This window comes from Triticum aestivum, chromosome 2B, assembly GCF_018294505.1.
Source record: "Triticum aestivum cultivar Chinese Spring chromosome 2B, IWGSC CS RefSeq v2.1, whole genome shotgun sequence".
NCBI classification, from domain to species: domain Eukaryota; kingdom Viridiplantae; phylum Streptophyta; class Magnoliopsida; order Poales; family Poaceae; genus Triticum; species Triticum aestivum.
Genome location: NC_057798.1, coordinates 81,131,767 through 81,203,855, shown reverse-complemented (window position 1 = coordinate 81,203,855; position 72,089 = coordinate 81,131,767). Strand labels below are relative to the sequence as shown.

Genomic DNA, 72,089 nt, shown 5'->3' with positions numbered 1-72,089 from the left:
CGGGTGTGATACCTTTGGGCCTTTAGCTATGAAGCATCTTCCAATTCCTTCATTTGGTGAGTCAAATATGTCGTAGGAGTTGGTTGACACAAGTGCTAGACCGGCAACACCTTCATCTTGAGTATATTCGGAGTCGGAGTGATAGCTTCTCTCGGAGTGATGATCGGAGTTAGAGCCGGATACCCATTCACCAACATGAGCTTGATGTCTTCGCTTTGTGTAACTCTTTGATGATTTGTCCTTCCTTTTCGAATCCTTGCTTCTCCGGGAGGTTCTTCGCTCATAACGATCATCTCTAATCCTCCTCTTTCTTGGTGGTGATTCTTATCTTCTACTTCTTCTTTTAGGCAAATCTTCTCTCCTTTTGTAAGGAGCCGTACACTCATTGGAGTAGTGTCCGGGTCTTCCACAGTTGTAGTAACTACGTTCACGACTCGAAGATCTTTTGTCATTGTAGGACCTTGACTCGGAACTTCTTTCCTCGCTTCGACTCTTGTAGAACTTGTTGAAGTTTTTCACCATTAGGCTCAATTCCTCATTGAAGGTTTGTTTCTCACTTGATGATGTAGGAGCATCACATGAGGCTTTGTAAGCACCACTTGACTTGTTGTGAAGCTCTTCCTTATCCTTAAGTGATATCTCATGAGCAACAATTCTTCCAATGACTTATGTTGGCTTGAGATCTTTGTAATTGGGCATCATTTGGATCAATGTGCACACGGTATCATATTTTCCATCCAAGGCTCTTAGGATCTTCTTGATGATGAATTTTTCGGTCATCTCTTTACTTCCTAAGCCAGCAATATCATTTGTGATGAGAGCAAGCCTAGAGTACATTTCAGCGACACCTTCACCATCATTCATTTCGAACTTGTCAAGTTGACTTTGAAGCACATCCAATTTGGATTCCTTGACAGAGTCGGTACCTTCATGCATATTAATCAAAGTATCCCAAATTTCCTTTGCATTCTCAAGGCGGTTGATTTTGTTGAATTCTTAGAGGCACAATCCGTTGAAGAGGATATCACAAGCTTGAGCATTGTATTGCAACATCTTCAATTCTTCAGCGGTAGCTTCACGGTTTAGTTCTCTCCCATCAAAGAATTCACCTTGCAAGACAATACACTCAATAGCCCAAATGGCGGGGTTATGTCCAAGAATATGCATTTTCATCTTATGCTTCCAACTAGCAAAATTTGTACCATCAAAGTAAGGACCTCTACGGTGGTAATTTCCCTCGCTAGACGCCATACTCTCCTAGGTTGTGAAACCAAGGCTATGATCACCAAAAGCTATGGAAATCAAGGCAAATGGAGACCAAAGCTCTGATACCAATTGTAGGATCGAAAGTACGTCTAGAGGGGGGGTGATTAGACTACTTGACCAAATAAAAACTTAACCTTTTCCCAATTTTAGTTCTTGGCAGATTTTATCAACTTAGCACAAGTCAAGCAATCTTAACACAATTCATGCAAGCATGCAAAGAGTATATAAGCAGCGGAAAGTAAAGCATGCAACTTGCAAGAATGTAAAGGGAAGGGATTTGAGTGTGCAAACGCAATTGGAGACACGAATGTTTTTGGCGTGGTTCTGATAGGTGGTGCTATCGTACATCCACGTTGATGGAGACTTCAACTCACGAAGGGTAACGGCTGCGCGAGTCCACCCACGAAGGGTCCACGAAGAAGCAACCTTGTCTATCCCACCATGGCCATCACCCACGAAGGACTTGCCTCACTAGGGTAGGTCTTCATGAAGTAGGCGATCTCCTTGCCCTTACAAACTCCTTGGTTCAACTCCACAATCTTGTCGAAGGCTCCCAAGTGACACCTAACCAATCTAGGAGACACCACTCTCCAAAAGGTAATAGATGGTGTGTTGATGATGAACTCCTTGCTCTTGTGCTTCAAATGATAGTCTCCCCAACACTCAACTCACTATCATAGGACTGGATTTAGTGGAAAGATGATTTGAGTGGAAAGGAACTTGGGGAAGGCTAGAGATCAAGATTCATATGGTTGGATTGGAATATCTTGGTCTCAACACATGAGTAGGTGGCTCTCTCTCAGAAAATGAGTAGTGGAAGTGTAGGAATGTTCTGATGGCTTCCCTCACGAATGAGGAGAGGGTGGAGGGGTATATACAGCATCCACACAAAATCTAAGGTTACACACAATATACCAAACTCGGTGGGACCGAATCAGAAAACTCAGTTGGACCGATTCAGTACATAATGTGGACATTAGGAAATTTCGGTGGGACCAACATGTCAACTCGGTGGGACCGATATCATTAGGGTTAGGGCATAACGTAAACTCGGTTTGACCAATTACACAAACTCGCTTGGACTGACTTTGGTAATAAGCTAACCAGAGAGTTGGTCAGGAAAACTCGATGGGACCGATTCGCTCGTCTCGGTGGGACCGAAGTGTTACGAAAAGGAAACATAGAATTTGCATTGCAGACTTGGTGGGACCGATCGCTCATCTCGGTTACACCGAGAAGTTATGAAGGGAAACAGAGAGTTTGCAATCCCATCTCGGTGAGACCGAAGTGACTTAGGGTTTTCTGGCAGTGGCTATGTCAAATGAACTCGATGGCGCCGGATGGATCAAATCGGTGGGGCCGAGTTTGATTTTTGGTTTGGGACATATGTGGATATGAGAAAGTTGTTGAGGGCTTTGGAGCATATCACTAAGCATTTTGAGCAAGCAAGCCATTAAGCAACACCTCATCCCCTTTTAATAGTATTGGCTTTCCTATAGACTCAATATGATCTTGGATCACTAAAATAGAAAATGTAGAGTCTTGGACTTTAGAGCTTGAGCCAATCTTTTGTCCTTAGCATTTTGAGGGGTCCACAATCCTAATCCATGCCATGCCAAACATTGAACTTTCCTGAAATATTTATCTTGAAATGGCATTAGTTCAATGAGCTATATGTTGTTAATCATTACCAAAACCACCCAGGGATAGTTGCACTTTCGCTCCGCAACCAGAATAGCTTCATAGTGGGTGTTATACTCTCGCAAAGCCTCCTAGTAACCTGAAACAAGACACTGAAAAATTGGGCTAGCTTGAGCCACAACTTTAATAAGTACCTCCTTGCCTGCAAGAGTTACAATTTCTCCATCTGTCCTCTAACCTTCTCCCACACTCGGTCTCTCAGATATTTGAAAGTACCATCCCACTTGGGTTGCATGCCCAAATACTTCTCAATAAGACACTCATTCTGCACATTCAAAATGATTTTCTTAATTTATGACTCAAATTCCAAGGGCACCCTTTACTACAATAGATTGATGACTTTTCATACTATGGCTCCCCTGTAGGTAATAGGTTTTGAGCCGACCTAGTAGCTACGGCTCGTATGCTGACCTCATTTTGCCTTTTTCCCTTCCATTTTTATTCACATTTTTGTTTTCATTTTTTGTTTTCAATGTTTTCATTTTTGCCTTTATATATAGGACATCACTATTCTAATCCTGGGATTAGAATAACTATTTGGATCACGCAGCGCCCTATATAGGGCCCAAAGACAGGTTTCCGAACTTCCCTGGACTATCGGCCCGACCCGATCCGATCCTGATAGAATCCACGTGGGACAACGATCCCGATCGAGCCGCCCCTCCCCGACCCCCTCCTCGTCGCTCCTCCCCTCGATCCCCGACCTCCAGCCGTGGTTTCCTGCAGAACTTCGCCGAATCCGGTGACCCCCCCCCCCGTCTACAGCTTCGGGCCGACCGGATCCGCCGCCTCCCCTCCTTCTCTAGCTCCTGGTCGACCGGATCCATAGCCACACCTTCGTCCCACCTCCTAGCCGACCACCGGCGTGGGCGAGCAAGCGACAGTGGATGCCAGCGCGAGGGAGCCTGCATCACCTGGATGCGGCGAAGCCGCCATGGACTTTCGCAAGCCTCATCCTCCTTCCATCCTCATAGCACGACGCCTTCACAGAGCAGATGATGGCCCCAACGCAAGCTGCAGCGAATGGAGCAGCTCCGCGATGGAGGCAGCATCTGTGGCGCCTTCAAATCCAGTAACGGTAGATGAACTTCCTCCCACTTCTTGCCTTCTCCTTCAATCTTCCCTTGCCTAACCTTCTTTCTTCGTGCATACGAACTTCGCGCCCTCTACAATACATGGATTGCCACAGAATTCCTCCCCTAGCTCCCCGACAATTTGCTCTCAAGGTGGCATATCTACTGCCGGAAAAGGGTTGGCCGAACTTCTAGCCAGGGTATGGTTGAACTTCCTTTCTTCTGTTGTTATTTTCTTCAAGCCATGTGAGGCCATGTGAAGTTCAATTAGTATGTGAGGCCATGTGAAGTTCAATTAGTATGTGAGGCTCAGTCCAGGTTACAAAGAGAAGAACCCCTGCCTGCATTCACATGTGAATAGCCATGTGAAGTTCAACTATTAAGTGAGCCTCAGTTCAGGTTGATATGTACCTTGTTATGTGAAAAAATAAAATAGAAAATAAAACATACATGTGATCACATGAAGGTCAGGTTTGTATGCACTAGTGGTTCAAGCATTCAAACTCATGAAGGTTCAACCTTTTTTTAGCTGTAGAAGTTCAGGGTGTGAATAATGCTCAGTTCAGTTACAAAGTTATAGGCAGATGTAACGTGTGTGCTAATAAACATTTTTTCCTTTTATGTCAGCAAGACGAGAGACGCATGAAGAAGCTTAGAAGTTCCCAGCAGCAAATACACAATCCTAAGCCTGTACGTGTTGCACCACCCCCTTAATAGGTCACACCACCTGCTCCACACCAAAATTGGATGACACCAGAAACGCATGGAGACAATTTTGCGCCTCCACCTAATTGGGTGACGCCAGAAATCCCACCCGGATTCTTTGTATCTGCTAGCAGACTCCCAAGCACGCCGATGGAGGAGAGGTTTAGCTCAAGTCCTGCGTGTAACTCTGGAGGTTATCCTAGTGTGCCTCGACAATGCCAAAGGGAAGCAACTAAACCAGATCCCAGGACAAATCCAACAGGAACACACACACACGAAGAAGAGTGCTCTGTACACTACCACTACTGGATGCTGCTGCTGCTGCTACAACTCAGAATTGTACGGGACAAAAGGTAGATGGATTGCTTCACAAAACAAGAGAGCAAACAAAAACTAGGATTGCAATGCCTCCACAACCACCTCAAGCAAAAAGGACGCAAACAAGAGAGAGGCCGTCTTCAGCCCTCCTTCCTCCTCGTGATCCACTACTGCATCCTGCTATGATAACTCCGTCGTGCCCCATCCCAGAGGGCCAGCAGCAGACTCCAGTGGAGTTGCGATCATACATGCATGTAAGTGAAACAAAAATTTAGGTGTTTATATACGCATCATGTATTATCTGCCATTTTTATACTCCCTCCAGGATAACTAGATCATAAACTACATTTTAACGTGTCGTTTGCATTACCTTTTCTTTTTCTGTAGATGCCAGATCTCCCGGATTATCTAATACCAAGACTAAAAATGCGATTCCAGAATGTAGAGAAAGCAAGGGAGTTTTATAAAATATACGCTAGACACGCATGTTTTGGAATTAGGAAGACATGAGGGAATGAAAATCACAAGTATTTTGTTTGCGCGTTCCAAGGGAAAAACACAACTTCTGTTTCAGAGGCTGACAGGAAACGAAACAAAACATCGCAGAGGATAGGTTGCAATGCTAGAATGAGGGTGAAGGTGCAAGAGGATGACGCATGTGTGGTAGTGGACATTGAGTACAATCATAATCACCACCTCATGCAATCTGATGACATGCTGGTATTCTTGCACTCACACAAGAATTATGACCCCACTATTCTTGAGTACGTAAAGCTCCTGCAGTACCACGATCTCAAGCATACAACAATCATGTCCATGCTATCTGAAAATGAAGATGGAAGCTACTTCCTAAGCATGACCGGACGAGACCTATTAAACTAGTAAGTATTTCAAAAAATGCACATACTGCAATGTACATAGCATCCTCAATCACAACCCTTTGCTAGCAAAGATAATAAAATGCATGTTTGCATATAATTTGCAGGAAAGCAATGAATGCAAGGAAAGATGATTTGGATGATGTATTGAAACTTGTATCTTTCTTTAAAGACATGAAGGCCATCAATGATGAGTTTTTATATGACATACAAGTAGACAACGACAAAACAGTTAAAAACATTTTCTGGTCCAATGCAAGTTGTTGAGGAGCATATGAAGACTTTGGCGATTGCGTCACATTCGACACAACTTACAAGACCAACAGATTTCATATGCCTCTGGGAGTGTTTGTTGGAACAAACCATCACTTGCAGTCAACGATATTTGTTGTTGCCCTGATTAGAGACGAAGACGCAAAGTCATTCTAGTGGTTGTTTGATACATTTGTACAGTGCATGAACAAGAAACATCCAACTTGCATTCTAACAGGTAAGTTCAGGAAAAAACCTCTACAAGTTTCATCAATTGTATAGTCTATGGGTCTGTATTTGCGTACACTGTTTTTTTCTGAAAAAAATGTTAAGCAAGCACTTCAACCACTGTTAGCACAGAAGTCCAACAAAAACAGTATAAGAAGCAGAATTATATGTCACATGTTTAGAAAAAATATAGTTCAGGATGTGAAGTTCAAATAGAGGAACCATACAAGTTCAAGGACACTGCTGCAAGAAAAAACACATGAAACATGTTCAGGAAAAATATAGTTATGTATGTGAAGTTCAAGCACTAGTACCACAGAAGTTCAACAACACTGCTATAAGAAAAAATATATGTCACATTATTTGTTTGTCCTACTGCTACCTGTGAAGTTCAAGTACTTGTACATCATAAGTTCACCATCAGTAAAAAGAAGCAAAGTTTCACTTTTTTTAATTCATGCAGACTAGTGCCCGTCGATGGCGAAAGCCATACCTCAATCATCCCCAAACACCGTCCACAAGCTATGCCGATGGCACATCCTAAAGAAGTTCAAGGAATACCTCGCGTTGCTGTACAAAAAGTATGACACATTCAAACAGGAGTTTAGAGCGATCTTGAACTGGCCACTAATGCCTATAGAGTTTGAAACTGCCTGGGCTACACTCGTGCAGAAGTTCAACCTGCAGAACGACCAGATGATGATGCAGCTCTGGAATGATAGGAAGATGTGGATTTCAGCATGTTACAAGAATATTTTCTGTGCTAGAATGACTTCCACACAACGAAGCGAGAGAATGAATCACGTGCTCAAGAGAGGATTTGTCAAGGGGGCCCAGAACCTACACAAGTTTGCTAGGCGGGTAAATGCATGCATACAAACTCGGATGCAGAAGGAGAACGAGCAAACAATGACCAGCATGGTATTAAAGACAAAAAAACACCCCCATCATATTGTGACTTCCTTCAACATGTGCATACTGTATTTAGAAAAATGACTCTGCTTGGACTAATATCTTATTTCTTGACATGTGTGCAGACCAATCCTGTGAAAAAAACAACCTACAACTACGAGGAAGACATGGCTATCAAGTACACGAGAGTCGTGTACACCGAGATGAGGACTAGGATGAGAAAAGCAACGCTATTTCATGCAAATCCTACAACAGAGCCCACTAAGTACCTTGTGTACTACTACAACAAGACTGGACATTATGATGAAGAAAGATTTGCCTGGTCAAAGCATGAATTCCAGGTTGTAGCTAACCCTGATAATGAAATATGCGAGTGTGAATGCAAGCTATGGACACACACAGGTGAGCGGAAAAACAAACTCATTAAATACCTAAATTAGTAGTATCATATCAAATAGATGAAACTCATTGCTGCCTCACAAACTATGTATTCTGCATTCATCACAAAATGCAGGCCTCTTCTGCCTTCACATCATGAACATACTGGACCACCTGAAGCGTGACAAATTTCCAGACAAGTATATCCTCAAACGATACACAAAGACTGCAAGATCACAACCAATATTTGATACAAGGGACTACAACACGACTGCATCGGATGGCAGCTCAAGACTATCAAAGCAAGACATCTTGCTGCAGCTAAATTTGATGGTTAACAAGAAGGCGATGAGATGTTACCAGCAATATGACAGAGCCTTCTATGTTCTCAAGAGGCTAGTGGAAGAGCTTGATGCAATACATTCAGCCAATCGAGCAGATGCTGACCAAAGGATGGCTGAAGAGGATGCTGAAATTGAAGATGATCTTCATTATTATGCAGCTGAAATGCTCCAGGCCGCTACTCAAGCCAACCAATCCAAGCAGGGTGTTGACCAATTAATGCAGCAGCAGCAGCAAGAGACAATGAAACTGCCTCTGTACTCCGAAACAAAGGGTAGGAAGAAAATTTTTGCAGCAAAGAAAAGTGAGAGAGCTCAAATAAAGTCACCACCTGCAGGAAGAGTCGTCATGCTCGATGGGAACGGAGTGCCACTTGTACACATGCAATGTAGTGTGTGCAAAAAGGTTGCAAGACACAACAAGCTCACCTGTCCAACACTCTTAGAAAGAAACGATACAGAGGAGGTGAAGCAACCAAAATTTCAAAAATAGCAGCCCAAAGTTATAGAACAAAACAAGGGACCACACCCACAGAAAGCAAGCAGCAGACTTTGTAGAATATGCAAGAAGTATGAACCACATAATGCAAGAACATGCCCGAAGTGCGCTGATGCTGAAAAGACAAGCAAAAAGCCAGAGAAGAAATAGAAAGTAAAACCCAGAGCCAGCAACAAGAAAGTGGTGGAAGATGAAGAGGAAGACGAAGATGAAGACACCGTGGAAGAAGAGGAAGACGAAGAGGAAGAGGAGGACGACGATGAAGAGGAAGCAGACGACAAAGAGGAAGAGGGCGACGAAGAGGAAGAGGAAGAGGAAGATGAAGAGGAAGAGGAAGAGGTACATGTCAAGCAAAAACCACCAGAACCAAAGCCTAGGAGGAGCGCAAGGCCGATGAACAATTAGACTAGGTCAATTAAACAAAGCAAAATTATGTCATGTCAATGTGCAGAATGTTATTCCACTTTTGAAACAGTATTTTAGGGAGAAGAAGCTTACTTGAACTTCTATTGTTGAACTTTCAAATAAATTATACAGTAGAAGTTCAAGCAAGCTTACTGCAGAAGTCCTGGTATAGTATGACAGGAGGTGCTGCTGAAGTATTGCATGAAAGAGCAAGCAGTAATAAAAATGAAAAAAATACATTGTGAAGTTTAACTAATATTTCTGCAGAAGCCCTGGTATATAATGAGAGGAAGTGCTTCATTGGTGATGTATTCAATAAATGTGCAAGATGGAACACAAATGAAAAAATATACACTATGAAGTTCAAGTAAGCTTACAATGGAAGTTCTAGTATATTATGACAGGATGTGCTGGTGTTGTAATCCATAAGAAGTTCAAGCAAGCAGGAATAATTATACAGTCTGAAGTTCAGGTCAGCTTGCAGAAGAAGTTCTGGTATATAAATTGATGTAGGAAAAAATATGTTTACAAAAAAAGTATTACCCTATGAACTAAGGTTAGCAAGCCTAAGACAACATGTTCAGAAGTGAAGTTTCTATTTGGATACGTGCAGAAGTTCATGTTGAATGTCGACAAAAAGATAAAGAAACATAATGGAGTGTATGACACTATTTTTGCATGAAAGTTATATTTGAAAACCATTTGCAGTTGAAAAATCACAAAAAAACACATATAGATTCTCTGCAAAAGGCCACATAATGGTTGAATTCAAAAATAACAATACATTACACGACACAGAAAATCCTCTCCCATCTCAAACCAGTAGTCCAGCGAGGTCTCAAGCATCAGGTCAAGTCAAAGATCATATGCTCGGGCACTTAAAAAACCAGCAGTTCAACTATAGCCTAGAGAGAAGTTCAAGTACATACGTCGGGGAAAAAACACACAACACATGCATACTGACAAACGATGCAGTACATTGAAATTCATAAAGCCAAATCATTCTTCACACCAGATACATTTGTCCTCAATATCATAAATAATAGTTCTGCAACTAAAGATACACAAATTACTACACCATTCTAGCAATCAAATCTTTATCGAACCGTTCCAATCACTATCAAGCCTAAATCTTTACGAAATCAAATCTACACTGAAACTAATGCTCCGAATTCACGGGCACAAGGACTGGATCTCTTTAGGAAGCTCTGTATGCAAGACTTCATTCTTGTCACTAAAGATTAGAGTGTGCATGAACTCGGCCTTCCAATCATTTGCAGCAGCCTGCAAACAAGAAATCAAAATGATGGTTTAGTAAAGGATAACTAAAACTACAGTAGGAGCATCTCGGCAAAAACACACAACAAAAATGAAAAGGATGATGAGACAATACATACCTCCACATCACTGAAATCATCAACAAGCTCATCGCCATCACATGTAGAGCAGAACTTCACGGCAAAGAAACCACAATCATTCACTTGCTTTGGAACATCGATAAAGGTCAGCCTCTTTGCAATAGTCACCCAGTTAGGCTGCTTGCTCGCTTTGTACGCAGCCTTGCAGTACACCTCCTCGAGCAACCTAACAAATCTCTTGATCTGCAAGAAATGACAAAATAAGATGAAATCAAAAACATGTTAACCAAAAATAGTGAAGTTCAGGTACATAAAAGCGACACTTGCACAAGATATAGCTAAACAAATACCAAAAGTTCAACTATCAAATGACAGACAGTTCAAGCAGTATTACTAAGGTAGAGGCAGAAAGATATTTTATCAACAGAAGGCATTATATACTTCATTTCAAACAAGAAAATATGAAAGGAGGTTCAGGCTAAGAAACACTCACGATATTTTGACAGTATCCATGGAAAGATGTTCGTGACATTCCCTTATTATTGTAAGGAAGTGAATCAAGGATGTCAATGCTCCCACGATACCTATTCAGCACTTACACACTGTAGTGCGCTATTGTGTCAATTGGCTTGAATAGTATCAAAAAAACTACCAAAAATGAAAGAAATGTTGAACACAAACTATAAAGCATAGGTATTGAACAACCGGGGTGAACACAAACTTCTTGACAAACTCAGCAAAAGAATGTACATAAAATTAAAAAAAGCAAAGAGTTATCAAAACCTAACCAACTTTGCGTTAAGAAGGTCTTCTCCCTTGCGAACAAACATTAGGAGGAGTTTAGCCGATTTTTTGCATCAAACTTTGAAACTGTTGCAACGAAGAAATCATACTCCAGGCAGTACTGTGCATTCACAAAAACAGAATTAAAACAACCTCCCAAATGCCGCTACACCAAAACTAGAGCCAAAAAGGGAGACAGGGGTGCAAAGAACTGAAACCTGTATGATTTAGGGACTAAGTACAACCCTCTCAGGAGAAGAGAAGATATCAGAGGTCTCCGGCTTATCCTTCCACAAGCTTATGAGATAATCCATTATATCTCCTTCCATCTGCTGCCCTTCACCGAAAAAGAGTATAAAGGACACGCCCTGTGAGGTCAATCACATTCCCAGGGATGTTAAACATGAAGTAGCTTGTCCTGCAGATTTAAAAGGTTGGGAAAAATATTAAAAGTTCAGACACTAATACAACAGAAGTTCAGATACTAATACAACAGAAGTTCAGAAACTATAACTCCAAAAGGCAGGGAGTTCACATACTAATAAAACAGAAGTTCAGAACAAAATAGCATCTCTGGCAGCAACAAAAAAAGAATAAGAAAACTCACTCAGTATACTTCTCCAGGCCTTCATCACTAAGCACAAACTCTTTCACTCTCCGGGCCTCGGATAGATGAGGGTAAATGTACTTATTTAGGGGAGCGACAGCAGAATGCCACTTCAAAGGCAATCTCGATGCTCTCTTAGAGGAAGTTACGTTGCCAGACTCAACTGCCGGTTTCCTCCTGGTGAAGACAACATTCTTCCCACCTCTCCCAGGTACAGTACCAGCAGCAGATTTACCATTCTTCGGGTAAGCAATCTTCTCAAAATCATCATCCGACGAAATCACCTCTGCTTCATCTATTGCGACTGCACCAACCTTCCCGGAGCAAGGGGTGTTTGGAGCACCAGAAATACCGATAGCCTACTTCCCCAACTTGGAAGGAATAAGGGTTTGAGCGCTATCATATTCTCTCGAAGTTGCACTCATTGATTCCTCCCTAGGTTGGTATTCCTGTGACCCAAGGAATGAATAGTGGCAATCGGTGAAGTCCAACGCATCACTGTCAAAGAAAAGGAAGACAAAAAAGTCCATTAATTATAAGTGAAGTTCAGGTACATCATAATGTACAGTCCAGCTAATATAGATGACATGGTCGCTACTAAAGCTGACCTAAAAATGTGTAGCATTTAAAAACTAAATGAAGTTTAGGCCCAACCAAAGGCACAGTTCAACATAAACTGATGAAGATGGAAAACAATCAACTAGAGCTAACTAAAATGCATAAAAAGGCATCATATCCCGAAGTTCATGTACAATAAAAGATGAAGTACAACAAGCAGTCCAAGTGTTAAGGCTTACATGTATAGTAGCCAAACAAACTTTGGAAGTCTGTTTCAAACAGGTTAGAAGAAGCAATAGAGTACAGCCATGTGTTTGTGATATCCATGATATTATGATGGGAGTAGTTTGCAAGAACCCCATCATGAAACGAATTAACATTCGTAAGCATGAAGAATACGCAGTCGATACTGCCATCAAACACAAAAAAGGACAGTGTTAGAACAAAAAAGAAAGCCAACGAATAAAAGAAGTCACAGCTTACGTACAACTACAGATAAACAGAAGTGATAGAGACAAAGTGGAGCTCATACTTGTTATTCTGCTGGGGGACATCAATCCAATCCAATTGGAAATGGTCAATAGTAACTAGACTGAAGGGTGTCTCCCTGTCGTTGCTGGCATCGTTCCAAAGCTTCTTGATGTTATTAGTCATCCGCTGAAACAGGCGTACCGCACAGTCATCTTCTGGTCCATAGTGGGAGTCGAGAAGTTGGAACCTTGAATTCTTCAGGTCAAGAAATATCGAAACCCAATGACCAACACCACCCAAGTTAGCAGGAATCTCAGGCGGGTCAAAAGTGGGGAAAACAACCTGAAGCAACATAAACACACAAATCATTGAAAACTGAAAATTAATATCAAACGGTACAAAGAAAAATAAAATAATGTAAACAGAGTGGATTGCAGTGCAAACTAATACAGAGACAAAGAACAAGATATTGCTTACAGAATCATGTGCACCCATGCTATCTGGACCAGTCGCCATGAAGTACTTACTCACACGGGAATCAAATTGACCTCTAAAGATCTTGTCCTAAAATAATCCAGACAACGCCAACATATGAAAATACAAAATGAGACAAACAAGTTTTAAATAAAAGGTTAAGGAACAAAACATAAAAGAAATCACTATAGGGTTCACTTACACAAACCCAATACGGCAGAATGAGTTTATCTGATTTCTGGTACTTCGCACATAGACAATACAGTGCAATCTCAGCTACATTAGATCGAAGCATTCCGCGAGGAGAAAAAGATATTGCTACATCTTCAACAATAGCTTCACACTCATTGTTTTGGAACATGATCTTTTATCTAAAACAAGCAATAGAAAATAAAAATAGAACTTAAGCATCAGGAACTCAAGAAAGTCATAACACATATAAGCACAGAAGTTCAGCTACATCACAATAGGCAATAAAAAAAGACTAGATGTTCAGCACAGATGAAGAAATTAGAAGTTCAGCAACAAAATGTAAAAGAAGTTGAGGTATGAAACGACAGACAGTTTATAGTGGTAGGCAGTAAAAAAAGACTAGATGTTAAGCACAGAGAAGATATTAGAAGTTTAAGCAACAAGGTGTAAAGAAGTTCAGGTATGAAACAACTGGCAGTTCATAGTGGTGGATGGATGTAAATTCTGGCCAGCTGCACTCACCTCTTAGAACGGTCATTCTTAAGCCTAGTAACACTGAAATAAAAGTCGTCAACCTTCTTTCTGATGACAGCAAGTTCACTATCTGCTCAGCAAAAGAAATAGAAAATAAGAGCAACATCCCAGCACAACATTCAAACACAAGCACATCTTAGCTGCTACACCAGAAAAGATAAAACAACAGGATTATAAACATCACAACCCATGCATTACAGACCCCCCCCACATAGAAACAGGTTCACTTAACTTTATTTACAAACCAACCAACAAAGCACAAACCAGAAGTTCAACTTGCACCACACAGGCAGTTCACAGGGATATCATGCACCAAAACCAAAAACAAAAGGAACGGGGATGGGGAAGAAGATAGAAGCATGCTCCTCTCTTTATGGATTCTTGCATATTCCAGACGCAGCACTAGAATGATCAACCTCCTCTTCCACGCTATCACTTTTGTTCTCTTCCTCATCATCCTCGTCAACTCCAGTAGACATTGCAGCAGCATCAGAGAGGACAGCAGCAGCAGTTGGACCAGCTGGAGAATCTAAAACAACAAAAACTGTTGGAGTAGTTGGAACAACTGGAGAACCAGCATCAACAACAACTGATGGCTCTGCTGCAGGAGACTTCTCCGGGCCTGCAGCAGCACTACCACCAGTCTCTACAGCAGCCTCGACGGGATCTGTCTCCAAAATGATATCTCTAGCTGTCTTGCCCTGCTTAGCATCAGAAACCACAACGCCAATGGACGACTGAGGTTCAGTTGGCTCCACCCCGTCAAAGCGGTCGGTGCCTGACACGGTCTTGTCTGCAACCTTCTCTAGAGGAACACTAGAATCATCATTCTGCAGCAAAGAACAGAAAGTCATTACAAATGGGCACGCAGTGATAAAATGCAAAAACAAGTACAATAAGAAAAATGAGACAAATGGACAAGAAAAATGGTACTTTATTTTCACTGCCATGAACCTCATCAACCGATACATCACTCGGGGGAACAGATCATGCATAGGAGTAGTTGCGCTTTCAGGTAAAACATCCTCCTCAACCCTAGCATCATCATTTACAGCCTACAAAAAATATCATGTAAAACACAAATGCCTAATCAGCAAAAGTTCACATTACATAATAAAAGAAGGTTAGCTATGACAAAATGACACATGGTGGAAGTCTAAATACAGTAAACTTGATAGCAAACTACTCTAATGCAAAAGGGAACAAAAAGGGACACTCATGGAAATGAGAGAAGTTCAGGTGATGTAGCCCCTGAAGTTCAGGTACTGTAAATAGAGAAGGTCACCTAGGAAACACTAGTGCTAACAGGAAAAGGTTTAGGACACATGAAATCAATAAGGATCACTTATGACTACATAACAGTAATAACTGAAAAGCTAACAATGAACATTAATGCACAGAAAATATCAAAAAGCAAACACAAACAAACCTCTTAAGTATGATCCACATGGCCTCCTTCATGACCCAAATGAACATGATCTTGCCTCTGAATCTGACTCACAATAACACTTGCCTCATCTTCAAACGGCTTGCAACGAACATCCTGCATTTCCTTGAACAGCCGAAAGCTAGCACGAAGGTGGGAAGTGCTCTCACAAAGTTCAGCAAGATATTTAGCTTCAATCGACAAAAGCTACTTCGAAGACTCAGCATCAAAACTATGGTTGGGAGGAAGAATACCATCAACGCGACTAAGACGCTCAACCATTGTCGAAACACAAGCCATCTCTCCACAAACAGTTTCTAGAAGTCCATCAATCCTAGCAAGGGAAACATTGGAGCATCAAACAAACCCTCAGAGGACACACCACATGCAGCACTCACACGGGCAGAAGAACCTCCTGGATCTACAGGGGGCACCAGTGTTAACATCCCGGGTGAATCCAAATCTTGGGGAAGTTCCACACCCTAGGCCGGAGGCACGAGGCATAGTAAGAATAGGACGGTCAGTAACCCTAAAGAATACAACCTCAGCCTGTGTCTTCCACTGCATATACAAAAACAAAAGTCAACACGTCGAAGAACAAATGAAAGAACATGGAAGAAGAAATATAGAAGACAGTAGCAGAAGTTCAAGTTAGTACCACAAGCTGATACAGAAAAAAAGACAATGACAAGGAAAAAAGGCAGAACAATCAGATACACAAACTACACCAAAAATTCCACTAATGCCTACACACGCAGTACATTTCACAAGTCCAACTATGTCTACATAGGCAGTACAAACATGTATGACCAGAAGTTAACATGCTTTTAAACTATTAGAAACTTACATAGCAGAAGTTCAACCATGTACAACAACAAGTTAAGCTAATTTCTTATGTATTCATCCAGAAGTTCACCTATGTACACAAAGGCAGTAATACCATATAAGCCAAGCAGCTCAACTAATTTACTCGTCTATATGAACCAGAAGGTCAGCTATGTACATGGCAGAAGTTCAACCATGCATAGAAAGACAGTGCTAACTACACAGGAAAGAAGAAACACTCACAGGCAGTTTCCCAAACAGCCAGGTGGCTGGGTCATCATCACCCTTCCTGACCAAGTCAGCAACAGCAAGCTCAAGAAGATTGGCCTGATTCATGAAACTTATGCGAGGGGTCCTCAAGTCAACAACAGGCTTCTTGCCAATGAAAACGCAGTCCAAATACATAAGAAGCGGCGCGATGGCACAACCTGTGACAACTTTTCCTTTGCTAGTCCCTAGCTGATACCTAATAACAACTCTTTGAATGTCATCAACAACCAACTGGCAGTAGTCCATTTCTGCCATATCTTCAGAGACAAGGTTCTCGGCCATTGCTGCCTCCCTAGACACTCATGTAGACGTACCAGGAATAACCACCTTCATGAATAGAATCAGGTAAAACACCTGTAGAGCCAGATCATCATTCGTCTCATCCTCCACAAGTTTCGCAAGGATATTCTGCAGAACCTTTGTCTTGATGTTGTCACTCCTACTGTAGCCAAGTTTGGACTTCAGCCTCATGACAGCATCATCAAACCCATCATTCGAGGGCCTTGGAGGGGTACGATCACCCTCAGAGAATCCAAAAAGATGGTGAATAGCATCACTTGTAATACGCAGAACCTTGTTCGCCTCACCCATGTCCAGAATCATGGTTGTACGGTCAATCCTCGTGTAGATGTTGCCCATCAAAGGACGAGAAATGTTGGAATCAACAGTCAAGTCAAACACGCAACCAAAACCAGCATTGATAACCCTCTTCATGTGCCTAAGTTTTAGCATTTTTGCACACGTCTTGACCTCTTTCATTGAGCAGCGAACCGTCTTGTTAAAACATTTCGCTGCATCTCCTCCTTCGTCACCTTCTTCGGGCACTTTCCCTGCTCTCTTCCTCCTCTCAAGTCGCTTCATAAGCTGATACTGAGAAAAAGACAATGACAAGGAAAAAAGGAAGAAAAATGAGATACACAAACTACAACAAAATTCAACTAGTGCCTACATATAAAGTACATTTCAGAAGTACAACTATGTCTACATAGGCAGTACAACCATGTATGACCAAAAGTTAGCATGCTTTCAAAATGTTAGAAATGTACATAGCAGAAGTTCAACCATGTACACCAAGGTAGTAATAAAACATGTACAACAACAAGTTAAGTTAATTTCTTATGTATTTATCTAGAAGTTCACCTATGTACACAAAGGCAGTAATACCATATAAGCCAAGAAGTTCAGCTAATTTAATCGTCTATATGAACCAGAAGGTCAGCTATGTACATAGCAGAAGTTCAACCATGCACACAAAGGCAGTGCTACAAACACAAAAGCTACAACAAATCTACAAATGCTCTCAAAAGTAGTAAACATGAGAGATTCATACCTGATTAGCGGCATCATCATCATCATCATCATCCTCGTCATCAGCATTGAAATCAGCATCATCCTTGTCCTCCGGATTAACACGAGAATGCTTCTTCACACCCTTGTTGACCTTTGCAGGTGCAACCTTGCGCTTAACGCCGCATTTCTTCCCCTTACCAAATGCACCAGCACCAAGCGGAGAAGGCGCAGGCGCCGCAGTGGCAAGCACACGAGGACTACAGTGTGGCGTTCCACCGAGGGCTAGCCCTTCCTCTTCAGGTATTTCTATAGACTTTGAAACACGTGGGCTCCTCCGAGGAGTAAGTTCACCAACTAAATTCTTCCTGGCAGCGGTCTTCTTGATTTTCTTCTTCACGGGGGAAACCACGGCATCAGCGCCACACGACACATCTTCCTCAACAACAGAGCAATGCCCAATAGTGAGCTCAGCAACATTAACAGTTTCAGGAACATCAGAACCTTTCTGAAGGCAGGCCGCCATCTTCTTGTCAAAATCTTCTTGCTTCTTCCTCTTGTGCTGGTCCTCCAGAAGAAGCTGAAGAGGCACATCCTCAGGTTGCATGACAGGTTCAGTGCTATCAACAGACTGCGACCGCGTCTCTAACATCTGAACAAAGCACAAAGGATCCAGAACACAATCAGAACCTTCGACTGACGGAACCCCCTACTCGGCAGCAGTAGTGTTTTCTGATAAACGAATATCAGATAGAATATCGTTGATGGTGTTCACAGCTTCCTCTCCTGTGGACACATCTGCAAAGAACACAAAAAGCATAGCAAATAACAAAAATAGTCAGCAACAAAAAACAAAAAACACATGACAGGAATAAGTTAAAAAAACATGGCTCGAGAATTTAAAATAAAAAGGAAAGGAGTTGCACATACTGGGTTCAGCAAGAGCTACAAAAGCAAGTTTCTCGAGGCTTGAATTATTCTCAAGGCTCGAAGCAACCTCAGCAGACAAATGAATAACAGGTGATTTAGCCGCATCAGATATTGGAGCATCAGTATTAACTTCTGAAGCTCCATCTTGATCACAGGCATTTTTTTAGAACTATTCAAATCATCATAAACTACACAAAATGCAAGTAAAAAGGAAGTTGAGTCCTAATCAACAATCCTACACCAAAAGGGGATTCTACTATTGCATCAATATATAATACCCAGAAGTTCAACAATACCTAACAAAGAAGTAAACACAAATGAACAATTTCCAATTTACATACTAAATATAGAACAATCCACACCAGAGAGGGTACTACATATAAGATGAATGTCCAGAAGTTCAACAATATATAACAAAGCAGTAAAACAAAATACATAGAATAGAAGTTCAACAAAATTTCATTATAAACAAAACAATAATTAAAACCAGAAGTTCAACTATGTGGCCCAAGCAAGTACCACATAAAAAAGATGTAGCATGAGCAGAAATACTATTTCATAGGCAAACTAAATATCAATACCATAAAAATGATCACACAAAAAAACAAAGATATACACTATAAAAATATCAAACATGTGGGAAGTCCAGCAACACTTGCTGACATAGTTCACCAGCAATTCATTAAATAAAAATTAAGCAACACTCTACTAACTTAAACCAAGGGTAAAATGCATACACATCAACTTTGCTAGAAGTTCACACTTTTAAGAATGGGCAGTCCAACAAGACAACCAAGTGAAGATATGGGCAGACATATATAACAAAACTTCTACTTAAAATACAAAATGCAACCACATTCAAAAACCAGGAGAAGGTTTTGAAGCCATGACAACACAACCCCCTTGATGAATGCTACTCCAAACACTATATCAACCTACAAAAAAGGGGATAGAATGCATATAGTTAGCAAGTAGAAAATCATACAACAAATACAGTAGCACATCTAGAAAAGCAAATAAATCAAACCTAGGGTGAATACAGTAGCACATCTAGGCAAGCACAAACAAAAAAAGTATCCATAAACTAACTAGCATGTGACAGACACAATCTAGACTTCGAAATCAACAACACTAAGACAATTACATACATCAGATCCAGCATCAACCATCACACCACACCCTGTCTTATATGCATCTGACTGCTGAAATCAACAAAAGGGGAAATGGGATCCACTAACGTCTGAAGGGAGAAATAGCACACACAAGCATCTCACATACAAAGGGAGAAATAGCACTAACGTCTGACCACGGGGGAATGGATTCCACCCACCACACGCACAAGAACCCTACCTAATCTCCACCCCAACCATCAGAACAAAGGGGAGGACGCGGATGCGAGAGCACAGAAGAAAGAGAGAGCCCTCGTCATATCTGCCGAACACTAAGAGCAAGGATTGGAGGGAGGGAGCATTTGTACCTCTCCAAACGAATCCCGCACGCACAAATCTAGTGCGGTTCTTCAACGCCCAAGAAGCCATGCGCACCTTGCAACCGCGCAGGCAGTTGCCGCCCTCGCTTCAGAGCAGAAGGGCTGGACGAGGGAGAGTGGGCAAGGGAGAGCGGGGCGTGGGGGAGAAATAGGAGCGTTGCGAGCGCCGGTTACCACACACACGACCGTAGGGGACAGAGGCGGAGAAATCGGGGGAGGTTGGAGGCAGCGGAGCACACAGAGGGAGAAGAGAGCGAGCGAGAGGGAGGGGGTTTTCTGACAGGTGGTGGCGAGGGAGACAGAGATTAATGCATCCCTGTAGTGGGGCATTGCAACGCCGTGGTAATTACAATTTTACACCCCCCCAAACTTAAAAAGTAAATGCATCTATTGGTAAATAAATGCACCATTTGAATGCATCTATTTTTCGAAAAGTTAAGATCACATAACAAATCTACTGGTATCCTACAAACAAAAAATTGGTTGCAAGCAGAAAGGTCTCTACCAAGGGAAGAAAAATAAATAAACAAATATGCACGTAAAAAACAAGAGAAAGAAGTTCAAAAAATAAAGAACAGAAGTTCAACTACACTAATCACAGAAGTAAAAGCATATGAATAAGTAAACACTAAGAAATAAAAAGAAGATGTTCAAGTACAAAAACAGATGAAGTCCACATCTAACTAAAATACACAACTTAAAAACAATATAGAAGTTCAAAATTCAAATACACACAAAGTACACATGCGGCTCGGCCTCGCGCTACCGCATTTTTCAATAGGCCCAATGCCTATTTCAATGTCTACAAATATTTAAATACTAAAATAACAAACATAATTATAATTAAAGAAGTTCAAATAGTGAATATATAGAAGTTTGGGATAGTTATTCACTGAAGACCAACAACTATTATAAGTACGATAACATACTAGAAAAAAACAGAAGTTCAGATAGTTATTCACCTCAAATTAACATGTTAATAATGATTAGCATACAGAAGTTCAGGATAGTTATTCACCTCAAATTAACATGTTAATAACGATTAGCATGCAGAAGTTCAGGATAGTTATTCACCTCAAATTAACATGTTAAAAAATGTTTAGCATACAGAAGTTCAGGATAGTTATTCACTGAAGACCAACAACTATTATAGGTACGAAAACATACTAGAAAAAATAAAAAATATATGCATATCCGTCGGCCAATTCCATGCTTGCTCATGGGACTAAGTCAAAAAAATCCAAAGCAATGCAAAAGAATGAAAAATAACATAAAAAGAAAGAAATACAAAGGACTTGCTGCACAACCTTGCAAAATAAAGGAAAATCAGAAGTTCAGGTATGAACAACACAGAAGTCCAGCTTGTACAACGACGCTTGGATGATCTAGAAAAAGTGCATGCATACTTGGACTAATCCAATGATTGCTCACGAGACAAAGTCCAAGAAGAACATCTCAAGAACTAAAATTACAAAAAAATGAAACAAAGAAAATATATAGCACCATGCACCTTCGCCTTGCAGATGTGGAATGCGATGTGGAAAACCAGAAGTTAAACCATTAATTAAAAAGAAGTCCAGCTTTTACTGAAGATAGTGGATGATCAAAAAACTATCCCAAAAACATAGATTAAAGGGAAAAAGGATGCATGTGCCTGTGCTCCAACTCAACAGATACACACATGACGACAGTCAACAACATAAAGCATACTTGATTTTTTTATATAACAACAACAACGACAGACTAGATTGTATTGCCTCATCTCCTGAAAGCATGCGTAAAGAGGACAGAAGTTCAGGTACGAAAGTTATAGCAGACCAGTTTGTACAACAGAACGTGAAATGATTGAAAAAACAACCCCGATTAAATTTGGTGTCCAGATTTAATTGTTTGGGTCAATTCCAACACGTACTGAAGTGCTACAATTGTTCAAAGTATGCAAACATGATACAAAAAAATAAAAAAGTATGCGTGCATACTAGGGACTAATCCTACGGTTGCACACTAGACAAACTCAAAACCAATTCAAAAAAATTGAAAATTACCAAAAAAATAAATAAAAGAAATATAGAGCACAATGTTGCACCGCCTTGCAATGTGGAAACCTAGAAATTCAATCACTGGTACAATAGAAGTCCAGCTTCTACTACAGACAGTGGGAATAAGAAGTTCAAATAGTGATGATATAGAAGTCCGGGTTTATGTAAAACCTCGAACTAGCATACAGAAGTTCAGGATAGTTATTAACCGAAGTCCAACAAACTATTAGATGACGAGAACATACTACAAAAAAATAAAAAATATACGCATATCAATCGGCCAAACAATTAAATGGACTTCCTACACAACCAATGAAAAGAATGAAGAAATGACAGTAAAAAGGAAAGAAATACAGAGGACTTGCTGCACAACCTTGCAAAATAAAGGAAAATCAGAAGTTCATGTATGAACAACACAGAAGTCCAGCTTGTACAACAACCATTAGATGACACACAAAACATGAATGAAAGAATTCGTCAGAAGCATAAAATCTTCTGCGCCTGATTAGAACACGTCTGCACACCCTTGTAAATGATCTGCGAACTACCTTTCCACAGGAAAAATGAAAAGAGGGCAAATCCAAAAACCGCAAAAAAAACCGTGCAACAGTCGCGGGAGTGCCAACATCAAAACGCCAGAAATCAAATCGTATGGACCCCCCCCCCCCGATTGAAATTGACGATGTAGTAAGCCTTCAATTTTACTACAGTACGCAAATCAGTGCGCAAACTTGACAGGAAAACAAGAAATCGCCGATGGTGGAGGATGCATCTCGGGTGGATGAAGAACACGACCGGTTCCAAATTCACTTGAAATAACAAAAAATTGTGCAACGAAATCATACCAAAACACAATTCCCATTGTTTCAGAGCTTCGACAACACCCACAACATGCATTAAACTCGCAACAAACACAAGTTCATCATCACCCGAGACCAAATCCGCCAATGATCGTGATTCCTATTTAAAACACGCATTTAGCTGCTACAAAACGTGTGCACATTACATGTATATCACAAACAACACGATTGATCAGAAAAACTCGCGGTAGAAGGCACGATTACGAAGATAGCCCGAAGGTCGAGTTTATACAGGAAGAAGTCCAAGTTGTGTAACTCAAAAAGTTCAGGTTATGATCAGAATATTATTCTGATCCCGTGATCAGAATAGTGTTTATGTATATATAACCGAATGGATAAATCCAACAGCGGCAACTACCGACCATTTTCAGACTAGCCACAATGGTGAGTAACATACACTAGTAACATACACATATCCCTAGACTATGTTACTACCTTCATAGTGGGTAGTAATATAAGTATGGTAACATGCAAAGCTTCATTTATTAGGGTTATAGACTCATATTGCATTGGGACATGTGATGTTACAGTAACTAGCTAAGTTACTATAACTACCTCTCTCATCATTAACTCACTGCCGCATAAGCAAATTTGTTGAGTTGGACTCGATGTTACTGTTGAAGTTACTACCACTGTGGCTAGTCTCATGCATACCTAATCCTAGAGGTTAGGAACCAATTAGCTTGAGCCGCTGACCCGTTTCTTTAGTTGGTTTTCTTGCGTGCATACTATGCCACCATTGAAAAGTAATACTTGTAATTTTGAGTATATACCTTATTCCTAATTTTTAGTACGTACTACTAGAAATTTGAGTATATACTACTTGTTGTATACACTGAGTCAGACAAATTAGAACAAAAGATAATGAATGGTGTACGTATACTGCTCAAGAATAAACTGGGTGGCACCCACAAGCAGTACAACACTTTATATTGTACCTTACCTTTTATTTTCTTTAACGGGTATATACTACTTTTTCTGAGTGAACATATACAATATTCTGTTGAGAGAGTATGTAGTGCTAGTATTTTGTAAGACCATATTGCATTTTGCTGAATATACTACTTTTTCGTGAGTGAGTATATACTATGTTGTTTTTGTGTGAGGATATATTTACAATATTTTTTCTCAGAGGGTATATACTAGTACTTTTTTTTTGCGAGTGAGTATATACTATATTTTGTTATGTACTAGTACTATTTTCTTAGACTACATTGCATTTTGCTGAGAGGATATATATACTGCTTTCTTGTGAGTGAGTATATACTACATTGCATTTTTACTGTTGGGGTATATACTATTTTGTGAGTCGATATATACAAGGTGCATCATGTCAAATGAGATGCATATTATTTTCTATAGACGTATATCTTATTTTTTTAGATGAACAGGGAGGTCCCCCTCCCGGCTCCATTAGAAAGTATCATCCAGTCATACAGCAGCTCACTTAGAGGAGCAGTTCAACCTTAACAGAAACTAAGAGAGAAAAAAAGGAAAACCAGACGTATATCTTATGCAAGCAGTACATATACTTTCCTCGACGCAAAAAAAAAACATGTACTTTCGTAATATATATATATATATATATATATATATATATATATATATATATATATATATATAGGGAAAATCCATCCTACTACCGGGCGGGTGTAGCTACACCCATTTCTCATATACTACCATGTGGTAGTATATACTCTACTTTATTATTTTTAGCATGTTTATATACTACATCTAAGATACTCCAAAGTGAGTTATATGAAAAAATAGCAAGTGAGCTCATGATTTTATTGTATTTATGAAATACGTACATATTTATACGCGAAATAGAGTATGCACAAAATATGATACATACTACCAAAAAAGTAGTATATATACTACATAAACATTCTTATATACTACATACTACGTGTACATATTCTCCAATATGATAGATACTACCTAAAACGTATCAAACAAAAGTGAGAGTAACTACACCCGGTAGTAGAAAAAATTTATATATCTTTCCCTACTAATAAAGCACGGAGTGCTTCTGCCCGTACATCGTCGTCACTTTTGCAAAAAAAACCCTCCGTTTCTGAGTATTCAACCCGCAGTCCTATTTTAAGTGGGTATCCGAGAAAACGCTTCGTTTTTGCAAATTAATCCCTGCATTTTGTAACAATTTCACCCGCGCTCCTTTGTTCATCTTATCCACCGGCAGAAAAAGGTGGAAGGGGGGAGGCTGCTCTCGTCGATGAGCTCGGCGGCGCGGAAGGTGCCCGCCCCTCTCCTCCGCCTCCGGCATCGCCAGCCCCCTGTAGGTGCGTTTCCATTCCCAAGAACCTGAGCTCCCCCGTGCTCGTCAGCGCAAGGTGGGTGGAGCAGCTCGGCGCCATGACCTCCACCATGGCTCCGTCGACGCGCTCCACTGCCTGCTCGCCGGCGCCGACCTCTGCTTTCCCCTGCACATGGACGCCGCGAAGCGCTGCTGGGCGTTGCATCCCTTGCACAAGCGCACGGATGTGGTCGAGGCAGGGGATCGAGCAGGCAGCGGACAGAGGCGGCTTCAGCAGACGGACTTGGCGAGGCGGCGGAGGCGCAGGGAGTCCCGGCGGAACCAGATCCGACGAGGATGGACGCCGGTGACGTGGGCGAGGAGGAGGAGGGCTCCGGCGGCGGAGAACCTCCAGGCGGCAGCTGCTTGCAGTTCGGCGTCGGCCTCCTGTAGGTAACAGAGAAAGAGTGAGTTGGTGTGAGAGAGAGAGACAAGAAGAAGAGCCAGGGGAGGAAGGAGAAAGGGAGAAGGAAGAGAGGCAGGGCGGCCTGGAGGAGCTGTTGTTGCTGCGCAGGGACGAGGAGGAGGCACGCGGGTCGTAGACGACGCGCGGGCAGGGGAGCTCCTACATGGACACCGTCGAGCTCGCGGCAAGGAGCAATGACAAGCAGCAGCAGCGGTGGCAAGCAGAGGCAGCGGGCAGCAGCAGCAGAGGGCAGAAGCGGGAGGCAGCAGCGGCAACGGGCAGCAGAAGCAGAGGGTTGCTGCCACAACAGAGGTATGTATCCCCTTGAAAGCAGCAAGCATCACTGCATCAGCCTTCTGTTCTTTGTGTTCTCTGTATAGATGTGTAGTACTCCCTGATCAACAGAGGGAGCAGTAACCAAGAAGCAGTAGGCTGCTGCTCTCCTCCCTGATCCCCTGTATATGAAATAGCAGTAGCGCATGAGTGAATGAAGCAATCAATTTCTGAATTACAGACAGCATACAGATTTTCTGAATCCAAACAAAATGAAGCATATACCGTAGTTTGTTCTATTGTTGATCCAACCACATGCTCTGTTTCTGCATGCCATGGAAGCTTTATTTTCAAATCCCCTTTTTCTGCACGACAATTGAAAAGAATGTAGGAGTCGGAGAATGAACAAAATTGCTTTGAACTTCACAGCAGCAGACTAAATTCCTAAAGGCAAAAAAAATTTAGTACTACAGGATATACCTTCAGAGTTTATGACAGTTCTAATAAATATATGATGTTGATTGGTTAGCTGAGTTAGAAGTAGAGCTATTCAAATATATTTACTCTGACAAGTGCAAAAAATCCTTATACTCCTAGCTATATGCTTATCCTATATCTACTTCTCACATTATACATATGCTCCACTACAAAGGGGTCTAAATAATAACATGATTTTTTTCAGTTAAAGTTCCAAGCAACTTTCCTGTGTGAATCTGAGAATCTCACTAAAACCTGTGTTTCATTGTGTATATTCAGCCTATCGATTCGAGTTTCAGACTGATCATAAACATACCTCAGTTTAAGATGTGATGCTGATTTGATTTGTGTGCTGCACCATTGTCCATATCTTCGATTTCAAGCAGTTCCATGGCAAATCAAATACATTTTTCTTTGTTTATGACAATACATATTTGACAGGTTAAAGCATGTACTATTGTGTATACTGAAGTGTAACAAGCCTTTCCCAGTAGTAAAACTGAAAGTATATATAGCTTATGTGTACTGTACTTTCGGTAATATAGATGCCAATATCATTACTTTTTTTAGTTAGGGGGTGGTGGTTATTCACTCACAGTCAGGTTCAATGCTCATCATGTTATTTCCTTTCCAAAGATACCTCGGTGTTCTATGGTTAGAAATAGAAGATAGCATACACGAGGCCAAATCTTGACATGATTCAGTCATCCACATATTCTAGAAACAACAGATCAGATTTAAACAACTATCTTAGGAGTAGCAGACACATCTACATCTATTACCTACTAATAAAGCAAGATGCATTTCTCTAAATTTCTAATCCTTTCACCTTCTAAAATTATTAAAACCGATCGAGCTAGCCCACCTCGGCTGCAAGCAAAGATTGTTCTACAATAGTCCCGCCTCGGTTTCTTACACACAATTTCTCCAATTCATATATGTCTTTGATTTTCTCGGTATTAAGGAGCTAACTTGAAAATCAATGAGCCCAGGTTAAGGACCGACGTGACAGAGAAATAAAGGAAGAAAATTGCTTTGAGGACAACTGCATCCCAAACGACATGAGACGTGACAAAGAAGGAAGAAAATTGCAACACACATGATACATGACAGAGAAATAAAAAGGAAGGGAAGAAGTTAAAGAAAAACACGGTGCAAGCTGTGCGAGCCGCCACCAGAAATTGTAGCATCTAAATGAAAGACTATTATCAGGTTCTGTATTTATACCATTTACAGCAACTGGTTTTTGTGCCTTGGGCTGTGATCCTAAAAATACATTGATGCATAGTTCATACAAATACAATTTGACGCTGCGACTGGTTCATACAATCAATTTCTCTAAAAAAAGGAAAGAAAACAAATCAAGCAATCTTTTGAATTTATGCATTGTCACATTGAACCAAAGTGTTCAAAGACACGAACTCACCATGGTCAGAGAAAAAAAACTGATAGCACCTTGAGCAGGCATCAGTTCCCACACCCCTGCTTAGAAGACTGGATTGGAGCTGACTTCCGTGGGCTTGCCTTTGACCCAAGTCTCCTGACCGAAGCCATAGACGAAAATCAAATGCGTCAACCAAATCCCTGGACAAAAAGAGGCGGCAACTTAAAATCACTCTCCGGGCCACTAACCACCACGAACCTATGGATCGGGAGCGGTGCTTCATATTGTGATGTGCCACCTCAGTGCCGCCGGGCATGGGCCATTGCTCCCAGCGATGCTGGAGGCTCTGCCCCGCTCCCTCCGCCCGACAAAGTGTGGATCTGCAGGGAGGTGGAAGCTGCACCGGGGAGAAAGGTCAGATACGAGAGAAGAGAGATGGGAGAATAAGGAGAGGAGGCGGAGGTCGGCAGGCGACTTGGGAGACGGCGGCGGCTCATCAGTGTCTCTGATGGCAGCGGGGTCGTGTGGTGTCGAGGTGGCAGAAGAAGCTCGGGCGGGGATGAGATCCTCCTCTGGAATCCTCCAAAAGCTACTGCGTGGAGCCCGTGGCTGCCCACTTACCAAAAGGAGCTTGTGACACGAGGCAAACATGCGGTACGCCGGGGACAGGATAAACACGTACTAAGAGCATCTTGAGCCGAATACAGCAAATTCGACCCCTCAAACAACAACGAAAGCACGTTCATGGCACTGACTGGATACCTCAATTTAATTAAGAAATCTAATAAATCCATACTATTACATGACACGTATAACCTAATCGAAGTAGAGCCCATACTAAGAGCATCTTCAGCCGGATACAGCAAATCCGACCCCTCAAACGCCTACGAGGACGCGTCCGTGGACACTGACCGGTCATGCCTTAAATAATTTCTTCCACAACGGGATACCTCAATTCAATTAAGAAATTAATAAATCCATACTATTACGACACCTAAAACCTAATCTAAGCAGAGCCCGTACGTCCGCCGTGTCCATATCCGACGGTCGACTGCACCCCTCAAAGTGTTGCTCCGGTCACCGGCGAGATAGAATAGGACATGGGACATGCACCGGCTCGCAAGACTCAAGGTGCGGCCGTCTCCCATGTCCCACTCTTCCTCGTCAGAGTCCAGAACCTTCGCGATGTCAGTGGACGTGAGATCGATGATTGATCCATCTTGGAAGGAGCCAGCGACGTCCACCATGACGCGGTAGCGGCGCCTGGACTGGTACACCATACCGGGAACCGAATAATGCAACACTGCCTCACGAACGTCCACTGTCACGAGGGCTTCCGTCGTCACCGGGACACACCTCGCGGCAGATCCATACGCCATTTGGGTGGAAGCAATGGATCTCGACAGAAAAAGTCTGAGCACTACCGTCGAGCGGCCTCCTCCAGGGAGCGGCGACGTCATCTCCTCCTCGGGGCCCTGTGCAACGAGCACCGAATCAATGGATCTGGAAGTGTAGGGCTCGGATCCTCTACCTGCCATGCCGGAGAAGGCCAAAAATCGCCGGACGGGAGTTTGGGTGACGAAGTGGAGTGGAGTGGCAAGGGTTTGGTCCGAGGAGCGAATAAGGACAAATTTATGTGTGTCGGGTAGGTCAACGTGGGCCGTGAAGGGTGAGGTCTTTAGCCATACTTATTAGGTAAGGGCATGTGGAGTTTGTTTTCTCCCGTTGCAACGCACGGGCATATTTACTAGTATATATGAATATTATATACATCAACAGGTATATACATCTTTGTCGTCAAGCCGATGCCTGTTATGTGCGAGTTCCCGATATGCGAGGACATCGACGAGCTGCCGCCGGCTGCTTCTCATCTTCGCTGGATGTCGAGACGCCACCAGTCACATGTTGATATTACATCGTCGAGCTGTGGCCGGCCGCGACGTTCCGTGACGACGTCATCATGGTGCCATCAGCCACAACTCATCTATCGTCTAGTCCTCGTTGGTTCTGGCTGCGTGTATTTTGCTGATCAGTTTAGAGCAAGTCGATCCTTGAATCACACAATAAAACCAAGAGAAAAATAAGGATCTGAGTAAAACACATGCGTGCTACGTAAAGATGCATGAGATGAGATGAGAAGATGGATGCATGCATAGGTAAGCACATGTAGTATATGTTACCTATGGGATGTTCCTTTTTTTGCGGGATACCTATGGGATGTATTGATTCCATCGCCGCTGATTGCCACTGCCATCGGCCAGTAGGGCGCCACCGCACGAGACACGGACAGATCCATCTGCAGAAATCGATGATCAAGAGAAACAATTAAATAAATCATAGAGAGTTTAAAAAAATGCTGGATCTCAGATTGTATACGTGTGAATGAAGGCGTACCTGATTGCTTCCCTCCATCAGCTAATACCATACTCTAATCACCGGTGCATGGAGCCGCCGCCGATAAATCGTCAAAGCAAGCTGCACCGATATGTTCGTGGGGTACTAGAAACCGCTACAAACCCGGTAGCTTTTATATATAAAAAAAATCACGCGGTGGTGTATATTTTGTTTTTAATCCGGATCAAAATAGGGCAAATGTTTACAACTCGGTGGGCCAACGACAGATTGGGAAAGGAGTACATACACCCAGGTGTATGGAGTCATTTTCATATATATATATATATATATATATATATATATATATATATATATATATATATATATATATATATATATATATATATATATAGGAAAATACTAATCTTCCACTTGAAAAATAAAAAAAGTTGAAATTTTTTAATCACCTGTATGCAAAATTTAATCATGTGTACGAAAAATGTTTATACATTGTACAAAAATGTTTGTGGAAATAAAAAAGTGATTCATATAGTAAAACAAAATGTACGTTACATTTTACAAAACTTCGCAACTTTCAAAATTGTGTTTGACGTATTTTTCAGAAATATTTTTACAATGCTAATCTTGAAAAATGGTAAACGTGTACAGAAAAATGTCTCTATAGTATAGAGAAAAATATCTCTATAGTTTATGGAAAATGTATAAATAAGAATGTAAAAAGTACAAAATGTGAATCATATATACGGAAAATGTTAATCATATGTACGAAGAATGTCGCACATATGTACGAAAAATGTTAATCGTATGTATAAAATTGTGAAAAATATAAAATGTCGCACATTTCAAAAGAAATGATGTGACATTTAAATGAAAATACAAATATAAATATATGCTCATGTAATTCAATTAATGTTTTGTACATACAAAAAAAGTACGTCACATTTAAAAGAATCTTCACAAGTTTCAATAAATAGAACGTACTGAAAATATTTACATAGTGCAAAAAATGTTTTTATCGTTCAAAAATCTTTCAACATGTATTTTAAAAATATCTAAAAACTATTTAAAAAATACCAAAACATATTTTTGTAGAAAAATATCAAATAGGTATTTGAATAATGTTAAATGGTTATAAAAATGGTTTAAATATACAAGGAAAATGTACAACATGTATTAAATAAAAGTAGACATGGATTGAAGAAACAAAACCAATGAAAAACTACAAAAGGAACACAAAACAAAAGTGAAGAAACAAAAAAAAACCGAAGAAAACTCAGAAAGAAACAAAGGACACCAAATTATAAAGAAGAAAAAATAAAAATAAAAAAGTGAAAAAACAAAGAAAACAGAAGCATAAAAGAAGAAGAAAAAGAAAACCGAAAGCCGGTGAAAAAGAAGAAGAAACCAAAGAGTAAAATGACGGAAGTGAGTAAACTCTACGATGATCGCTACGAGCCTAAACAATGCGAACCTTCGCATGCAACACCCGCTCTACAAGTGGACCGACCCACTGCCCTTAGGCGATTCCTATTAGGGGCCACTTCTTTTGGTGGCTTTACAAATAAGGCCCCCCCCCCCCCCCCTCCCCAGCTTCTTTCACAAGGCGTCTCTCTCATTATTTGGAGCTTGTAAACTAGTATAAGTAGCCTAATTTTTTTTAGGGACGGCTTAGTTTTTAAGTTGGGAAGGGGCAGCTTATTTTTTAAAGCCATCCAAATGAATCGGCCCTAGGAATCAGTACGGACGACGACGTATAGCCCTGGCCATTTAATACTCACGCCACTTCCACATGTCAACGACACATAGACTGGCATATCAAAACAGCTGGTGGCGGGAGGTACCGGTGGAGCATACACCGTTGGAGTGTTTTTTTTAGGGATTTGGGCTCTTGTTTTGTGTATAAGAGAGATGAATTGAAATACATAGGAATACATGTGGGCCTTCTGCTGTTGTCAGCTTTATGTCAGGAGAGAGAAAGGATGAAGAGAAGACCACCGGCATGCATATGATAAAATAATCTCTCTCCCCCATCACAAGACTTCCATTTAATTTCATTGTGGAAATTTGGATGCTAGATATTTTTTGAATCAAAACATCAATTTTGATTTTTTTTATATATTTGAATTCATAGCGAGAAGATCTTTAGAACAAGATCAATTTTGGATACATTTGAACTAGTTTTAATTTCATTGATTTCAAAAAATGGATTTCACTCAATTCAAAGCATACATTTCACTTATATAAAAAATCACTAATTTCAAATGATTTCACTCATTTTAGATAATGGATTTCACTAATTTCAAATGATTTTACTCATTTCAAAAAAAGTTCTCAATCATTTGACATTTCAATGATAGTTATCTTTTCGTTACATTCAAAATCCAATTTTACTCAGTTTCAAAAAATGATTTCCCTAAAATTTAATAAGTTGAGTGAAATAACTTTCACATGTCGACAAATGTAAGTTTCAAATTTTGTAAATAACCAATTTAACATCTTTTCACACACCGGAATAACATATTTTCGCACTCAGTTCCACTCATTTTAGAAAACGGATTTCACTCATTTGAAAAAACATATTTCACTCATTCGAAACAACCAATTTCACTTATTCCAAAAAGCAATTTTCACTAATTTCAATGAAAAGTTACATTATAATTAGACAAAAAATATCCAATTTCACTATGTTCCAAAAAACGATTTGCTTGAAATTCAAATAAGTTTGAAATATGTTTCATAAGTTAAAAAAAATACCATTTCATATATTTGAAATATTCTTCACGCATTGAAACAATCAAATTTACATGTTTGAAAGAACGTGTTTCACATAATTTCACTCATTTCGAACAACAGATTTCGCCCGGTATATGTGTGAAATTAGACGTAAAATTTAAATGTGTTTGAAATCTATCCAATACTGATCTTATTCTAAAGATCTTAGTGTCAGGAGTTCAAATATATAAAATATTTCAAAAACGAAATTACTATTTAAAATATATAAACGATTAATAATGTCCAAGAGAAAATAAAAGCCATGAATTTACAGGAAGGCAGATAAGACAGATGGGTCGTGTTCATGCATTTTGCAGCAGGGAAGTAATGTCTCATGCATGCATACATGGGTGAGAGAGACCTACGACATGATGTGACGTAATGGTGGATACTGACAGTCAAAGTTGAAATACGCTGAGATACAATGATGTGGGCTAGTAAACCGCACAAATCTCAAACTAGACCAACGATAAATGCTTGATCGGTACCTCCCTCCACCGGTAAAAAGAGGTTTGCGGCCGGCAGAGCCCAATGCACCGGCCGAAGCCGACGCAAACCAGCCTAACATCTCATTCGTTGCCTTGCTTCAAATCTCCTGTCTTCCTGCTGTCCATCAGCCTCTTCCGGATCAAACCATCCTTGCTTCAAAGTAGCAGGGATGCTTTGCTTGCAGCGATCGATTATTTTATGGCTGGTCAAGTGCGTGCGCGTCAGTGAAGCAAAGTACTAGCTACCACGCGCGCACGGCTTGCAAACCTAATTATCCGAGGCGTGCGAACCTCGTTTATGTGGCTAGGGTGAGCCCAGGTATTGGTTCCCAAGGAGAAGGAAATAGACTTTCTAGAGATTTTGGTTGATTGCACGGCCAGCCTGCATGAATCTGGTGCTTTGCTTGTACGTTTATTCAGAGGGCAGAAGCCTCGGGCCAGGGATCATTCTTAGCTGAAACGGCGGCTCTGGAATAAGCTCGCTGGCGGCAAGCTTTTTGAGGTCGAGCATATGCCACGCGCAAGCAATGAAAAGCGGAACGCAGCGCCATCGGCTATATAGTACATGTCCTTCTCCATCTGCACTGTCCACGCACTACAACATCATCGCAGCGTTGCCCGTCAGCCATGGCTGCGCCCGGCGGCCCGGCGGCATCCCCTCCACCTCCACCGCCACCGCCACCGAAATCTGACCAGGCCGTCGGCGACGCGTCCGCGTCACCCCCTCCACCACCACCACCACCTGAGGCAGAAACGGTCGGCCCAGCACCACCACCGCCGCCCGAAAACCAAACACCGACGGCAGAAACGGCGAGCCCAGCACCACCACCGCCGCCGGAAAACCAAACACCGACGGCAGAAACGGCGAGCCCAACACCACCCCCGCCACCGCAAAACCAAACATCGGCGGCAGACACGGCCAGCGCACCACAAACTGACATGCAGAAGCAAACCGGGACGGGGGAGGTCACCGGCATGTCTGAGATAGCACAGGCCCCGTCGCAAGAGACTGCGGCGGCCGCCGGTGCCGAGGACCACCTTCCTGCACCACCACCGCCGCCGCCACCTCCTGAGGAACAGAAGCAAGGCGATACTGCCAAAGACGGGAAGGACTCTGCCACGGCAAACTCTCCCGGTGCAGAGGAGAAGAAGCCGGGCACAAGTCGCTGGCCCCGCGTCCGGTCGCCGGTGCTGCTGCTTCTCTCGCTCTTCCGCCTCCGCCACGGGAAGCCAAGCCAGGCGATCGAGCAGCCTAAGGTCTCTCCTTCGGCGCCGGAGGACGAGCTGGCGGCACAGCAGGAGGAAAGTGAAGGGAGCAAGCGCCGTCGCCATGAAACAGAGGCGTCAATGTCGACGTCGGGGCGGAAGGACGCGCCACCCGAGGAACCGCACCAAACCAAGCGCCGCAAGAGCCTGCAGCGCACCGAGAGCGTCCGGCCTCCTGAAGCTGTCGTCGCCGAAGCTGACGCCAAGCGAACTCCCGTGAAAAAGAAGCTTCAAAATGCGTTCGTGCTCGTGAAGGACACCTTGGCGTGGTACGGCCGGCATCGCACCCCGAAGAATGCGGAGAAGCCGGAGGAGGACCAGTCGGCGGCGCCAAAGGAGAAAGGAGGGGAGACCAAGCCGCCGACGTCGGCGCCGCCGGAGGAGGAGGCAGGGACAAAGTCGAAGCAGGACGGGAAAACTGAAGACAAGGAGCCGTCCACTCTAGCTCAAGAGGAGAAGGAGAAGGAGGAGAAGGAGAAGGCGCGCCGGCGGTGGGAGCGAGCGGAGGTGCGTCTGGAGAAGATCCTTGAGGACGCGTGCACGAGGCTGACGCTCGCCGAGTTCAGGAAGCTCCCAAACCACAAGCAGCAGCCGCACCAGCAGTGCCTCCTCACCTTCTCGGTGTTCCCGCTCGGCTCGCAGGTGAAGAAGCAGGCCGTGACGTACTGGTGGTCCACGCGGTTCAACCTTCCGTCGGAGAGGGCGGGCGGCGCGGACGGGATCTTCTCGAAGCTCTCCGGCGGCGGCTTCCTCGAGCCGATCAAGAACGGCAGCACCAGGGTCATCTACGGCTGCCGGGTGAACCCGCTGGTGCACTGGATGGCGAAGCGGCTGGCGAGGGAGAAGGAGTGCGCCGACCTTGACGACCCCGGTGGCCCGGCTTTCAGCCAGCCAAAGTCGGAGGTCCTCTGCCTCACGGCGGGCAACCGTGCCCGGATGCAGAAACTGCGCGAGGAGGATGGCTTGCGGCCCCGGACCCGGCCCAAGCCCAGCCAAACAATGGCGCCTCCTCCGGTTACGCAAGCAGTCGGGGGCCCATCCCAGGTACTTCACCTCCTTTCTCCGGACATGGCTAATACTAGTATTGGGATCGTGACATCTCAGTGGACATCAAGATTCATGCAAAGTTTTCTTTTTCTTTCTTACATATTATGTCATTTGACTTAGTCTTGGTTAAGTCTCATTCGACTAAGACCTAGCTACCCACATCTCTCAAAGAAAAGTAGCACCATACCATTTCCCTTTAGCAATCACTCTTATAATTAGTTAGCTATAAAATTGGTTTTTACCACATTGGTCATCTTTTTACAATTTTCTCCTTTTCTTTCCTTTATATATCATTCTTTTGTTTTGAAGCACTTGTTGTGGTGGTCTTTTGCATGAGAGTCCCTTTTCTTTTTGCATTTCTCTCCTCTACATGGACCAAAGTGACATGTAAACATGTTATAGACCTTTTATTATACTTATTATTCTCAGTATCAATAGCTAGTCCAACTTGAGTAGGAAAGAAACATTTCCCCTTCAGAATTGTTGCAGTACAACCCTTTAATTAGGATCCCCTTCAGAAAACATTTCCTTGCAATATTTGTTAAATTCAAAATAAAGTATTCCCCTGTTTTTTTTTTGAGAAACTTTCCCTAAATAATACTAAATACCAATCTCTTGACTGCAGAAGCACCACGAGGACGATGATTCGCAGGCCCAGTTGAAACCGAGTCCATCAAAGGTGCCTTCTGAGGGTATAGTAGCACCAGTTGGGCTCCCATCCCAGGTTAGTTCCCTTGTGTACCCGTAATTTCAGTCCTGCCCACCTAACTAGAAAATTACATGATCTAAAAGAGTGTCACTAAAAAATGCTCTCAAAACTAGAAATTACCAAAATCATCATGGGTAACTTGGTATACCCTTAACATGTTTAAAGAACACTTGCATGTCCTTAGAGGAAATTCTTGTGCATACTTACTCAGTACATCAACTAAAATCACTTCCATAATATAATATAACCAGAACACAATTTAAATTTCTAAAAAAAGGAATAATATACATTGCGTAATCCAGTAGCAAACTATACATTATGGGCTACAATAAGTTGTGTCTAACTAGTGGATCTTGTCCACGAAAAAAAAACTAGTGGATCTTGTAGGGTGGGGGAAGGGGCTAATTAAGAAAATAATTGTCTAGTAACTTAAATAAATTGGGGTGCCTAATATAAAAATGTTTCTTATAACTCAAGAGACTAGAGCTTTTCGCAAATAGGAAAATCTAGCTTATGGATTCGACATCCGAAATATAGTCATGAACTCAAACAAATTGACGATGCCCCATGCTTTTCTGCGGGAATTGATTACAATGTAATCCAATGAATTTTGATTGTATGAAATGTAAAAAATTGGATTAATAATATGAGAACTGAAATAAAAAATACATATTATTTTGTACTTGATTTTTATATAGTTGTAATACATTTAGTTAATATAAGTAACATAATACTATGCATTGCATGGTGAGGTGGACATTTTCCATGTAAGGTTGCATGTTGAGAAAAATAAATTTTGTGCTACAAACAGAAATTTGATTTGTGTTTCCCACTTAATTAATTTTGAGCACCCCCTAAAAATGTGTTTACAATGTTCCAAGAGGGGGTGGAGGCGGGAGACTACACATGGCTGCAACTAGGGGTGGAATTCGAGCCGAGTCGAGCCAGCTCGACTCGACTTGCTAAAGCTCGTTTCATTAACGAGCTAGCTCGACTCGACTCGTCACTATAACGAGCTCAAATCCAAGATTGGCTCGACTCGTATAACTCGCGAGCTGGCTCGTTTTAGCTTGTTAAGCCCGTTAAAGATATGAACATAAACCTGAAGAATACGACAAAAAGATTAACTAGGAATTTAACATGGACATATATGGTCATGTATGTGTGAGCCTCCTAGGTGACTAGGCCTGGCGGCTGGGCCTTGTGCTTGGACGCAAGGTGTTTAGTGGCTGTTTCTTTACTACCCATCAAGAAACACTGATTCTTTTACCGAGCCTAACGAGTTATACGAGTACTTGTGAGATCGGCTCGTTTAACTCGTCCTGTAAACGATCTCAAGCTAAAGCTCGACTCGACTCGTTATTGTTCGAGTTCGAGTCAATTCGAGCCGAGTCACGAGCTACTCGTTTAGCTCGCGAGCTTCGAGCTTTTTTTCCAGCCCTAGCTGCAACTTCACTGGGGACAAATAGAAAGTCTATTTTAAATACGAGACAATTATTAGTTCCAAGGATTACTGGGTAGATTTAAGACTCACATATTAAATGGATAAACATATTAGTACAATGTGTAGTATATATAATATCTGGTTATTTTTTCAATATATAACAAGATCAGGTTCTATTTGATCAAAAAATGTCTTGAATGCAACTCTACATTGCGATTTAATTCTTGTTAGGTTTATCTTTGTACATTAAGTTCCCATTACTTAAGTTTTTAATGTATTAATGTATAGTTCATATTAGTTCTCATTTTGCTTAAGCACGATACAAATTGAGTCTCTCTCTCTCTCTCTCTCTCTCTCTCTCTCTCTCTCTCTCTCTCTCTCTGAAGATATTGTTTTCAGTTAAAGAGTGAAGTGCATCAAAGGTCCTCAAACTATTTTAGAGGTGTCATGTAGGTCCTTAAAATATGAAAAGTGTCATCAGGGTCCTCAAAGTGCAATATGTATGTCATCTAGGTCCTCAAACTACTTTAGAGGTGTCATGTAGGTCCTTGAACTATTTCAAAGTGTACACACTTATTGCACTACAAGGATTTTTAAGGACCTGAATGATACTTTTTATAGTTCAAGGACCTACGAGACACCTTCAAAATAATTCAAGGACCTAAGAATGGATGCACTTCACTCTTAGTTAAAAAAGACATGGTCTTTACCTTTTTTCTTAAAAAAGGAGGCATAAAATTTTCCTCATCCATAAAGAGTGTTATGCTTACAGTCCGATTCCCAAGCATCCAAACACACAAAAAGATCACTACTCTCAGTGCATGATTTCGCCCAATCATTTTGCACCCACAATATGCCAGTTCTCTAGCCTATGAGGAAATGTGAAGTCCAAGATGATTGACTGAGACTTAAGAATTATTTTTTTCAAACAATCGTGCATGCATTAGTAATATTTTTTAAAATAAAACATTATCCCCTTTATATAAGTAAGGTTAGCTATCCAACTGTGAAAACATGTTTAGTTGTATTAACCTTTTGTTGTATTACATATTGTTACGTCGTGATAAACAAAAAATCTCTAGTTATTCGTTAATATCAAATGATATAAAATATCCCTTGGCCAATCGTAAAAGAAAAAGAGTCCTTCATTAATCAATAAGTCTCCATTTAAAAATTAACAATTTAGGATATAGCTAAGTTCTTGGTCAACATCAACAGCTTGGCAGATTGCGTGGGCACAACTTCACTCGCCCTTTGTTTAAACTTCGGTACATATTTACACACAACATGAGAGCCCCTATTCCGAATATATGTTCACTGAGGAAACAATAGGTTAAGTGGCTTAAAATGCCATTTAACATGTATGGTCATTTTTTATTATCATTATCTTACATCAGTTAAATGTTTTCTCAATAGGTGTACACACTGGGATAATGGCGATTATAGTGTAGCTGGATGAATATTTTCTTAGATGCAAAAGGAAATGACACCCAAGTTAATAATCACCACTGCAATCTCCATGCTATGATTTGGAGAGGGGGAAAACATTGAAATATACCAGATTTGCTCTTTTCTTTTTGCCTCCACGTCATCCCCCCATCTATTTTTTTCCATAGATGTAGCATTTCTGTTGTCATTTGTCCAATCTAATTTTTTACGTGATTTTCCATAGGATCAACAAGATAAGACCAGAGTCGATGATGAAATGTTAGAAACTGCGATACTACTCATCGAAATGATAGAAAATATTTGTTACATCGTGATTTTAAACAATAAACTCTAGTTATTCGTTAATATCAAATGATAGAAAATATTCCTTGGCAAATTGTCAAAAGAAAGAGTCTTGCATTAATCAGTAAGTCTCCATTTAAAAATTAACAACTTAGGATATAGCTAAGTTCTTGATCAACATCAACAACTTGGTGGGTTGCGTGGGCACAACTTCACTGACTCTTGTTTAAACATCGGTACATATTTACACATAACATGAGAGTTCCTATTTCAAAACATATGTTCACTGAGGAAACAATAGGTTTAGTGGCTTAACATGCCATTTAAAATCTATACATTGTCATTTTTTATTATCGTTGTCTTACATCAGTTAAATGTTTTCCCGATAGGTATACACACTAGGATAATGGTGATTATAGATGCAAAACGCAATGACACCCAAGTTTAAAATCACCACTCAATCTCCATGCCATGATTTGAAGAGGGGAAAAACATTGAAATATACCAGATTTGTTTGTTTTTTCTTGCCTTGAATTATAATCATAAGCTACATTATAGAAGCTCTTGGCTCTTGTTTTGACATCGGCACTGGCCTGAAAATGCGATAATTATTTCTGTTACAATATTATTTGTAAATAAAAATCATTGTGAACATACTTTTCAAGACAAATTCGCATGTATGATTATCACCCCCCCCCCCCCTCTCTCTCTCTCTCTCTCTCTCTATTTTTTTCCCCATAGATGTAGCATTTCTCTTGACATTTCTCCAATCTAATTCTTACATGATTTTAAATAGGATCAACAAGATAAGACCAAACGGGATGATGAAATGTTGGAGACTGCGATACTCCTCATCGAGTTTGAAAGGAAGAAAGTCATCCTCAACATTGACGCGCACGTGTACCGACTCCCGGAGCCCTTGCTCACCAAGCTCGCCGACCGCCTAGAGGTGCTGCAGCTCGGCCGGTGGGGGAACACCGACGACGAGACATACATGGAGGTGGAAACTCTGGAGTCGCTGAGCACCATCGGCAAGCTCAAGAACCTCCGGTACCTGAGCGTGCGCGGGTTGTCCCGGCTGACCGAGCTCCCAAGTGAGGTCCGGAGGCTCCGGAAGCTGGCCATCTTAGACGTGCGCGGGTGCCAGAACCTGGTCAAGCTGCCGTCGTCCACCGTGAAGAAGCTCAAGGGGCTGACCCACCTGGACCTCACCGAGTGCTACATGCTGGAGCACATCGGGCGGGGGGTCGCCGCCCTGCCGGAGCTGCGCGTGTTCAAGGGCTTCGTGTTCGGCGTCGGCAAGCGGCGGCGCGACGCGTGCAGGCTGCAGCACCTCGCCAAGCTGAAGAAGCTGTGGAAGCTCAGCGTCAACGTCACCACCGACGCCAACGTCGAGCAGGACGAGATGAAGCAGCTCGCGAAGCTCGCCGGGCTCCTGTCGCTCACGGTGACGTGGGGCGAGAGGCCGAGCATATTGCTGGATAGTAGCCCGAAAATTCAAAGGCAGCTGCAAGATCTCCTTGATACGTGGACCTGCCTCCGGCTACCGCGGGAGCTCGAGAAGCTGGACGTCCGGTGCTACCCCGAGGGCACTCTGCCGTTGGCGACGTGGCTCAACGGCAACAAGAAACTCAGGAAGCTCTACGTGAGAGGCGGGGAGGTGAAGGAGCTCGACATCCCCGGAGACAACGTCATCGAGACCCTGCGCCTCAGGTACCTCAAAGAGTTCGAGCTGAATTGGACGACTGACCTGCTCCCTAAGTTGAATAGGAACACCATTAAGTGTGTGGAGGTTGTCGATAAAGATTCTAAAGTGATGAAGGCTCAAACCAAAGGTAAGGTTGGGGTAAAGGAGAAGCAGGAGAGGCCAGAGAAAGAAAAGCTGATTCCCATTAAGAAGCGGATGAACATACCAGTGTGTACCGTGGATGAACATGGGGTGTGGGTGAGGGACCTCAAGGAAGAAGACGCCGGCGGCCTAATTCCAGGTAAAGCAGAAGCAGCTACAGGCGTTGCCAAAGGTGACAAAGGTGTTGACGATGCTGGCAAAGCGCAAAAAGGTTCGCCCTACTCCACTGTTTGAATTTAAGTGTCGGAAATATTTTGGCCATAGCTGAAATGATTCAGTGATTTTGATTTTGATTTTACTCAGAAGACCGACATTTCAAAAAATTATTCAAATTTATGTTTACTGCCATAATGCTGAAATATTTCGACTAAAAGGCAATTACTTTAATATCTGCCGCGCAATTAATGAATTTAAAAAAAATTCAATGAAATCAAACTGAAAATGAGATTGAAAACCGTGCCTACTCTAGTGATAAAAACAAGCAGGGTCCAAATTCAAGTGAAAACCATGCCTTGTTAGTGTGTGTGTGTGTGTGTGTGTGTGTGTGTGTGTGTGTGTGTGTGTGTGTGTGTGTGTGTGTGTGTGTTGCATCTGAAGCCGAGATGCTTCCAATTTTTGTTTCAACATTCTTACTTGATTGTAGAAGTGAAAGAAGAAGAGAAACCAAGCAACCTCAAAGGTACCCAAGGAGAAAATGAGCAATCAGCACCAGCCAAGGAAGACAGTGGAGCTACCGATGGGATAAAAAAAGTTGACGGCGGAGATAAGAAACATGAGATTGTTAACAAAGAGAACGACAACAAGAGGGAGGCAAAAGATGAAGAGCACAATCCCATGAAGAAGGGTGCACAAGTACCTGAGCCTAACGTAGATGAGAATAAGGTGCAGGCAAGCAATGAGGAGGAACTCAAAGAGGTCGTGGAGAAGCAAGTGTCACCTACTCTCGCCGTCGATCAGACAGTGGCTCTAGCGAGCAACCGAGATATCAAGAAAGGTGACGTCGCCGATAAAACCGACAAAGACAAAACAAGTGGTACATTGTCTAACTCGCCATGTCCATGCATGAAACATCATAATTTTGCTTCTTGACCCCAATCTGGGATTTTTTATAACCAGTAAACACTTGCTGGTTAATATCAAAGTAAATGGGGTTTTCGGCCGCATTTTCATGTTTCAGTTCAATCATGTGCCTGTTTTCTACTGCATCATTTCAACTGTAACACGTCCTTTTACTACATCGTGTGTTATGATGTATTATTATTTATTCCTACCGTGTCCTGTGTTGCTAGCTAGTCTATATTGCATATTTGTACTTCATGCCAAATGTTGAAGTTTCAAACAATTATGGAAAGAGATATAAATAGTACTTGCTTTGCAGAAACCAAAGAAGCGAGGCAAGATGAACCGGGAGAAGTCAAAGGACGAGATGAACCGCCTACCAAGGAAGAAACAGGAGGAGGCACCGATGAACTACAACCAGGTCCTGCCTTCTTGATTTTTAGCGGCACAGTCTGTTGCGTATTTGCTTATAAAGGTTCTCTAAATCTGAGTGTGCTCTTGCTTCCTCAGAAGGTGAAGACAAAGGCAAAGATGATGAGCAACCTGCCATCAAAGATGGAGGTGACGATGGCAGAGATACGAGTGCCCACAATGCGACGAGCTCGCAGACATCGGAGCCTAAAGAGGAGACCTCTGCCACACTAACCCTGGCTGCTGAAACAACCGCTTCTCCCACGGTGGCACCACCAGGATTAACGGTCGCAACAACCAGCACTGCTCCAGCTACCGTGGACACCAAGGAACCTGAGAAGGGTGGACACGATGATGGAGCAAGAGGCACCAATAGTAGAGAATAGTTGAATATCAGAAGGATGCAATACATCTCCCTAAGGTACTGAACGTTCTTTGATCTAGTCAAATTTTATGTAATCTGACCCCCCCCCCCCCCCCCCCCCCGCCCCCTTTTATTTGCCACAAATCAGGTAGTTGTTTGATCAAGATAAGAATGGAAACGAGTTAGGGCATGTACAATGGTTGATAAGATAGTCTTATCTTAAATCTTGCATGTAATTTAGATATGATAGAAAAAAATATCTACAATGGGTCATCTCTTAGCCTTATCTTCAATAACTAGTCATTCCTAAAAATATGGTGAGACATATTATGCTAAGGGATCATCTCTTGTCTTTTCTTGAATAAGAAGACAAGCCTTTTCTTATTAGTTCTCTCTCCTCCACCTTATTACTTATCCTACGTGGCACTCCTAAGATAGCACCATTATACATGCCCTTAACACAATGTAATTTGTTCGGTTGATTTTACAGGTGCCCAAAATAAAGGGGGAGAATTGTTCTGCTGGGGACCTTTGGGTTGGACGTTCAGTCGCCTGGAAGCTGATAGTTGGAAGAAATAATAACAAGTTGTTCATACTTGTTACAGATGATATTTGTATACTTACAACATGTGAGTTGTGTTTCGTTACCTGTTACCTATATGCGTATTCTTGAATTTAAGTTTGTGAATCCCAATTGTATCAATAAATCTTCACATGAATAAGATGAAAAAAAACTCGATTGTCAGGATCATCGACTTTCTTCCTCTCACCTCGTGATGCGAGGTGGATTGTGCATGGGGCATTGGGTAGAGGGGGGACTAACCTAAGATGACATGCCGATCTTGCACCTAATTAATGACTACAAGTGCATGAATCACCATAATACCTTTCACGAAACTATTCTCCTGGATTAGACTTGGCACACATGGGGACTTCGCTTGCACCCAAGTTATACACTTGGAAATCCTACTAATCACCGCATTCTACCGAATAAATAAACAATTATAAGGTAACTAGAACTACGAGGTAGAAACTATTCCCTCCGTTTCTAAATATAAGTATTTTTTTAGAGATTCCAATAGAAACTAGATACGGAGCAAAATGAGTGAATCTACACCCTAACATATGTCTATATACATCCGTATGTAGTCCATATTAAAATCTGTAGAAAGACTTATATTTAAAAACGGAGGGAGTGTACAGGAATTTGAAGACACGTCATGGTCAATGGCTGGATGGAATTCCACATAGGTTTAAAAGGCTAATAAAGGTGGGAGCATCTGCCTTATTATGAGATTGCTTTGGCTATGTAGAAATAAATTTCCATTTAGTGATAAAGTCCACTACTTTGCAGATTACTTTTTGTTGTACACACTATGGTCCATGCTAAACATTAGACGAAGTACGAACCATTGTCAAGTCGGTGTGTATGCAGTTGGGTCGGATGGTGAGGGAGGTTTTATCCAACATGAGTGACAACATAATTTTCGAATTAGTCAACCACCTCCTGCAACATAGGCATAGCATCTGTCCTATCTGATTTTACTATTGCCAATATGTTGGTCCTTCATTTTCCTGTTCTTTTGTCTGTTAGTGTTCGGCCGTGTGCACCCTATCTATCAATTGGTTGTATATTTCTCATCTTGTTTATACTACACCTCAAGTTTTTGACAAGGGTCGGAGCGGATTCGTCGATTCCAACTCCGTGCGATTCTTTGCGTGTAGCTATTGGTTCAGTTTTTGAGCACTAAGAACATCTACAGTCGAGCGCCTCAAATCCCCCATACGCCCGAACAAATGCCTCAGCCAGTGACCGGTAAAAAAAGGCGTTCTAGACAGGCGCCTCTACGGGCCTCAAGCGCTGGGACTAATGACACCCCTCATATCCAGCCAAAATGTAGGACGGATATGGGGATGCCCGGGCGCTCCCGGGCGCGTCTGCTACGTCGTACCCGACAGGCCTAACCCACCGCAAATTGCACCAAATCCACCCCCTCGACCTACCGAATCCATTTTCTCTCTCCTTTCCTTTTCTTCCTCCGCAAGGGACGTCTTGCAGCTCCGCCGCCACCCTTTCTCCACAGTCGTTCTGAGCCTTTGCGCTGCTAGCACCTGCGCAACAATCCTCTCCCTCGTGCACACCGTCGCGGACATTGTCGCCAGCCCGGACTGCACCGCGGTATGTACAACAACTATCGGGCTGCCCCTTGCGCTCTATGTTTTTGAAAGATAGTCCGCCCTGTTCTTTTTGTGATTTATTTGTAGGGAAAGCGATGAATTCCGATGCTTCGTTGGACAAGGAGTATGGACCGATTGAGCATGATAAAATTGTTGGGGAACGTAGCAATAATTCAATATTTTCTATGCTTCACCAAGATCAATCTATGGAGATTCTAGCAACAAGAGAGGGAAGTGCATCTTCATACCCTTGAAGACCGTGAAACGGAAGCATTGCAAGAACGCGGTTGGAGGAGTCGTACACGTAGCGATTCAGATCGCGGTCGATTCCGATCTTAGCACCGAACAACGGCGCATCCGCGTTCAACACACGTGCAGCCCGGTGACGTCTCCCGTGCCTTCATCCAGCAAGGAGGAGGGAGAGGTTGGGGAAGATAACTCCAGCAGTAGCACGACGGCATGATGGTGGTGGAGTAGTGGTTCTCCGGCAGGGCTTCGCCAAGCTCAAACGGAGGAGGAGAGGTGTTGGAGAGGGGGAGGGCTGCGCCTTGGATGTTGTGCTGCTGCCCTCCCTCCTCCCCTCTATTTATAGGGTGAAGGGGGCCGACCCCTCTAGATGACATCTAAAGGGGGGCGGCGGCCAAGAGGAGGGGGCTTGCTCCCACAAGCCAAGGGGGGCACCCCCTTAGGGTCGCCCCCAACCCTAGGCGCATGGGGCTGGTTCCCTTCCACATACAACCCATAGGGCCCTCTGGGGCAGGTGGACCCCCGAAACACCTTCGGTGGTCCTGGTACAATACCGGCAAACCCCCGAATACTTCCAGTGACCGTACACTACTAGGGAAAACCTTATACACAGAATCTTACCAGTAGCGCTTGTTAAAATGAGGCGCTGCTGCTACTTAGCAGTAGCGTGTCTGGCTAAACCGCGCTGCTGTTACCCCCTTAGCAGTAGCGCGGCAGGAATAGAACGCGCTACTACTACAATTGCCACACCGGTCCCGACATGCTAGGTATAGTAGTAGCGCCCTTCTAGAAACGGTGCTACTACTACGGATTTTAGTAGCAGCGCGTTTTTCCTCCATACGCTACTATTAAAGCTATTTTCACCTACCCCCCGCGCGGCCTGATTCCCTCTCCTCTGCTTCCTCCCCCAATTCCCCACTCTCTCTTCTCCCCCTCGTCGCCTCCGCCTCGCGGCCGTCTCGCCCGACCCTGCCTTGCCGCCGTCTCCCCCGACCCCGCCTCGCCACCGTCTCCCTCGACCCGCCTCGCCGCCATCTCCCCCGACCCCGCCTCGCCGCTGTCTCCCCCGATCCCGAGCCCGCCCTCGCCGCCCCTATACCTCCGTCGCCGAGCACCTCCCTGCCATCGTCTCTCCCTCTGTAAGCCCCCACCCCTCCCCCACCCCCTCTCTCTTTGCTTAGTTAGTAGATGATTTTAGTAGTAGTAGATGTTAATTTAGGGTTCATAGATAATGATTTTTAGTAGCAGTGGATATTAATTAGTAGTAGTGATGGTAAACTAGTTGTATAATTAGCAGTAGTAGATGTTAATTAGTAGTAAATGTAGTAGTAGATGTTAATTAGTAGTAGTAGATGTACTAGTTTCTTTCTATTTATAGTAAGTTTATATTTAGTAAGAACGAGTTGAATTAATAGAACTAGTTTAGTTTTAGTTGAACTAGTTTAGTTTTAGTTGAACTAGTTTAGTAAGTAAATTAATAACTAGTTGAACTACTTTATTTTTAGAAAGAACTAGTTTTTTTTCTATTTATAGTAAGTTTATACTTAGTAAGAACTAGTTGAATTAATAGAACTATTTTAGTTTTAGTTGAACTAGTTTAGTTTTAGTTGAACTAGTTTAGTAAGTAAATTAATAACTAGTTGAACTACTTTATTTTTAGAAAGAACTAGTTTTTTTCTATTTATAGTAAGTTTATATTTAGTAAGAACTAGTTGAATTAATAGAACTAGTTGAACATGTCATATTTGTTGTTATTTTTTAGTTTAAGCAATTATTTCATATTTTGGTTACACCTCCGAGTGGCCTATGTTTTGCCGAAGTGTTGATTAATTTCCGTTCCGGCAAATTTCAGGCGCTCGATATGTCCTTTTTTAGCAAAGGTCATGCCGGATTTTTCCCTGAATTCTGGCATGACTTGTGCTAGAATATGTACAAGTTTAATCTTTGAATTATGAACGTAGGAAATGTCATACACGGACGACGACAGTCTCCCGGGGGAGTGCAGCTGGTGCCACGACGATCGAGGTATGTGCGACAGGTTCGTTGAGCTGGATGAAGATCGGCGCTACAGCATTAAGCTCGAGGAGACTTTCGATGTTGAAACGGTACGCAACAACGACAAGTGTTTTTTCGTAATTAAGCATGACTTCAACTATTTCAACGTCTAATTTTCATCTTTTACAATTTGACTAGCTTATCCCATGCCATGCAAGACGCTATGTCTTGGAGAGGATGGGTTTTGAAGACCATGAAAATTTTGAAACAAAGAAAATACACCTAAGGACCCATCATGATATGGATTTTGAAGTAAATATGTGCAATGCTCAGAGCGTAACCCATTTTGGTTGCCAAAATTGGGAAGCACTTTGCAAAATGTATGGTTTTTATGAGGATAATGGATCTTGGTGATCCTGACATCGAGCAAGACAATATGGACATTTGGATCCTTGTTGATATGCTTCCGATTGTACCGCTACGTGAGTTTCTCAAACATAGTTATTAACTAATTTATATTGTTTATTTCAAAATAGTTGACAACTTATTTCCATTGACAGCTTATTTTGATTCTTCAAAGACTGTGCGGAAGATGGTAGACAAAACCCACTACACCGATGGCTCCGTATTAACTTATAAGGAGAAAAATCATCTGATCGCATTTTTTACTCTTCTTGAGGATTACAATAACTATTATCAAACTCCTCCAAATTATGGTGAATACGTGCCACTAGTGCACGTGTTGAACCACGGTAACTTCTCTGGAGATACCCTGGTAAGACTTTTTACTATTACGACATCCGTGCATCTTTTTCATACTTCTAAAACTAGTACATCATTGCTAACTACGAAGTTATTACTATGTTTTTCAACAGAAACTCCCAATGGATTGTGTGCCTCATCTGATGTATCTGAATGGTCGCCTTACAGTTCTGAACATACTGCCAGGTAAATCTAAAACCGGTGAACACATGCTCATCAAAGAATGGAAGAAATGTATGGACATTCGCAAGGAGGTTCTTGGAAGTAACATTTAGCGAAAGGCAAGAATTGGAGACAGGCTAATCTCCATTCTCCATAATGGAGAGTGAGGGGCTATCTTGTTTTTTGCTATTTTACCTTAGAAAATGTAGTAGGTCTTAATCGAATGTAGTAGGTCCTATGAGGTACAATATGTTTATTATGTGGTAATGTGTTAGAGTTGATAATGAGGAGTACTTGTGATTACGACTAGTGACCAATTTGCTAAGTTGATCTTAAGGAGGTGTTATATGACAATGATGTATTATGATGATAAGTTGTTAATGATATGATGATGATGATGATATTATTATATCATTGGGTGAAAGAACCGCAGATTAGTTTCAAGTGGATGGACATCCACTTGAAACTAGTCCACGTCTCTTTCACCCCGTGATGTAATAACTCATTATGATGTAAAAACAATCTCTAAATTCCTGTTGTATGAAAACTTGTGTAAAGGTGTATGAATACAACATGAAATAAAAAAGAAATACAATACTAAATAATAGTAGTAGCGCGGGCAAGGAGAAGCGCTACTACTAATTACCAGTAGCGCTCTTCTGTAGAAGCACTACTACTAAGTCAATTTAGCAGTAGCGTGGGTCTAGGCATGCTATTGCTAAGCTTTAGCTGTAGCGCCTTATAGCGCTCCTGCCCGCGCTACTGATAGGCCTAAAACCCGCGCTGCTGCTAGGCTTTTCCCTAGTAGTGGTATGATGACTTCCCATATATAAATCTTCACCTCCGGACCATTCCGGAACTCCTCGTGATGTCCGGGATCTCACCCGGTACTCCGAACAACATTCGGTAACCACATACAAACTTTCCCTATAACCCTAGCGGCATCGAACCTTAAGTGTGTAGACCCTACGGGTTCGGGAATCATGCAGACATGACCGAGACATCTCTCCGGCCAATAACCAACAGCGGGATCTAGATACCCATGTTGGCTCCCACATGTTCCATGATGATCTCATCGGATGAACCATAATGTCAAGGATTCAAGCAATCCCGTATACAATTCCCTTTGTCAATCGGTACGTTACTTGCCCAAGATTCGATCGTCGGTATCCCAATACCTCGTTCAATCTCGTTACCGGTAAGTCACTTTACTCGTTGCGTAATGCATGATCCCGTGACTAACTACTTAGTCACATTGAGCTCATTATGATGATGCATTACCGAGTGGGCCCAAAGATACCTCTCTGTCATACGAAGTGACAAAGCCTAGTCTCGATTCGTGCCAACCCAACAAATACTTTCGGAGATACCTGTAGTGCACCTTTATAGTCACCTAGTTACGTTGTGACGTTTGGTACACCCAAAGTACTCCTACGATATCCAGGAGTTACACAATCTCATGGTCTAAGGAAATGATACTTAACATTAGAAAAGCTTTAGCAAACGAACTAAACAATCTTGTGCTATGCTTAGGATTGGGTCTTGTCCATCACATCATTCTCCTAATGATGCGATCCGTTATCAATGACATCCAATGTCCATGGTCAGGAAACCATAACCATCTATTGATCAACGAGATAGTCAACTAGAGGCTCACTAGGGACATGTTGTGGTCTATGTATTCACATATGTATTATGGTTTCCAGTTAATACAATTATAGCATGAACAATAAACAATTACCATGAACAAGGAAATATAATAATAACCATTTTATTATTGCCTCTAGGGCATATTTCCAACAGTCTCCCACTTGCACTAGAGTCAATAATCTAGTTCACATCACTATGTGATTGTAATGAATCCAACACCCATGGGGTTTGATCATATCTCGCTTGTGAGAGAGGTTATTAGTCAATGAGTCTGAACCTTTTAGATCCGTGTGTGTGATACGTCTCCAACGTATCTACTTTTCCAAACACTTTTTCCCTTGTTTTGGACTCTAACTTGCATGATTTGAATGAAACTAACCCGGACTGAAGTTGTTTTCAGCAGAACTGCCATGATGTTGTTTTATGCGTAGAAAAGAAAAGTTCTCAGAATGACCTACAAATCCACGGAGGCACTTTTTGGAATTAATAAGAATTTCTGGGCGAAAGAAATACACCAGGGGGCCCAGGGCCTGGGGGCGCCATGAGAGGGAGATATGATAATACCTCCTGTTTATTTGGATTATGAAGTTATGGTCAGTCATCAATTTCTTGGGAGGAATGATCAATTCCTCCAATATCAACTAACCTATGACAGACGCAACATCGTCCATGTTTCTCTTCCTGCTCCCTACCTTTTTGATTATCAGACAAAAGGAAGATATGTTGTTACCAGAGAGGAAGCAGCTAGACACGAGAGGAGAGTGGAGGCAGCTCGCCAACACGCCCAGCTCAGGAGGCGGTTGCCGCTGCATCTCAGTACGACCCCGGTTTCACTTATGGATATCAGCCAGGCGGTCCCTGGTATTAGACCAACTTAGGCCAAAAGCCTAAGCTTGGGGGAGTACGTATTTATCACCGACTTTACATTCATGTTCACACATTAGTTGTCGGTGCTCATATTCTTTCATTGTATTATCCATGCTAGTTTAAATTTCTTTTTCTAGTCTTCTTCTTGTGTGTTTGATAAACCTTGTGAAAAACAAAAAAAAATCAGTTAGCTTAATTTCCATGCTTGTAGTAGAATGAAAATGAAAACCCAAAACGATTTCTAGTTCTTCTTTCTTGTTGGGAGCTTTCCCGTGGAAATAGTTTTCTTCTCTTTTCTTTCCTTTGGGGGTCGAGAAGACCATATTGAAAATGTTTAGTGGCTCTCATATGCATGATTGTTTATTTAATTTAGAGCTCACATTGTTTGTCTTCTCTCTTGAGTTGAATGCTTGCAGATTCCAGCTTAGTCCAATGCACGTACACTCTTATTATTATACACATCGTTCGGTCCTGCAAGTGAAAGGCAATAATGACGATATATGATGGACTTCTTGAGATGGGAAAAGATGGTATGAACTCGACCTCTCTTGTTTTTGTAAATATGACAAGTTCATTGTTCCTGATTCAGCTTATTATGAAGTAAATATATTTGCAATGATATTTAGAGATTATAGTTGCTTGTGACATGCTTGATTAGCTTTGAGTTATAATGGTTTACCTTGCGTGCCAACATGCTATTAGAATGATTATGATGTGGTATGATGGGATGGTATCCTCCTTTGAATAAATTGAGTGACTCGACTTGGCACATGTTCACGCATGTAGTTGAAACAAAATCAACATAGCCTTCACGATATTTATGTTCATGGTGGATTATATCCTACTCATGTTTGTACTCGGTGTGAATTAGTTTTAATGCATGTTTATGACTGTTGTCGCTCTCTCAGTTGGTTGCTTCCCAGTCTTTTGCTAGCCTTCACCTGTACTAAGCGGGAATACTGCTTGTGCATCCAAAATCCTTAAACCCCAAAGTTGTTCCATATGAGTCCACCATACCTTCCTATATGCGGTATTTACCCGCCGTTCCAAGTAAATTTGTATGTGCCAAACTCTAAACCTTCAAATGAAATTCTGTTTTGTATGCTCTAGCCGCTCATGTTTCCACTAGGGCTGCATATATCTTCCATGCTAGGTGGGTTATTCTCAGAGGAGTGGACTCCGCTCCTCATTCATGAGAAAGGGCCGGTAACCGGGATGCCCAGTCCCATGATCCAAAAAGATCAAAGCAAATCAAAATAATTAAACAAAACTCCCTCAGGATTGTTGTTAGTTGGAGGCACTCGTTGTTTTGAGCAAGCCATGGATTGATGCTTGTTGGTGGTTGGGGGAGTATAAACCTTTACCATTCTACATTGGAACTGCCTATAATGCATGTAGTATGGAAGATACATTCATCTCATAGTTGTTGCGTTGACAGCAAAAGTATGCCTCAAAGTGTTATTCAATCTCTGTTTTAAAAATTGTGCTCTGGCACCTCTACAAATCCCTGCTTCCCTCTGCGAAGGGCCTATCTATTTACTTTTATGTTGAGTCATCACCTTCTTATTAAAAAGCACCCGCTGGAGAGCACACTGTCATTTGCGTTCATTATTATTGGTTTATATCGGGTATGACTTGACTGGATCTCTTTTACCATGAATTACAATGTTTAGTCAGTCCTTGATCTTTAAAGGTGCTCTGCATTTATGTTTTGTAGTCTCAGAAAGGGCTAGCAAGATACCAGTTTGTTATATCATGTTATGATTGTTTTGGGAAAGTGTTGTCATCCGAGTTTTATTATTATGGCTCACTAGCTGATTATGTTATTGATATGAGTAATTATGAGACCTAAGTGTTATTGTGAGTATGGTTAGTTTATAATATTGTTGAAACCTGAATGATGGCTTTGCATGTTTACAACAACAAGAGCAATTAGAGTTTGTAAAAGTTTTTCTTTATCACTTTCAGTTTATCAACTGAATTGCTTGAGGACAAGCAAACGTTTATGCTTGGGGGAGTTGATACGTCTCCAATGTATATACTTTTCCAAACACTTTTGCCCTTGTTTTGGACTCTAAATTGCATGATTTGAATGAAACTAACCCGGACTGACGATGTTTTCAGCAGAACTGCCATGATGTTGTTTTATGTGTAGAAAAGAAAAGTTCTCGGAATGACCTGCAAATCCACGGAGGCACTTTTTGGAATTAATAAGAATTTCTGGGCGAAAGAAATACACCAGGGGGCCCAGGGCCTGTCCACGAGACAGGGGGGCGCCTCCCCCCTGTAGGGCGCGCCCCCCTATCTCGTGGGCCCCCTGGACCTCCACCGACCACAACTCCAACTCCATATCTTCCGTCTCGGGGAGGAAAAAATCAAAGAGAAAGTTTCATCGCGTTTTATGACACGGAGCCGCCGCCAAGATCTAATCTCTCTCGGGAGGGCTGATCTGGAGTCCGTTCGGGGCTCCGGAGAGGGGGATTCGTCGCCGTCGTCATCATCAACCATCCTCCATCACCAATTTCATGATGCTCACCGCCGTGCGTGAGTAATTCCATCGTAGGCTTGCTGGACGGTGATGGGTTGGATGAGATTTATCATGTAATCAAGTTAGTTTTGTTAGGGTTTGATCCCTAATATCCACTATGTTCTGAGATTGATGTTGCTATGACTTTGCTATGCTTAATGCTTGTCACTAGGGCCCGAGTGCCATGATTTCAGATCTGAACCTATTATTTTTTCATCAATATATGTGTGTTCTTGATCCTATCTTGCAAGTCTATAGTCACCTATTATGTGTTATGATCCGACAACCCCGAAGTGACAATAATCGGGATACTTCTCGGTGATGACCGTAGTTTGAGGAGTTCATGTATTCACTATGTGTTAATGCTTTGGTCCGGTTCTCTATTAAAAGGATGCCTTAATATCCCTTTCCACTAGGACCCTGCTGCCACGGGAGGGTAGGACAAAAGATGTCATGCAAGTTCTTTTCCATAAGCACGTATGACTATTTACGGAATACATGCCTACATTACATTGATGAACTGGAGATAGTTCTGTTACATCCTATGTTATAGCTATTACATGAGGAATCGCATCTGGCATAATTATCCATCACTGATCCATTGCCTACGAGCTTTTCATATATTGTGCTTCGCTTATTTACTTTTTCGTTGCTGCTGTTACAACTACTACAAAACACCAAAAATATTGCTATTACTATATTTGCCTTTTACCACCATTACCATTACTATCATACTACTTCGCTACTAAATACCTTGCTGCAGATACTAAGTTATCCAGGTGTGGTTGAATTGACAACTCAACTACTAATACTCAAGAATATTCTTTGGCTCCCCTTGTGTCGAATCAATAAATTTGGGTTGAATACTTTACCCTCGAAAGCTGTTGCGATCCCCTACACTTGTGGGTTATCAAGACTAATTTCTGGCGCCGTTGCCGGGGAGCATAGCTCTATTCTCTGAGTCACTTGGGATTTATATCTGTTGATCACTATGAAGAATTTGAAAGACTCTAAAACCAAGATCTATCCCTCAACTACGAGGGGAGGTAAGGAACTGCCATCTAGCTCTGCACTAGATTCTCCTTCTGTTATTAATAAGCTTGCGACACCTAAACCTGCTACTGCTATGAATTCTGATATGTCGCATGTTATCGATGATGCCACTTCTGCTTTGCATGATACTTATGATGAAACTACTTCTGTGCGTGATACTACTTTGCCATTAGGTGAATTTCTTGATGAACAACTTGCTAGAGTTAGGGGGAATGAAAATATTGAAGATGCTATTATTGATGATAGTGATGATGAAATTCTCGCAATGATTATGTATTGCCTGTTGTTCCTGAGGGTTATGTTATGAATAAAGAAGCTGCTGAAGCTATCTTTGCCTGCAAAGATAGATATGATCTTAAGAAACTATTATCTAAATGGAAGCAGCAGTCTCTTAATGCTAGAATGAAACCTGACCCCGCTTTTGCTACTTCACCTATCTGTGTTACTGATAAGGATTATGAATTCTCTGTTGATCCTGAGATTATTACTCTAGTTGAATCTGATCCTTTTTATGGCCTTGAATCTGAAACTGTTGTGGCACATCTTACCAAGTTGAATGATATAACTACCCTGTTTACTCATGATGATAGATCTCGCTACTTTTATATCCTTAAGATATTTCCGTTTCTCATTAAAGGGTGATGCTAAGACTTGGTATAATTCTCTTGCTCCTAGATGTGTGCGTAGTCCCCAGGATATGATTTATTACTTCTCTGCTAAATATTTCCCTGCTCATAAGAAACAAGCTGCCTTGCGGGAAATATATAACTTTGTGCAAATCAAAGAAGAGAGTCTCCCACAAGCTTGGGGGAGGCTTCTCTGATTACTTAATGCTTTGCCGGATCATCCACTTAAGAAAAATGAAATACTTGATATCTTCTATAATGGACTAACCGATGCTTCCAAGGATTACTTGGATAGTTTTGCTGGTTGTGTTTTCAGGGAAAGAACAGTCGACGAAGCTGAATTACTATTGAATAATATGTTGACTAATGAAAATAATTGGACTCTCCCTGAGCCAATTCCTGAGGAAATTCCTGAACCAATTGAGCCAACTCCTGAGCCTATTCCTAAACCCACTCCTAAGAAGAGAGGTGTTCTATTTCTCAGTCCTGAAGATATGCAAGAGGCAAAGAAATCAATGAAAGGAAAATGTATTAAAGCTGATGATGTTAAGAATTTACCTCCTATTGAAGAAATACATGGTCTTAATATACCGCCTGTTGAAGAAACACATTGTCTTAATAACCCGACACAGGTAGTAAAGGTAAATTCTCTCTATAGATATGATAAAGATGAAATCCCATCCACTAAATTGCATAGCCCTTGCTTAGATGAATTTGATAATTTCATGAATAGACAAGCAAATTTCAATGATTATGTTGGTAGACAATTGAAGAATAATGCTTATACGATAGTACGCTTGAATGATTATGTATCTAGAGTTAAAAGTGAACTTAAACTCACTAGTAAACATGCTTCCATGATTGCTACTCAAGCTGAACAAGTACTTAAGGCTCAGAATGAATTGCTTGCTGAATTAAATAATAAAAATGACTTTGCTGTTAGAGTGGCTACTAGAACTGGTAGAATGACTCAGGAACCTTTGTATCTTGAAGTCCACCCTAAAAGAATTGAACAAGTTCTCAGAATAATAATCTAGATGCTCCTAGTTCTTCTAAGAAGAAGAAAAAGAAGAATGATAGGACTTTGCAAACTTCCAGTGAACCTAATGTAGAAATACCTGAGAATCCTAATAATACTTCTATCTCTGATGCTAAAACACAATCCGGAGATGATCATAAACCTGATGATAATGCTAATAATGATGTTCATGTAGATGCTCAACCTAGTAATAACAATGATATAGAAATTGAACCTGCTATTGGTCTTGATAACTCACAATCAAGAAACCAACGTTATGATAAGAGAGATTTTGTTGCTAGGAAGCATGGTAGAGAAAGAGAACCATGGGTTCAGAAACCCATGCCCTTTCCTCCTAAACCATCCAAGTCAAAGGATGATGAGGACTTTGAGCGTTTTGTTGAAATGATTAGACCTATTTTCTTACACATGCGCTTAACTGATATGCTTAAAACAAACCCTTATGCTAAATATATGAAAGATATCATCACTAATAAGACGAAAATACCTTAAACTAAGATTTCCACCATGCTTGCCAACTATACCTTTAAGGGTGGAATAGCTAAGAAACTTGGTGATCCCGGAGTACCCACTATACCTTGCTCTATTAAAAGAAATTATGTTAAAACTGCTTTATGTGATTTAGGAGCCAGTGTTAGTGTTATGCCTCTTTCCTTGTACCGTAGACTTGAATTAAGTAAGTTGACACCTATTGAGATATCTTTGCAAATGGCTGACAAATCAACTGCTATACCTGTCGACATTTGTGAGGACGTGCCTGTTGTTGTTGCGAATGTTACTATCTTAACAGACTTCGTTATTCTTGATATTCCCGAGGACGATAGTATGTCTATCATTCTTGGTAGACCCTTTCTAAATACTGCAGGAGCTATTATTGATTGCAACAAAGGCAATGTCACCTTTCATGTTAATGGAAATGAGCATACGGTACATTTTCCGAGGAAGCAAATCCAAGTTCATAGCATAAATTCTATTGAGAAAATTCCATCAATTATTATTGGAGGTTTTGAATTTCCTCTCCCTACTTTCAAGAAAAAGTATGATATACTTATTGTTGGGGATTTTCATATCCCCGTTGAGGTAACTTAGTGTCACTTCGAAATTTCTCCGGTTCCGTGTTATTCGGGATGAGTTTGTTAACAAGACTTGATCAACCTTGTTAGTGGATTCATTTTGATGATCATGAGATGGATGAAACTAGAAGGCACAACCTTCTATACTTTCTTTTTACTTTTTTTTACTTAAAATAAATAAAGCAAAAATAGTATTATCTGTCTGTTTTCTGATTTATCCGTGCAATAAAAATAGTACGAAAATAAAAGTGCTCCAAATGCCTTGCAAATTTAGTATGTTTTTATGGAATATTTAAGGATTTTAGGCACTGAAATTACTGTAGGAGGGGCAAGCACCAGGCCACGAGAGTGGACGGCGCCCCCCCTATACGGCGCGCCCCCCTGTCTCGTGGGCCCCTGGTAGCCCCCCTCCACTTATGCCACCACCCACACAGTCCATCTTCTACCCAAAAAAAATCCCCATCCAGCTCAAGCACGAGTTCTAGCTTGTTTTGCTGCGATTTTCGATCTCCTTGCTCAAAGCTCCATTCACAAAACTGCTTTGGGAGATTGTTGCTTGGTATGTGACTCCTCCATTGGTCCAATTAGTTTTTGTTCTAGTCCTTTATTCATTGCAAATCCTTGCTGCCCTGGTGACCCTGTTCTTGAGCTTGCATGTTAAATTTATGGGGTTCCAAGTAATTTTAATGCATGATGTAGGCCCTAGGCACTTGTAGGAGTAGTTGCTACCATTCTTGTCAAGTTTTATTCACTTTTATTTTGAAGTTACTAAAATTTCAGAATTATTTCAGAAAAAGAAATATGCTTAGGAGAATGTACCAAGGTGGTTCCTCGGTGAAGAAAGGGCCCATGATTGCTATACGTGAGCAAGATGTTGAATCGCCGAGGAACACGAATGTACGAGCTTGTGAGTGGCCATCCAATGATTTTATAGTCAAAGCAGGCTTCAAGGAGGAATTTGACGCATATGTACGCAATGCTGAGCTCGAGGACTTCCTACAAGATAAGTGTCCCCAGTACTATCAATTGACTGATTCCTTTGTGCGGAGATTTAAATATAACTGTACGCATAATTCTCCTAGTGTCATATTTGATATTTATGATACATCTTATACCATGGATTTAGAGGATTTTACAACTGCTTGCAAACTCCCACAGTGGGGTAATATTAATGATCCTCACAAATCTGAATTTAGAGATTTCCTTGCTAGTATTACTGTGGGAGAATCTAGGGACATAGCACAAGCTACCATAGGGAGCATTCATTTTCCCGCTATACATTATTTTGCTCTCTTCATCGGTAGATGTATTAATGGTAAGGATGAAGCATGTCACATGTGTGTCCCTGATCTGGGTATCCTTAAGAGTGTTGTGTTAGGTTTTAAAGGTTATAACTTGGGGGCAATAGTTGCACGTAGGTTGCAGAATAATAGTAGAAAGGGAAATTTATTTGGAGGAATTTATGCAACCCGTGTGGCTAATTATCTTGGCATAGCCCCACGAGAGGGAGATATGATAATACCTCCTATTTATTTGGATTATGAAGCTATGGTCAGTCATCAATTTCTTGGGCGAAATGATCAATTCCTCCAATATCGACTAACCTATGACAGACGCAATGTCGTCCATGTTTCTCTTCCTGCTCCCTACCTTTTTGATTATCAGTCAAAAGGAAGATATGTTGTTACCAGAGAGGAAGCAGTTGAACACGAGAGGAGAGCGGAGGCAGCTCACCAACACGCCGCAGCTCAGGAGGCGGTTGCCGCTGCATCTCAGTACGACCCCGGTTTCACTTACGGATATCAGCCAGGCGGTCCCTGGTATTAGACCAACTTAGGCCAAAAGCCTAAGCTTGGGGGAGTACGTATTTCTCACCGACTTTACATTCATGTTCACACACTAGTTGTCGGTGCTCATACTCTTTCATTGTATTATCCATGCTAGTTTAAATTTCTTTTTCTAGTCTTCTTCTTGTTTGTTTGATAAACCTTGAGAAAAACCAAAAAAATCAGTTAGCTTAATTTCCATGCTTGTAGTAGAATTAAAATGAAAACCCTAAAAGATTTCTAGTTCTTCTTTCTTGTTGGGAGCTTTCCCGTGTAAATAGTTTTATTCTCTTTTCTTTCCTTTGGGGGTCGAGAAGACCATATTGAAAATGTTTAGTGGCTCTCATATGCATGATTGTTTATTTAATTTAGAGCCCACATTATTTGTCTTCTCTCTTGAGTTGAATGCTTGCAGATTCCAACTTAGTCCAATGCATGTACACTCTTATTATTATACACATCGTTCGGTCGTGCAAGTGAAAGGCAATAATGACGATATATGATGGACTTCTTGAGCTGAGAAAAGCTGGTATATGAACTCGACCTCTCTTGTTTTTGTAAATATGATGAGTTCATTGTTCCCGATTCAGCTTATTATGAAGTAAATATATTTGCAATGACATTTAGAGATTATAGTTGCTTGTGCCATGCTTGATTAGCTTTGAGTTATAATGGTTTACCTTGCATGCCAACATGCTATTACAATGATTATGATGTGGTATGATGGGATGGTATCCTCCTTTGAATGAATTGAGTGACTCAACTTGGCACATGTTCACGCATGTAGTTGAAACAAAATCAACATAGCCTTCACGATATTTATGTTCATGGTGGATTATATCCTACTCATGTTTGTACTCGGTCTGAATTAGTTTTAATGCATGTTTATGACTGTTGTCGCTCTCTCAGTTGGTCGCTTCCCAGTCTTTTGCTAGCCTTCACATGTACTAAGCGGGAATACTACTTGTGCATCCAAAATCCTTAAACCCCAAAGTTGTTCCATATGAGTCCACCATACCTTCCTATATGCGGTATTTACCTGCCGTTCCAAGTAAATTTGTATGTGCCAAACTCTAAACCTTCAAATGAAATTCTGTTTTGTATGCTCTATCCGCTCATGTTTCCACTAGGGCTGCCCATATCTTCCATGCTAGGTGGGTTATTCTCAGAGGAGTGGACTCTGCTCCTCATTCACGAGAAAGGGACGGTAACCGGGATGCCCAGTCCCATGATCCAAAAAGATCAAAGCAAATCAAAATAATTAAACAAAACTCCCCCAGGATTGTTGTTAGTTGGAGGCACTAGTTGTTTTGAGCAAGCCATGGATTGATGCTTGTTGGTGGTTGGGGGAGTATAAACCTTTACCATTCTGCGTGGGAACTGCCTATAATGCATGTAGTATGGAAGATACATCCATCTCAAAGTTGTTGCGTTGACAACAAAAGTATGCTGCTCAAAATGTTATTTAATCTCTCTTTTAAAAATCGAGCTCTGGCACCTCTACAAATCCCCGCTTCCCTCTGCGAAGGGCCTATCTATTTACTTTTATGTTGAGTCATCACCTTCTTATTAAAAAACACCCGCTGGAGAGCACACTATCATTTGCGTTCATTATTATTGGTTTATATTGGGTATGACTTGACTGGATCTCTTTTACCATGAATTACAATGTTTAGTTAGTCCTTGATCTTTAAAGGTGCTCTACATTTATGTTTTGCAGTCTCAGAAAGGGCTAGCGAGATACCAGTTTGTTATATCATGTTACGATTGTTTTGAGAAAGTGTTGTCATCCGAGTTTTATTATTATGGCTCGCTAGCTGATTATGGTATTGATATGAGTAATTATAAGACCTAAGTGTTATTGTGAGTATGGTTAGTTTATAATATTATTGAAACCTGAATGATGGCTTTGCATGTTTACAACAACAAGAGCAAATAGAGTTTGTAAAAGTTTTTCTTTATCACTTTCAGTTTATCAACTGAATTGCTTGAGCACAAGCAAAGGTTTAAGCTTGGAGGAGTTGATACGTCTCCAACGTATCTACTTTCGAAACACTTTTGCCCTTGTTTTGGACTCTAACTTGCATGATTTGAATGAAACTAACCCGGACTGACGCTGCTTTCTGCAGAACTGCCATGATGTTGTTTTATGTGTAGAAAAGAAAAGTTCTCGGAATGACCTGCAAATCCACGGAGGCACTTTTTGGAATTAATAAGAATTTCTGGGCGAAAGAAATACACCAGGGGGACTAGGGCCTGTCCATGAGACAGGGGGGCGCCCCCCTGTAGGGCGCGCCCCCCTATCTCGTGGGCCCTTGGACCTCCACCGACCTCAACTCCAACTCCATATCTTCCGTCTCGAGGAGAACAAAATCAAAGAGAAAGTTTCATCGTGTTTTATGACACGGAGCCACCACAAAGCCCTAATCTCTCTCGGTAGGGCTGATCTGGAGTCCGTTCGGGGCTCCGGAGAGGGGGATTCGTCGCCGTCGTCATCATCAACCATCCTCCATCACCAATTTCATGATGCTCACCGCCGTGCGTGAGTAATTCCTTGCTGGACGGTGATGGGTTGGATGAGATTTATCATGTAATCAAATTAGTTTTGTTAGGGTTTGATCCCTAGTATCCACTATGTTCTGAGATTGATGTTGCTATGACTTTGCTATGCTTAATGCTTGTCACTAGGGCCCGAGTGCCATGATTTCAGATCTGAACCTATTATGTTTTCATCAATATATGTGTGTTCTTGATCCTATCTTGCAAGTCTATAGTCACCTATTATGTGTTATGATCCGACAACCCCGAAGTGACAATAATCGGGATACTTCTCGGTGATGACCGTAGTTTGAGGAGTTCATGTATTCACTTTGTGTTAATGCTTTGGTCCGGTTCTCTATTAAAAGGAGGCCTTAATATTCCTTAGTTTCCACTAGGACCCCGCTACCACAGGAGGGTAGGACAAAAGATGTCATGCAAGTTCTTTTCCATAAGCATGTATGCCTATTTACGGTACATGCCTACATTACATTGATGAACTGGAGCTAGTTCTGTGTCATCCTATGTTATAGCTATTACATGAGGAATCGCATCCGGCATAATTATCCATCACTGATCCATTGCCTACGAGCTTTTCATATATTGTGCTTCGCTTATTTACTTTTTCGTTGCTGCTGTTACAACTACTACAAAACACCAAAAATATTGCTATTACTATCTTTGCCTTTTACCACCGTTACCATTACTATCATACTACTTTGCTACTAAATACCTTGCTGCAGATACTAAGTTATCCAGGTGTGGTTGAATTGACAACTCAACTGCTAATACTCAAGAATATTCTTTGGCTCCCCTTGTGTCGAATCAATAAATTTGGGTTGAATACTTTACCCTCGAAAGCTGTTGCGATCCCCTACACTTGTGGGTTATCAAGACTAATTTCTGGCGCCGTTGCCGGGGAGCATAGCTCTATTCTCTGAGTCACTTGGGATTTATATCTGTTGATCACTATGAAGAATTTGAAAGACTCTAAAATCAAGATCTATCCCTCAACTACGAGGGGAGGTAAGGAACTGCCATCTAGCTCTGCACTAGATTCTCCTTCTGTTATTAATAAGCTTGCGACACCTAAACCTGCTACTGCTATGAATTCTGATATGTCACATGTTATCGATGATGCCACTTCTGCTTTGCATGATACTTATGATGAAACTACTTCTGTGCGTGATACTACTTTGCCATTAGGTCAATTTCTTGATGAACAACTTGTTAGAGTTAGGGGGAATGAAAATATTGAAGATGCTATTATTGATGATAGTGATGATGAAAATTCTCGCAATGATTATGTATTGCCTGTTGTTACTGAGGGTTATGTTATGAATAAAGAAGCTGCTGAAGCTATCTTTGCCTGCAAAGATAGATATGATCTTAAGAAACTATTAGCTAAATGGAAGCAGCAGTCTCTTAATGCTAGAATGAAACCTGACCCCGCTTTTGCTACTTCACCTATCCGTGTTACTGATAAGGATTATGAATTCTCTGTTGATCCTGAGATTATTACTCTAGTTGAATCTGATCCTTTTTATGGCCTTGAATCTAAAACTGTTGTGGCACATCTTACCAAGTTGAATGATATAGCTACCCTGTTTACTCATGATGATAAATCTCGCTACTTTTATATCCTTAAGATATTTCCGTTCTTATTAAAGGGTGATGCTAAGACTTGGTATAATTCTCTTGCTCTTCTGCCGTGGTTAGGTCTTGAGTCTTACTCAATACTCACACGTTATAACACAGCCAAAAACTCCTTCTTTGCCGATCTATTTTGAACTCCGTCAAAATCTTGTCACGGTATGTGTTCATTTGAATGTACTATTAATTGTTTTGATCTATCCTTATAGATCTTGATGCTCAATGTTCAAGTAGCTTAATCCAGGTTTTCCATTGAAAAACACTGTTCAAATAACCCTCTATGCTTTCTAGAAATTCTACATCATTTCTGATCAACAATATGTTAACAACATATACTCATCAGAAATTCTATAGTGCCCCCACTCACTTCTTTTGAAATACAAGTTTCTCATAAACTTTGTATCAACCCAAAATCTTTGATCATCAAAGCGTATATTCCAACTCCGAGATGCTTGCTCCAGTCCTTAGAAGGATTGCTAGAGCTTTGCATACTTGTTAGCATCTTTTAGGATTGACAAAACCTTCTAGTTGTATCACATACAACCTTTCCTCAAGAAAATCGTCGAGGAAACAATGTTTTGACATCCTATCTACAAGATTTCATAAATAATGCAGTAACTGCTAATATAATTGGAACATACTCTTAGCATGGCTACGAGTGAGAAAGTCTCATCATATTCAACTCCTTGAACTTGTCGGAAAACATCTTAGCGACAAGTCGAGCTTTCTTAATGGTGACACTTACCATCATTGTCCGTCTTCCTTTTAAAATCCATCTGTACCCAACAGCCTTACAACCATCAAGTAGTTCTTCCAAAGTCTATACTTTGTTTTCATACATGGATCCTCTTGGATTTTATGGCCTCGAGCCATTTGTCGGAATCCGGACCCACCATCGCTTCTCCATAGGTCGTAGGTTCATTGTTGTCTAACAACATGACCTCCAAGACAGGATTACGTACCACTCTGAAGTAGTACGCACCCTTGTCGACCTACGAGGTTTGGTAGTGACTTGATTCTAAGTTTCATGATCACTATCATCAACTTCCACTTCAACTGGTGTAGGCGCCACAAGAACAACTTCCTGTGCCCTGCTACACACTGGTTGAAGTGATGGTTCAATAACCTTATCAAGTCTCCACCAACCTCCCACTCAATTCTTTCGAGAGAAACTTTTCCTCTAGAAAGGACTTGTTTTCAGAAACAATCACTTTTGCTTCCAGATCTGAAATAGGAGGTATACCCAACTGTTTTGGGTGTCCTATGAAGATGCATTTATCTGCTTTGGGTTCGAGCTTATCAGGCTAGAACCTTTTCACATAAGCGTCGCAGCCCAAGCTTTTAAGAAACGACAGCTTAGGTTTCTATAAACCATAGTTCACACGGTGTCATCTCAACGGAATTACGTGGTGCCCTATTGAAGTGAATGTGGTTGTCTCTAATGCCTAACCCATAAACGATAGTGGTAATTTGATAAGAGACATCATGGTATGCCCCATATCCAATAGGGTGCATCTATGATGTTCGGACACACCATCACACTATGGTGTTCCAGGCGGTATTAGTTGTGAAACAATTTCCACACTGTCTTGATTGTGTACCAAACTCGCATCTCAGATATTCATCTCTATGATCATATCATAGACATTTTATCCTCTTGTCACGATGATCTTTAACTTCACTCTACTTGAACCTTTCAATAATTCAGACTTGTGTTTCACTAAGTAAATATAATTAGCATCTACTCAAATCATCTGTGAAGTAAGAACATAACGATATCCACTGCGTTCCTCAGCACTCATTGGACTGCACACATCAAAATGTATTACTTCCAACAAGTTGCTTTCTTGTTCCATCTTACTGAAAATGAGGCTTTCAGTTATCTTGCCCATGTGGTATGATTTGCATGTCTCAAGTGATTCAAAATCAAGTGAGTCCAAACGAACCATCTGCATGGAGTTTCTTCATGCGTACATACCAATAGACATGGTTCGCATGTCTCAAACTTTTCAAAAAACGAGTGAGTCCAAAGATCGATCAACATGGAGCTTCTTCATGCGTTTTATACCAATATGACTCAAATGGCAGTGCCACAAGTAGGTGGTACTATCATTACTATCTTATATCTTTTGGCATGAACATGTGTATCACTACGATCTAGATTCAATAAACCATTCATTTTAGGTGCAAGACCATTGAAGGTATTATTCAAATAAACAGAGTAACCATTGTTCTCCTTAAATGAATAACCGTATTGTGATAAACATAATCCAATCATATCTATGCTCAATGCAAACACTAAATAACAATTATTTATGTTTGACACCAATCCCGATGTAGAGGGAGCGTGCGATGTTTGATAACATCAACCTTGGAAATACTTCCAACACACATCGTCACCTCGCCTTTAGCTAGTCTTCGTTTATTCCGCAGCCTTTTATTTTGAATTACTAACACTTAGCAACCGAACCGGTATCTATTACCCTGGTGCTACTAAGAGTACTAGTAAAGTACACATTAATATAATGTATATCCAATATACTTCTGTCGACCTTGCCAGCCTTCTCATCTACCAAGTATCTAGGGTAGTTCTGCTTCAGTGACCATTCCCCTCACTATAGAAGCACTTAGTCTCGGGTTTGGGTTCAACCTTGGGTTTCTTCACTAGAGCAGCAACTGATTTGCCATTTCATGAAGTATCCCTTCTTGCCCATGCCCTTCTTGAAACTAGTGGTTTCACTAACCATCAACAATTGATGCTCCTTCTTGATTTCTACTTTCGTGGTGTCAAACATCGCGAATGGCTCAAGGATCATCATATCTATCCCTGATATGTTATAGTTCATCACAAAGCTCTAGTAGCTTGGTGGCAGTGACTTTGGAGAAACATCACTATCTCATATGGAAGATCAACTCCCACTCGATTCAAGTGATTGTAGTACTCAGAAAATCTGAGCACATGCTCAACGATTGAGCTTTTCTTCCTTAGTTTGTAGGCTAAGAAACTCGTCAGAGGTCTCATACCTCTTGACGTGGGCACGAGCCTGAAATCCCAATTTCAGCCCTTGGAACATCTCATATGTTCCACGACGTTTCAAAAATTGTCTTCGGTGCCTCAATTCTAAACCGCTTAACATTACTGAACTATCACGTAGTCATCAAAACGTGTATGTCAGATGTTTGCAACATCCACATACGACGTTCGAGGTTCAGCACACCAAGCGGTGCATTAAGGACATAATCCTCCTGCGCAGCATTGAGGACAATCCTCAGTTTACGGACCCAGTCCGCATAATTGCTACTATCAACTTTCAACTAAATTTTCTCTATGAACATATCTAAAACAGTAGAACTAAAGCGCAATCTACGAGATAATTTGCAAAGACCTTTTGACTATGTTCAGGATAATTAAGTTCATCTAATGACCTCCTACTCGGATAGACATCCCTCTAGTCATCTAAGTGATACATGATCCGAGTCAACTAGGTCGTGTCCGATCATCACGTGAGGCGGACTAGTCATCATCGGTGAACATCTTCATGTTGATCATATCTACTATACGACTCATGTTCGACCTTTCAGTCTCTTCTGTTCCGAGGCCATGTCTGTACATGCTAGGCTCGTCAAGTCAACCTAAGTGTTTTCCATGTGTAAATCTGGCTTACACCCGTTGTATGGGAACATTAGAATCTATCACACCCGATCATCACGTGGTGCTTCGAAACAACGAACCTTAGCAACGGTGCACAGTTAGGGGGAAAACTTTCTTGAAATTTTAGTGAGGGATCATCTTATTTATGCTACCATCCTTCTAAGCAAATAAGATGTAAACATGACAAACATCACATGCAAATCATAAAGTGACATGATATGGCCATTATCATCTTGCGCCTTTGATCTCCATCTTTGAAGAGCGGCATGATCACCTTCTTCACCAGCATGACACCATGATCTCCATCATTGTGTCTCCATGAAGTTGTCTCGCCAACTATTACTTCTACTACTATGACTAACGGTTAGCAATAAAGTAAAGTAATTACATGGCATTGTTCAATGACACGCAGGTCATACAATAAATTAAGACAACTCCTATGGCTCCTGCCGGTTGTCATACTCATCGACATGCAGGTCGTGATTCCTATTACAAGAACATGATCAATCTCATACATCACATATCATTCATCACATTCTTTTGGCCATATCACATCACATAGTATACCCTGCAAAAACAAGTTAGACGTCCTCTAATTGTTGTTGCATGTTTTACGTGGCTGCTACGGGTTTCTAGCAAGAACATTTCTTACCTACGCAAAGCCACAACGGTGATATGCCAATTGCTATTTACCCTTCATAAGGACCCTCTTCATCGAATCCGATCCGACTAAAGTGGGAGAGACTGGCACCCGCTAGCCACCTTATGCAACAAGTGCATGTCAGTCGGTGGAACCTGTCTCACGTAAGTGTACGTGTATGGTCGGTCCGGGCCGCTTCATCCCACAATACCGTCGAAACAAGATATGACTAGTGACGGTAAGCATATTGAACAAAACCAACGCCCACAACTACTTGTGTTCTACTCGTGCATAGAATCTACGCATAAACCTGGCTCATGATGCCACTGTTGGGGAACATAGTAATAATTCAAAATTTTCTATGCTTCACCAAGATCAATCTATAGAGATTCTAGGAACAAGAGAGGGAAGTGCATCTTCATACCCTTGAAGATCGTGAAACGGAAGTGTTAAAAGAACGCAGTTGGAGGAGTCGTACACGTAGTGATTCAGATCGCGGTCGATTCCGATCTTAGCACCGAACAACGGCGCCTCCGCGTTCAACACACGTGCAGCCCGCTGACGTCTCCTGCGCCTTGATCCAGCAAGGAGGAGGGAGAGGTTGGGGAAGACAACTCCAGCAGCAGCACGACGGCGTGGTGGTGGTGGAGCAGTGGTTCTCCGGCAGGGCTTCGCCAAGCTCAAACGGAGGAGGAGAGGTGTTGGAGAGGGGGAGGGCTGTGCTTTGGATGTTGTGTTGCTACCCTCCCTCCTCCCCTCTATTTATAGGGTGAAGGGGGAAGGGGGCTGGCTCCTCTAGATGAGATCTAGAGGGGCGGCGGCGGCCAAGGGGAGGGGGCTTGCCCCCCAAGCCAAGGGGGGCGCCCCCTTAGGGTTACCCCCCCAACCCTAGGCGCATGGGCCCTAGGGGGGATGGTGCCCAGCCAACTTAGGGGCTGGTTCCCTTCCACATACAGCCCATAGGGCCCTCCGGTGCAGGTGGACTCTCCCGGTGGACCCCCGGAACACCTTCGGTGGTCCCGGTACAATACCGGCACGACAAACCCCCGAATACTTCTGGTGACCGTATGATGACTTCCCATATATAAATCTTCACCTCCGGACCATTCCAGAACTCCTCGTGACATCCGGGATCTCATCTGGGACTCCGAACAACATTCGATAACCACATACAAACTTTCCCTATAACCCTAGCGTCATCGAACCTTAAGTGTCACTAGTAGAAAAAGGGTCTAATGTGCAGCTCATTAGTCCCGGTTTGTATTTTAGCCGCCACTAATGTGACCATTAGTGCCGGTTCCAACGGCTAGGGGGGCAGAGATCATTAGTACCGGTTCGTGGCGAACCTTTAGCACTGGTTCGTGCCACGAACCGGTACTAAAGAGAGTGCTGGCAGGATGTTGTCAGACTGGGGCCCCTCCAGCACCTTTAGTACCGGTTCGTGCCACAAACCGGTACTATAGGTCATCCTGCATATAAACCCTTTGTCCAGCTTGCTCTGTTCTTCCCCCCTTTCCCCTCTCCTCCTCTCTGTTCTTCCTCTCTTCCCCTCAAGCTCCATCACACATTTTGCCCAAATTTTGTCAAGATTTGAAGGCCCCCATCCATTCAAGTGATCACAAAGGTTAGCAACTTTGTCCTTTCATCTCTCATTGCTAGATTAGCTCTTGCAATGCTTTATATAGTGATTAATTTGTGGGTTTTAGTAATTTGGGAGGAATTATATGTGGTATTTTATTTGATTTATATGCAATTTGGGCTTAAAATAACTCTTAGTTTGCATATGTAGGTGTGGTTTACTTAGTGCCTTCCCATCTTCGTCGTAACCACCGTCGATCGTCCGCACCGACCCGTCACTGGTAGCACCTTGTGGTGAGCCTCTTGTTATTATCTTTTATATATAAAAAAATCATGTTTGTGTGATTTAGATATATAGTTACTTGTATAATTATCTTACTCGTACGTTGTTTGTTATACATAGTGCCATGGTTTTGATATCCGTCCCCATCGGCCCTCGTCTGTGTTATGATTCGGATGTGGTATATTCTCTTTTAAAACTATTTATTGCATTTCGTGTTTATGACAAATTGTGCCCATCAAGTTGACATAGATATTTTTATCTAGGAGGTATGTGAACCAGAAATTCCAACCGACCCTATTGTCGAGAGGTTAAATTTAGTTGAAAGAGAAAACGAGTATTTGAAAGAAAAATTGAAATGAATTGAGGGGGAGAAGATGGAATTGGAGTTGCATGTTGCCGATGTCGTCGATGATCACAAGATCAAGATGGAGAAAATGTGGCTGAAGATTAGAAAGATTAGATAATATGCTATTGACAGTGTGTCTTGGTATCATTATGCTGTTGGATCAATTGTTACCTTAGTTGCGATCTTGATCGCATTTGTTGTTGCATTTAAATTCTTTATTTAGAGAGTTATTTGTATATTCGATTTAAGTGTTGTTGTGTGAACTTTATGTATGAACTTTTTTTATGTATGAACTTGTATTAATTTGGTCTATTCGGTGGTGTGTAATGAAGATGCGCCGACAATGGATGTACGATGACCGATGCTCTCCGCAGTTCGTTGATGGCGTGCATACTTTTCTGATTGTGGCTCAGGCAAACAAGCGGGCGGGTGGTTTTATGCCTTGTCCATGTGTTGGCTGTAAGAATGGTCACAATTACTCTAACTCAAGAACCATTCACGTCCACCTGTTTGAGTCCGGTTTCATGCCCCACTATAATGTTTGGACCAAGCACAGAGAAAGAGGGGTTATGATGGAAGACAATGAAGAAGAAGAGGACGACGATAGCTATCCTGGCCATGGGTTCCCTGAATACGATGATACAACAATGGGGGAAGAAGCTGAGCCGGCCATGCGAGAAGAAGCTGAAGAAGAGGCATCCGATGAGCCCCCTGAGCCATTGCCGATGCAAAGAGAAACTGCGCAAGTGAAGAGGAAAAAGAAGAAGTTGCAGCACATGTTAGAGGATCACAAGAAATTGTTGTACCCGAATTGCGAAGGTGACAAGAAAAAGCTGGGCACCACACTGGAATTTCTGCAATGGAAGGCAGAGAATGGTCTATCTGACAAGGGATTTGGAAAGTTGTTGGTGTAATGATAAAGAACATGATTCCAAAGGACAATGAATTGCCTGAGAGTACGTACGAAGCAAAGAAGGTTGTCTGCCCTCTAGGTTTAGAGGTGCAGAAGATACATGCATGCCCTAATGACTGCATCCTCTACCGCGGTGAGTACGAGGATTTGAACGCGTGCCCGGTATGTTGTGCATTGTGCTATAAGATCAGCCGCGATGACCCTGGTGATGTCGAGGGCGAGCGCCCCAGGAAGAAGATTCCTGCGAAGGTGATATGGTATGCTCCTATAATACCATGGTTGAAACATTTGTTCCAAAATAAAGAGCATGCCAAGGCGATGCGATGGCACAGAGAAGACCGTAAGAAAGACGAAAAGTTGAGAGTACCCGCTGACGGGTCGCAGTGGAGAAAAATTGAGAGAAAGTACAGGGAGGAGTTTGCAGGTGACCCAAGGAACGTATGGTTTGGTCTAAGCGCAGATGGTATTAATCCTTTTGGGAAATAAAGCAGCAACCATAGCACGTGGCATGTGACTCTATGTTTGTATAACCTTCCTCCTTGGTTGTACATGAAGCAGAAGTTCATTATGATGCCAGTGCTCATCCAAGGCCCTAAGCAACCCGACAACGACATTGATGTGTACCTAAGGCCATTAGTTGAAGAACTATTAAACTGTGGAATGGAAAAGGTGTACGTGCATGGGATGAGCACAAACAGGAAGAATTTGACCTAAAGGTGTTGTTGTTCGTGACCATCAATGATTGGCCTGCTCTCAGTAACCTTTCAGGACAGACAAATAAGGGATACCGCAGATGCACGCATTATTTGGATGATACCGACAGTATATATTTCGATAGTTGTAGGAAGATTGTGTACCCGGGACATCGTAGATTTCTTCTGAGCAGGCATCCCGTAAGAAAGAAAGGCAAGCATTTCAAAGGTGAGGCGGATCATCGGACGAAGCCTCGCCACCGTACTGGTGCTGATGTACATGATATGGTCAAGGATTTGAAGGTAATCTTTGGAAAGGGTCCTGGCGGACAACCTGTTCCGAAGGACGCTTACGGATGCGCACCCATGTGGAAGAAGA

The 72,089-nt window shown here is 41.8% G+C and overlaps 2 protein-coding genes across 3 annotated transcripts; one reads left to right on the top strand and one right to left on the bottom strand.

Moving 5' to 3' along the window:
* Window positions 1-26,014: 26,014 nt before the first annotated feature.
* On the bottom strand, window positions 26,015-28,493 carry LOC123043603 (uncharacterized). The gene is made up of 4 exons (XM_044466104.1): window positions 28,175-28,493; window positions 27,959-28,072; window positions 26,341-26,420; window positions 26,015-26,237 (listed from the first exon to the last, which is right to left on the bottom strand). Exons 1-4 carry the CDS (start codon window positions 28,230-28,232, stop codon window positions 26,181-26,183), a joined length of 309 nt encoding a protein of 102 aa, XP_044322039.1. The 5' UTR covers window positions 28,233-28,493; the 3' UTR covers window positions 26,015-26,180.
* Window positions 28,494-33,957: 5,464 nt separating this feature from the next.
* LOC123043602 (uncharacterized) lies at window positions 33,958-44,135 on the top strand. Of its 2 annotated transcripts, none has more exons than XM_044466102.1 (7): window positions 33,958-35,841; window positions 36,470-36,568; window positions 40,525-41,788; window positions 42,224-42,610; window positions 42,956-43,057; window positions 43,147-43,468; window positions 43,902-44,135. In XM_044466102.1, exons 1-6 carry the CDS (start codon window positions 34,159-34,161, stop codon window positions 43,431-43,433), a joined length of 3,822 nt encoding a protein of 1,273 aa, XP_044322037.1. In that variant the 5' UTR covers window positions 33,958-34,158; the 3' UTR covers window positions 43,434-43,468; window positions 43,902-44,135. The 2 variants fall into 2 exon arrangements, with proteins under 2 accessions (XP_044322037.1, XP_044322036.1); XM_044466101.1 differs by having other exon boundaries at window positions 33,967-35,841; window positions 42,221-42,610.
* The last annotated feature ends 27,954 nt before the right edge of the window (window positions 44,136-72,089 follow it).

Excerpts from the sequence above, each read along its gene's own strand:
- LOC123043602 (XM_044466101.1), top strand. The coding sequence starts at position 34,159 with ATGGCTGCGCCCGGCGGCCCGGCGGCATCCCCTCCACCTCCACCGCCA. Across the intron at positions 41,789-42,220 it reads TGCTGGCAAAGCGCAAAAAG|AAGTGAAAGAAGAAGAGAAA; the intron begins GTTCGCCCTACT and ends ACTTGATTGTAG. Across the intron at positions 43,058-43,146 it reads CACCGATGAACTACAACCAG|AAGGTGAAGACAAAGGCAAA; the intron begins GTCCTGCCTTCT and ends TTGCTTCCTCAG.
- LOC123043603 (XM_044466104.1), bottom strand. The coding sequence starts at position 28,232 with ATGCCCGGCGGCACTGAGGTGGCACATCACAATATGAAGCACCGCTCC. Across the intron at positions 28,073-28,174 it reads GCACCGCTCCCGATCCATAG|GAGACTTGGGTCAAAGGCAA; the intron begins GTTCGTGGTGGT and ends GGCTTCGGTCAG. Across the intron at positions 26,238-26,340 it reads CAACAATAGAACAAACTACG|GGGATCAGGGAGGAGAGCAG; the intron begins GTATATGCTTCA and ends TTTCATATACAG.